The 61,288-nt window shown below is 34.8% G+C and overlaps 3 protein-coding genes across 4 annotated transcripts; 2 read left to right on the top strand and 1 right to left on the bottom strand.

The window, feature by feature from the left end:
* Positions 1–5,677: 5,677 nt before the first annotated feature.
* Positions 5,678–6,316, top strand: LOC134266113 (putative nuclease HARBI1). Its single transcript, XM_062748348.1, has one exon. The coding sequence runs from the start codon at positions 5,678–5,680 to the stop codon at positions 6,314–6,316; it is 639 nt and encodes a 212-aa protein (XP_062604332.1).
* Positions 6,317–25,532: 19,216 nt separating this feature from the next.
* Positions 25,533–32,561, bottom strand: LOC134266109 (ficolin-2-like). Of its 2 annotated transcripts, none has more exons than XM_062748344.1 (4): positions 32,484–32,561; positions 31,584–31,680; positions 30,756–30,923; positions 25,533–25,878 (listed from the first exon to the last, which is right to left on the bottom strand). In XM_062748344.1, the coding sequence occupies exons 1-4, from the start codon at positions 32,508–32,510 to the stop codon at positions 25,619–25,621; spliced, it is 552 nt and encodes a 183-aa protein (XP_062604328.1). In that variant the 5' UTR covers positions 32,511–32,561; the 3' UTR covers positions 25,533–25,618. The 2 variants fall into 2 exon arrangements, with proteins under 2 accessions (XP_062604328.1, XP_062604325.1); XM_062748341.1 differs by lacking the exon at positions 32,484–32,561 and adding an exon at positions 32,346–32,395.
* Positions 32,562–32,785: 224 nt separating this feature from the next.
* Positions 32,786–34,570, top strand: LOC134266107 (putative nuclease HARBI1). Its single transcript, XM_062748340.1, has 3 exons — positions 32,786–32,954; positions 33,221–33,713; positions 34,270–34,570. The coding sequence occupies exons 1-3, from the start codon at positions 32,786–32,788 to the stop codon at positions 34,568–34,570; spliced, it is 963 nt and encodes a 320-aa protein (XP_062604324.1).
* The last annotated feature ends 26,718 nt before the right edge of the window (positions 34,571–61,288 follow it).

Genomic DNA, 61,288 nt, shown 5'->3' with positions numbered 1-61,288 from the left:
GATTTTAAGGTCAAAGGTCAAAAAATCTTTTGCAGTTGGTCCCATGTCTATACGCCTTGTCGTTTTAGAAAAGTTCTTGATATTCGTAAACATTGCAAACATTCAGGGGCAATAATTTGTTATAAGAGCTTACGAATCCTTTCGCAATGTTTGATTGGAGAGTCTACTAAATTAGTCGTAAACATTAATTTAGGTTTGGAATCTCTGCGGTTTACGGTTTTGGAGAAGTAGCGATAACAGACATTTCTTGCGAAAGGGGCAATAACTTCGAAAGGGGTCAAAGTTCTAACATAGGGGGGCGTTTTTCGGAATAACTTTTAATATCCAGTATCATGAACTATAAAGTTTTTCGATAAGTCTTACGGTGTCAAAACATAAGGTGAGAAATAAAATAAAAAACAGAAGCATTTCAAGAGGTCTTTCCACAGAAAGGTGGAAAGACCTAATTAAAGAAAAGGGAACTTAGAGTTAGATATGATTTTTTAAAAGATAATAACAATTTCAAGGTTAAGAAAATTTACAATTCTATACGCTGTATCGAAATCATTACGTTGAAATTTGATAACGCCATTTTGACGTCATGACGTCGTCAGTGTCATTTTCTTAAGAAAACATTGCATTTTTAGTGAGTTGTGTATAGAAAACATTTTGAAATATTTAAAAAAAATAAACTGATTTAGAACGGGTATCCAAGACTTATATAGATTTTAATACCAGATTTTTGGACTAGGCGGATTTGGGTACATATAACGCACCTTCTTTTTTCTCAGTGACGTCAATTCTGTAACATAAGCAGACATCAGCTCAGTTTGGGTTGGTGTGTGCGATGCTGGATTCTGGCCTTGGCAGGGGGAGCAATCAAGCCTAGCGATAAATCAATTCTGATCAATTTCGGTAACAGATTGCTGGACGCACTCTGAACTGCTCGTCGTAATTTCTCCATCCCATGCCCGCAAATTTCCTCGCCGCGCGTCGAGAATGACAATCATATATTTCACCAGTTCGGCTGCTCTCCCTAGATGTCTTTGAATATATATTGCAGAAATTAAAAAAAAAGCATCTGTCCATCTATCGATGGTTATGATAGTTTCATTTAAAATTTTAGACTTAGCTTCAAGCTACCCCACATCGTTTGAAACAAAATAAGGAACATTTCACACTCATTTGGACTTTCAGTAAGGCTTTGCATTCTCGACCTTACATAACTAGCATCTGAAATTTACACAGCTTTCCTTTACTGTTGAAATATACATGGGATAGAAACTCGGGCAAATGCCAATTAGGGTATCGAATAACCAATTACATTGTCTCATCCTGCACAGAGGTGGAGCTTAAGTCGTCTCATCATTGTCAACAACACTATAAAGTTCCTGATGTTATTAAATTATTTCTTAATTTCTTAACCAATAAGAATCTATTCACCATTTGGAAGGCGGTAAACATGTAGCGCCGATAATGCAACGCTGAAAGTCCAACTAAGCGTGAAATGGTTCTACTCTCCTCAGCAATTCAAACTGCTGCAGTTCAGCTCTACCCTTTGTCAACAGGGCTAAATTTATATGGTTCCCCTCCCAATTTTTTTGTTTTAAAGAGAGTGATACATAGTCACCTATATCGATCGTCCAAAGTGCAAACCATGTTTGGCATCGCCCCGAAATTATCTACCGATAGGGAAGCCTCCTCAGGGACAGGTCACGAACTTAGTCAAATAAAATTACCCACCTTTATTGCTAGTAACGAGTAGCTTATGCACCTCTGCCATTCCCGTGAAGGCTTGAATTTCTTCCTCCCTCGTCTTTATACCAGTAACGAGCAGCTTAGCCTCGGTATCTGCCCTGGTTTCAGCGTAGCAGACAGCGGCTAGATGTCTTCTCTCTCTCCTCCTCTCTGCCCTCATGCTGCCTGGCTCCCTTGGCCCGATTGGTTGTCCTGGTAGAATTGGCGGTGGCTTGGGACTTCTTGGCTCTTGTGGGTGGCATGATTTTGCTTATTTGATGAACTGTTCTCGGAGGCTTTGCGTACTTCAATAATTATCATAAGTGTCGAGCGCTGGGAAATTAAGCTATCGAGCAAGAGGAGGAAAACGCCATGTGCGCCCCTCTTTTATACTCGCGGCAATCGGGGAAAAGTGTCAAAAAACCTACCCCCTGAGCTGTTTTTATGGAAATCAATTAAATTCGTTTTATTAGCGATCGATTTCAACTACCTTATTTGCTTATTTTTTTAAAAAAAAGAAAGATATTCAACAGGCTTTTGATTTCTTATCACCGATGTATATGAATATATTTTTTGTGTCATTAGCAGATTAGTTAGTATATATTTTTGTGTCTTTTGTAGATAATCAATATCAAATTACTTAATAGTAAGTAGTGTTTAATATGTGATTGTTTTGATTTTAACTTCCTTCAACCAAAAGTCCGATTCAACTTCCAATAGAGTGTTTTTAACAACTATCTAAACAATAAACAGAAATGAAGAATTGAACTCTGTCTTTTTAAGGAAGACTTTCTGTTACATAATAAACATCTTACACTTGATATGAAGACATCCAACATATGGATTACATTCTACCTCCTCCTTACAGTTACATTCAGTATCACAATTCACACCATAAAAATTTACTGGACACGGAATTACGCAGTTTTCTCCAAAAAAACCAACACACTCTGCCAAAAAATATAAAGTACATCTTCCCGTTTTTAACGCATATTAGCACATATTTATTTCATCTTTGTCCTGAATATAAAAAATGATAACACTGTATGTTGTTTAGAATAATTATATAGAATTGCATGATACATAGATAGTGAGTGGGTGCTGCTTAAAATATGATTGCTGCTCGATGAAATTGAATATATATTTTTTTCTGTGTTTTTATCATCATAGAATCATCCCCAAGCGCATAACTTCATAAAGTTCTTTCAACTTTATAATAAAATCCCAAAGTTCCTTACCTGTACAGGTTCCGTTTATTATTCTGTATCCAGAACAACATTTTTCTGGGTTGCTGAATATAAAATGTCAGGGATCAATTATTAGTTCAAATTTTTTTTTACGCAAGCTAATAAGTATACGTTCAAATCACTTACTCGGATGTTGAACAAATAGAACTGTCGTTCCGTTTTCCATATGAAACCCCGAGAAAAAGAATAAGACAAATAAACCTTGTTTGTTCCATTTGTGCCACTTCCAGGGTGTAATAACCAGTTTCCTTGTATGTATCACTTATATAACTTTTGTACACTTCATCAAATTAAAAAAAATTAAAGATTACATCCGTTCTTCCTTCCAGTTTAGATAAATAACTTGACATTTACTTTAAGATTGATGTAGAATATTCCCCCAACGAGTGTTTTTCTATTTTTTTTTTTTTTAGAAAAAGCGAACATGGCCTTTTTTCCATGTTGAAACATATATCAATAATAAAACATAGACTTAAAACTTGGAAGTGTTCCTTATAGCAGGACGTGACGTTTTCTTTCCCCCATATTTTTTTTCGAAACCATAAGATTAGTATGTTTTACACTTCCCCAATCAAATTACTTGTACATGTATATATTGACGAACCTCTTATAGTATACTTGATTATTTAAAGGACAATTTTTATAACACAGCTCAAGTGCATGAAAGCAGTATTTTATTTTATTTCTCAAATTTTAACAGGCATTGTGTTAGTTTAGTACTGTAATTTTCAACTTATACCAATAATGTTTCCTCGAATATCAGTTTCTAAAACTCACCGTGTATAACCCTGGGGGCGCGAAATGATGACATTTGGGGTGCGGATTTTGAAGCGGAATTTGCAAGATATGTTGACCTGGTTAGCTTTCCTACTGTGATTGAGATGAAATTAATCCCATATTAACTTACACAGTGATATCCAAGCTTACTATTACTCGTATCCGAGCTCGGGATTCGTCCGAGAAAAAGCAATACTTTCTCCCGACTTACGTGGACGTACTTCAACAAATAAAGCAGTAAGAGGACTTTCTCCCTGATATCAAAACTTGCACAGAGCAAATATACTTAAAGGTACTTGGACACAGATTTGAAATTATTATATTCTCTATAATATTATGACTTATATATTTTAATAGCATTTCACACAAAAATTGATTAAAAATCTTATTTCATATCAAAAAAAATTTAAAATTCAAAATTTTTTGGTGATCTCGTTTTGTATAAATGAAAAAAAATTAATACTATAATCCAGAAAATTCAGAGTAGACATGTTCGAAAGCAAAACAAACGCACAATATATTGTCAGTCCGTGCAGTTGTGGTAAGCAGACTGTGACGATTGAACGCACCCGGTGAATTGTAAAATAAACAATAACAGAACTCGTGCCCTGTTTACAAAAACTGTGTGTGTGACAGACTCATGTTTTTATATATCATGCACATGTGCATAGCAATGCATATTGCATGTGCATTTTAATTTAATTATGTATGTTTTTACTTGCAGCACACTTCTACAGCTGAATTATATAATTATTCATTTAACCTGTAGTTAAGTGTATTGTTTTTTAAATGATTATTTTCCAGAGAGGACCAGAGTTAGCCTTAGGGCTCTAATTACCGTATAACTGGTTTTTAATGCATGTGCAAATTTTTGCGATTTGATCCTGAAATAGGTATATTTATTTTTTGCGATTTTAATTTTTGCGATTTCACTTTGACAATAAAGTCTATTTTTATTGAATTTTATTACTAGACATTTAAACAATAAAGTCTATTTTTATTTTTTATTGAACAAACCAAAGCAATTTAAAATACAGGTGACTCTCGATGTCTTGAACCTCGAAGTGAACCTCCGGTCTCGTTTTTCCTTTATATAACTAAGCAAATTTACTCCTGATCTCTCGAACTTCTATCTCTCGAAATTCTCTATCTCTCGAACCAAAACCAGGGTCCCCTTACACATATTTCATTGAATTTTACTCTCTATATCTCGAAGTTTTGATTGCGCTTGTATACACGCTAATCAAGCGTAAAGGCCGTGTCACACTGTCACGATTTTTGCTACGATTCCACACGACTTACAAAAAACCATAAATCGCCGACAATCGCCACGCTAACCTAGCATTTTTTGGACAGAGGGTGATTATTTTTCAGTGTGTCATGATACGACTACGATGTCCGCTCAACAATGTACGAGGCTTATACGATAACAGAACGAGTTTTGGCGAGTAATGTACCAACAAAGACGATCAAATAACGAACGCAATACGATCTTTATACGAATTTGTACGATAAGACACGATTTTAAACGATGCTCTTACGAATACCTACAAGTTAGTACGATGCATACACGATATTCCAACGAATAGTGACGAGTTCTTATTATTATACTTGGTTTGAATATATATATAGAGATAGGGTTCCTTGAAATTCTTAAGCTTAATTTCGAAGTTGTATAATTATGGCAGTAGCTACCGTGCGGAGACTTCAACTGCTGCAATATTTGGGGGAACTTGAACAGAATATTGCATAAAATGACAAGGCAGTTGCCCTTTTATTACACAACGGGCGTCCGCAGAGGCAAAGAAGAAGATACTGGATAAGACCATGGGTAACCAGACGTACTCAGTATGGATATTTTGATCGCTTGCTGAAAGAACTTGAAACGGGGGATGTATTGTCATTCGAAAACTTCCTCAGAGTAGATCGAGCCAGACATGTTTAGAGAGCTTGTAGACAGATTGAGTCCCAGATTAAAAAAACAAGACAATTGGTTTAGAAAGGTTTTGGAACCTGGATTAATGTTGGCCATTAAACTTCGGTATTTAGCAACAAGAGAGTCAAACACAAGTCTGATGTACGGATTTCGAGTTCCACATAATACAATTTCCTTGCTGGTTCGTGAAGTTTGTGAAAGTATAATAGTGGAATATGCTGATAAAGTAATTGCATGTCCAACAACAACAAATGAGTGGCAACAGTTAGCTGAGCAGTTCAGAATTAGATGGAACCTGGACCATGTCCTTGGTGCTTTGGATGGGAAGCATATTGCTATCAAATGCCTCCGAAACGAAAGTTCACTTTATTACAACTACAAAAGGTTCCATTCCATCATTCTTATGGACCTTGTTGATGTTGACTATAAATTCATTTGGGTTGACGTAGGTGCAAATGGTTCTGCATCAGATGCTACTGTGTTTGACAACTCAGAATTAAAAGATGTCATCGAAAATCATAATATTGGATTTCCAGAAGCTGCCCCTCTACCAAATGATAAAAGAAAGCTACCATATATCATCGTGGGTAATGACGCCTTCCCGCTCAGGACATGGTTTATGAAGCAAGAAGGACTTTGACCAATGAGGAGCGTATATTCAACTATAGACTCAGCAGAGAAATGCGCGTTGTAGAAAATGCATTTGGAATACTCGCCATCAGATGGCGATGCTCACTCCTCCATGGCACCTGATCCCACCTCTGATGTTTCAGAGGTCCGTGTTTGCTCTGCTCTTATTTTGTATATTATTTAATGGACGTTGAGATTGAATACTGTTCGTTATCTCCATATCCTTCTCATGGCAATGCCTCTTAGCTCCAATGCGCCAAGAACCAGAAACTATTTCATCTATTGTATAAGCATGTTTCTATCTTGATAATTTGATGGTCCCGTGGGGATCCGGGTTAGAATAGGTCCTCAGTACCCCCTTACTTGTCGTAAAAGGCGACTAAATGGGGAGGTCCTTCGGATGAGATCGTATAAACCGAGGCCCCGTGTCACAGCAGGTGTGGCACGATAAAGATCCCTCCCTGCTCAATGGCCCTGAGTGCCGAGCATAGGCCCAAATTTGCAGCCCTTCACCGGCAATGGTGACGTCTCCATATCAGTGAAATATTCTGGAGAGGGACGTTAAACAGTATACAATCAATCAATCAATCATAATTTGATGCGAATGAGATTTCCAAATCTCCAAATTGCGTACAATAGTACTATTTCGCACTTCACTCGCACGGTACTTGTATTGCACTCGCCGTCAATCGCCTGTTTTCGTATCATATTCGCATGAAATCGTACGACATTCCTTTTGAGTCGAGAAACACTCGCAAAAACTCCTGGGACGCTCGCGATAAATCGTAGGAAACTCGCAGAATCAGAAGTTCTACGAATTTCTGCGAGTGTTCTACGAATGTCGAAGATTTACAACGATTATGTGTACGAATGTATTGCGATTGCTGTACGATCACTTACGGATAATTAAAAATCGTACTGTGACCACGATTGTTTTGTACATTCTCAAAACAATCGCCGCGTTTGGCGATTTGCTGCGATGTAACACGAATTAAGAAGATATGCTACGACTATCTCTACGATGAACGCCGAATTACTGCGATTTTTTAACTCGTACTCTGTCGTAGCCAAAAATCGTGACAGTATGACACGGGCTTAAAATAGATGCAGTCTGGACTTACCTGGAAACAGCGAATGCCTTGCATGGGCTGTTAATTGGGTGTTTACATAGAAGACACTACACCTGTGGGTCGTCCGTGTGTTGTTATAATTGATGGGTTATTATTCACAGGGTAAATTAGAAACAAAGTCACAATTATTTTGAATTGAAATCGAGACGATAATTCTTTGAAATTAATATATAGAAGTTTGTTTCAGTAAGTTCCTATAGACGATGAACTTTCATTTATGATTATAAAGAGTTTATATAATCCCAGTAGGGGAAATATTACACAAGAAATTCTTTTCTCAAGGACAGAATACCGATTGAGAAAAATCTGGTTAAACACTGGTGAAGGACCCGATCAAGCCGCGGAATAGCCAAACCGACAATTGCTATTCGGGTTTCATTAAAATAAATCATGAAATACAATGTAGGAACAAATAAATATTGGATCTTTAGGAATTCGTTTTATTTATTCGAAAAAGAATCATTGTTGTTGATAACAAGTAAATTACCTGTAAAATACGATTGAAAACGTGCAATGGCATTATTTACATATACTTCCGGTATCTGTAAAAGTAGAAATTCGATGATCGCAACTGAAAATTTCGGATTTCATTTACGTATTTTTTGCGATTGAATTTTTTGCGATTAAGACTTGATCGCAGAATTTCGCAAAAAATAGTACCCCGTAGAAAAATCCAGTTACACGGTATATTCTGGCCATGGTCATTGTGTATCTTTTATTTTCATTGGTTTTTTAGTATTGTCTCATGCTTTTCTATTGGTTTTTGTGTTTCCCTCCAAGTTTTCTTTGTGTTTTTGGTTAATTCTTGCTTGCTCTTGGAAGGTGATGGAAGTATAGTTTAGCTATTGAGTTTACATATTTTACATATCAGACATTTGACACAGAGACCAACACTTCCTCTTGCATGGCGAGTAATTCTTTCAGACCAATAAGTAATAAGATTCTAATTCTGTTAAATGTGAAACCTGTAATTTTTGCATTTAATTCTTTAAATCACTTTTTCTGGAGTAAATGCATGGTGAGAGTAAGACCTTAGATATAGAGTTATGTGTTAATAGTAAATACACTGCTGTCTCACTTTTTCATATTTTTAAAGTAAACTTTATTCTATGATTGTCAAAGACGTTATATTTCAATTTACTCTTGTAATTGGCGCGCATTGATATCTACAAGGTTATTTATTGTTGATTTGTAGATATTGAGTAATTATCCTTTTTCCGTCTTGTGTATGCAGCTTATATGCTGTTGTAATTTGCCTCCTTATAGAAATTGTTCATACGTAGAGCATGCTCCTGCGTATCGAATCAAAGGAGATACATAAACTCGTATACAGGCGATGAAGGTAGATTGCTGCATAAGTAAGGATAGTTGACGATCGAAAAATTTAAGTCTTCACACCATGGGAAAAGAAATAGATTGTTGGAAGACCTGGTTTCCAAAAAACATAGCTATTGTCAATCAGAAACTCAAGCATTTTTTTGATGTCGACTTCGAAAATAAAGCAGTTTGGGATATCAAAAAGCCTTTAATTTATCAGTCAGTATCTACATCCGATTTTCACCACTTCTTGAATATATTGTTGCACAGTACTCTTGAAGTTTCTCATTCACTACTGTTAATATCTTAGTGAGGAGTAAAGAAAGAGGTTTGGTTGAACATTTACTGGAACCCGCTATGTACAGTATCTTTACTTAGTGAACAATTGTTTAGAGAAATTGTTTTAAATCAATATAGTATAATATCAACATCATGAGCACATTACATAATAGACATGTCTGAAAACAAAAGCAGACTATTATCGACACTTTGTAACCAATGACTTTCTTGAATAATTCTTTTTTTTGTAATTTCAGAATCACAAATTAAATCTATAGTCGACGATCCACCTTGAAAGCATATCTTGGTCTGTAGACAACCCCCCCCCCCCCCAAAAAAAAAAAAAAAAAAAAAAAAAAAAAAACAGAGAAATCTACCGCATCGGTTGCAGTGTGAAGTAAGTGTTCGAATCCGGACTTTGATGATTCAATTTCATCCTCCTTTCTTTTCCTCTCTTAAGTGGACTCTATCGTAATTGTTATTTGCATTTATCTCCCTTGAGTCTGAACGCGTATTAATATTGTTTCAACTTCTCTCAGCTTTAGGTGAATGGTTTGTCTGTATTTCTGTTTGTTGTGTAGTGCTGCTATTGTCCCTCCTCTCTGTGTATTTTGTGATGGAAGTCTGCAACGTAATGGGAATGGCAACTTCAATTGTTTTATTACGTTGTTTTCAAGTGGAATGTAAAGATAACAATTAAATTAATTCGTGTATCCTCAGCCATTATTCATATGGGAAATTTATAGTTCCAGTACAATGCATATCACATTAAATCATTTTTTATAGTTTCAATATTCTTTAATAATTTTTTCATTTCATATTTTAAATTTCATTTGATACTGAGTACATTTTTATCAGATATTGTATTTAAACAATTCATAAAAATACTGCTACGTGTAACTGTAATAATCTATGAGCAAATTCAAAATATCACAAGGTCATCAAGTTATAGCCAAAATGGTTGTATATACTAGTGTAAACAGAACCTTTTAAAGAATATTCACGTATTTATGAAGCTACTGAAAGATTAAGGGATCCAATATTCTACTTGTTTTTGACGACGCTCTTTCAATGAAAAACCAGATGTATTAGTATTTTCATGACACTTTATGACAAATATTCGAAGAAATGCATTTTAATCTTATGTATTTACTGCAAAGGAGGGTAAAATTTTAAGTTTTAGAGCAGGATGCAACATCTTCTGTACTCTGGCGTATCTAGAAATATATCAGGGGAACCACTTCAACAAAAGCACTGAAAACAGTAGACGATCAAGATCTGGGATCCGCCCAAGATTAACACAAGACTGAATCAGAAGAAGTGAAACGCTCTCGTGATGTATCAGGAATATCCAAATCAGTCTAGGTATCATTCCTAGTATCTGCTTTGTGAACATTCAAATGTGTTCAATAGAATATTTTTCCGAAAAATAACAAAACGTGTCTTTTGGATTATAAAGGCCGCAGCTTTAATAATTGTTTCGATGGCAAATGTCGGACAAGCATTTAACCATCACTGGGTGCCCCACACCTTAACTGGTAACGGGCGTTATGGCACCTCGTCTTCTAGGGTAATCCATAGCAATGTGTAACAACGTGCATAAATCGACTCCTAGGGTATACCTTAGCGAGTCAGCTGGGATATGTAATTGCTTCCTAGGGGATTCTTTAGCAAAGCTACTACCTGTTATACCGATCAGGTACATGTAAGCCCACTATATAGAATAGGGCAAAAATAACCTCGCGTTATACTGAATGGGGTACGAGATTACTGTAAGACAAAACGGATCTCTTACACAAGCTCCTAGTGCACTCCATAGCAAGCTTGTATTAGCTCCTAGGGTAGCCTTAGTGAGCCACCACATGCTCTACAAATCACGTAAAATAAATAATCAAACATAAACAATAATATAATGAATATATGACGAATTTATTTGCTTCTCTTACATTTCCGCCACGTAGAGATGTCTATACATACCTGCCACAAATCAAATAAAAAGGAGATAAAAGCTTACATGGCTGGTTGTATTATTTTTTTATAATTGCATTTCCCACATAAGACATATGGACTCCGTCAGCACTGTAAAGACCCCCCTCCGAAAACTCTTTATCAAGGTGATTAATGACTTTGCCGTTTACTGGTTGCACAACAGTATTAAATTCTGCTATATATTCTTACCAAAAATGCGTAGGTTTGAGTAGATGTAATTTATTTAAAACACACTTATGAAAAGTTTCCTTATCAGATCTTGTAAAACAATTATCTTTTAAAGATTTAGTACTAAAAATACATAACCATCCAGCAAGACACGCCATTTTGTTTCGGACGAAGTCAAGTAGGTGCTTTAAAATCTAGTCTAGGGCCTAATCACTCCCCACTCAAGTACAGTATATAGAAAAATCAGCACGCCCTAAATTTTAGCATATCTGGTCATTACAGGAAGTTTATACGTTGTTTTTCATCTCATTAAAAAATTCCGCTCCAGTTTCGCGTCAAAATATGCGAATCGGTAGTGGAGATTCAGGAATTATTTTGCGTCAGCCATGATTTGACTTGAACCTCATCAAGTGAAATACTGTTACGACACCTGATGCGGCCGTCCTACGTGCAGCTCTATTAACTCTTTTTCGCTTCCGTTCAACGGGTGTTGCTAAAACGCGGAACGGAAAACGGAACGGAAAGCGGAACGGAACGGAAAACGGAAAATTTTTAAGTCAAACAAATAACCTAAATTCGATATAAATTAGATATAAAAACAGTATTCTTGATATAAAAGTAATTTATAATAAAAATCTATTGTAAACTATGATATATTCATGAATCATGCACACACCCTCAGAACTGACATACTAACTAGACTCAATTCCTGCGTATCCATCTGAACGTTTCATACAATTGCTTTTTATTTATAAAAAAAGCTCATTCATGAAAGAGATGTCATGAAATAGGCAAGAAAAAGGAAAGGAAAAAAAGACCGCTTACGTATACATGATTCACTAAAGACAAAAATAACTAGTTTTGGCATTCGGATTATGCAAGCAGTGGCGAATCAAGAAATCACGAAGGGGTGGGGGGGGGGGGGGGGGCGGGGTGTGGGCCCACAGCCACACAATAATATTAATTTATTAAATCTTATATTTTGGACACAAAAGGAGAGGGACGACCTTTTGCATCTTCCCAGTCAATCCCAGATCTTTCTAATGAGCAGAAAACAAACTCAGTTTTTTTACAGGGTCATCCATACTAGTAACCAACACCACCTACACACACCCATGTACCACATACAAACTTTAACTTCATTGACTATAAAGATGCTACATTAAATTTACCATAGAAAAGTTTTCTAACTTTATCTGTCCAGAATTTTAATAAATAGGAAGCGATCCTATTCTGTATTAATTTCAACAACCAGTGTTCCACAAGAGGTGTTCATCCGAGCTTGTCGGAAAGGTTTGAGCTAATCGCAATCTTAAGACTTTTTTTTTTACATTTTATTTATCTTGCAACTAGATATGAAACCCCTCCCCCATTTAATACCCCACGCAACAAGATATAATGTTTTGACCCGTCAGTCAGTCAGCCCACCAGTCCTGTTTTTTTTTGTTTTTTTTGTTTGTTTGTTTTCTTTATCAGCGCAACTCCTCATGAACCGCTGCACACAATTTCGTCAAACGTTCCAGATATTCAGGAAAAAAATGTGTATATGTGCATATTACCACCGAATTTCGATTCCTTTATTTTTCTCTGGGAATTTCAGCACCTCGACTTTTGAGGGAGCGTGGGGTATGTGAGCTTGCTCACTTTTTCTTTCATTGTTAGTGTAATTAATTATAATGTAGTAAGTTAGTGAAAACATATTAATGTAAGAGTTGAAACTTGTATTCCTCTCTAGAATCAAACAATTGACTTCTTGTTTTCGTTTTTCAAATTCTTTTCAGGTAAGTTTATCCCCCCTACATTTTCAAATTCGATTCTACATTACGCCATGTCAGCAATTTTTGTGAATGAGAGACTGAACATGACTAAATCAACTTGTGTTTAATAATGGGTGATTGAACATTTCTAAGATATATCGTCTATGATAAAATTTGTGTATTTTTAATGATTTAATCTAAAATATTTTTTCCGTTTTCCGTTCCGTTCCGCTTTCCGATCCGTTTTCCGTTCCGCGTTTTAGCAACATCCCCGTTCAACGAAGCATTTATCACGACCGGATCCCCCTATCCACTTTCGACTCAAGAGAATATCAGACCAAATCATTTTGCAACTTCCTAATCTGTTTGTCATTAAACTTATGTCGTTCTCTTTTCTGGTACACAAAACCTCGCTCTTAATTTATGTTATATCATTCCCCCTAGGTGGGTTATTTAATTTGCAAAAGAAGGACATTAATATTTTGCTAATGTTTGCTCGATACAGTCAATAAGCTTTGCCAATTCAAGTTACCTGTACGCCTAAATTTTCCAAACCTCCAGGCGCGGATCCAGAAAATTTTTTCCAAGGGGGGGGGGGGTCCACTTTGCTTTAGTATATACATTTTGTAACCTTGGAAAATCCAGGGGCGTCCTGAACCCCCCTCCCGACCCCCCTCTATATCCGCGCATCAACGTAAGTTAGTATATACTGTGTACAGGGAAATTTTTGCCCCTTTCGCACTAGTAGGAAGTGGGCGAATTTAAAACGGGGCGAACTCGAATAATACAGTATAATTTCTTATACAAAACTATGACTGGGCGAATTTAAAACGGGGCAAAATTGTTTGCAAGTGTGAAAGGGCGAAAATAACAAGGGGCGAAAATAACCCTGTATACAGTAGTCAGATTTGTAGCTGCCCATCTACATGTCCAGTAAACAATTGAAGACCCCACAATCCATACAAGGCGCTCTAAAGAATCAATAAATAATATCGTAAATAAAACTCATCAACAACGCTCAAATCATATTTATTCTAATATACTTTAGGAATGCGCATGGCTTCCAGCCCCATAATACTTGGACTTTGTCATGCGATACCCTTTTTAAAGCAAGACACGTTGCACCTCCAATTCTAAAAGAAAGTGATTTGTAATCGGAATTTAGGTGATTAATTGTAATACTATGCATGAATAATAAACCCTCAACAAGTGGTCTCACTGCAAGAATTTCTTTCAAATTATAAACTGGGCAAATATGTTTCTTTAATGAATAGATGGCAATAAAATACAGATCCCTTTTTCCTGTTTGATCGGTTTTAGAGAATCTTACAGAGATAGAGACGCAAGAGATGCTTTTTGACGTACAAAATTTTATATCCTTATTAGTTAACAGAACATGGAGGTAATGCTTCGAGGTATGCACTAATTTCCCTACCCTAAATAGACCGTAAAAGGCCAAGGTAAAAACTGATCTAATTATAAATAAACAGGAATGTTTCATATTTCGAATTATTCATCAGGTGTGTTATTTGGCGAATAACACACCGGATGTAGAGCGCCCTACGACTTCTTAACTATGAATATTTACATTTGCAAATGTTTTCCTTTATATAACACGACTGAAAGCAATTTAATTTATTATTTTATATAATATCATGAATTTTAGGGAAATGGAGAGGGGGAAAATTCTTACAATAAATACGCTTTCTTGGTGAAATTGTTTTCTCGGAAAATTATCACCTTAAATGATCAACGGTTATTGTAAATGTCAATTCATATAAAGAAAAAAAACTGAAAGGTTTAGAATAATAGATTAAATTAAAGAAAAAGTAACTTAGAGTTAGATATGATTTTTTTTAAAGATAGTAACAATTTTAAGGTTAAGAAAATGTACAATTCTATACGCTGTATCGAAATCATTACGTTGAAATTTGATAACGCCATGTTGACGTTATGACGTCGTCAGGGTCATTTTCTTAAGAAAACATTGCATTTTTAGTGAGTCGTGTATGGAAAAAAAATTTGAAATATTTAAAAAAAATAAATTGATTTAGAAAGAATTTCCAAGTCTTATATAGATTTTAATACCAGATTTTTGGACTAGGCGGATTTTGATGCATAACGCACCTTCTTTTTTCTCAATGACGTCAATTCTGTAGGGGCAATCCGGGTAATTCCGGAAAATCTTGGCCATGCGTAGATGTAAAGTGTCTCTAATAAGAAAAACATTGATTTGACTAAGATGATATGTGATGTCTTTGGAAACAGCTTTTGACAACAGAGTGCGATCGATCTCATCTTCGAATTCTCTCCCTTTGTTTTTCATAAGACGGATTTCACACAGCTGGTGAAATGGGGTAAATCCGGACGACATGGGGTAATTCCGGACAAAGGTTGGGGTAATTCCGGACGATAAGATAATATACATATATATATAACAATATAGTATAAAATAGATTTTAAAAAGTGCGCGATCGGCCGAAAAGGTCAGGGAGTAACACCCCCCCCCCCCCCGGGCGGGAGGTATTACGACTATAATAAAGACCATGATCATTTATTTCCATAAGGCGTTCACTCCCTTTGTATAAGCCACCACCTTATACTGATCCTTAGTAAATCCATTTGTTTTCTATGTGTATTTTTTCTAAAATATTTGTGTTTAAAAACAGAGATTCAACATTAATGTGAATATAAACCATGGTTATTGATTTAAACAATAAAATGCTTTCTTTGTTTGTTATTACTGGAATGAACGGAAGAAGCTGTTGCAGAAAAAATACGTAACGCGGGTTATGTAATTTTTTTCTGCAATAGCTGCGGCCGTTCATTCCAGTAATAAAAACAAAGAAAGCCATTTTATTGTTTATATTTATTTCTGTTTAAATTATCATTTTAAGTAGGATTAAAAATATCAATTATTGTGTTAATGATGCAATCGTCTTTGTACGTTTCATTGATGGAACGGCCACTGATCAAGAAATCTGTACAGGTGATATGCCTAATGTAGTTCATGCAGTGATGAACGCAATGGGTTTTCTTAAGAAATAAAGAAGAAAATATTCAGTGGATGTAAATATATTTTGATATTTACATGTTGTACAGATATAACATGATTGATATTTTCTAAATAAACAACAAAACATACAGTTATTAAAATCTTTTTTTTTCTCTAGTGCCAAACATAACAAAATTTTGATATCAACTGTTAAAGGCGTGACTCATTTTTTAGTTTTAAACTTAAATCACGCTAATTAATAACATTAATAACAAAACTCATTTAATTCAACAAAATAACAACAGTCATTTTATTTTGGTTTTTTACTCGTTTTAGCTTTTTATTTTCTTTTTCTTGTTTCTTCAACGCGACCAACCTCTTCTCTTCGACTATTTCTGCACTATTCAGGAGCCTGTGCCCAGTTTTCCTTGGTGTAACTAAAGAATTGGATGCGTTTTGTACAGAGCTGATGATCTTTGGTGGAAGAAACAATGTGTTTATTTCTTCACTCCATGCGTTATCTACAGAAGCTGTTTCCAATGCGTTGGGGATAGTTGCTACTCCACTACTGTCAGGTGAAAATATCTCGCACTGACCTGAACTGATAAGATCTAGAAGTAAGGATGGATCCTCAATCGTTGGAGGTTGAGAATTCGCATCGCTGACAGAACAGCTTTCAAGAGGGGTTCGTGGTGCAATTGCAAGATTGGTTGGTTCAGGCGAATTGATATCGTTTCCTGTTGGTGTGAGCTGCACATCTGTCGGACGCGATGGAGACATCATTTTACTTGGGACTGCTAATGGATCAAAAGGGAAAATTCCACACGACTGAAAACCTGCAGTAATATTGGAAACAGTGAGGGCAGCGTCCCATGCTTCCCGGAATATTCCAGGAAATGTCCATTTATTGACAGCATTCAGTGAGTTTTGCGCGAGGTAATCTGAGCATACTGTATTATACGCCGTGTTTAAGGGCCCAAATACTGCTCTATCCAGAGGTTGAAGCACGTGGGTTGTGTGTGGAGGTAGGCTTAGAATATGAATATTTTCCTGTATGGCCATTTCCAAAATTGCGAGCGTCTCATGCGATGAGTGCCCATCCAGTATCAACAGCTGGGGTCTGGCAGAGCCGCAATGCTTAAGGAATATATCTCTAAACCAAATTTCACCTAACGCGTCTGTCATCCATCCTTTGTCCTGGAAACTCCACATGCTGCCTATGGGACTCTGCTCTGTGTTGAATCCATGCAAAGACTTCGAGGTCTTTCCTTTTACAATAAACATGGGTGGCATGGATATTCCGAGTGCGTTCACGCAGGCCATGATAGTGACATTGGTCCGATTAGATGTAGTACGACCAACAACATTCCTGGCACCTTTGAGTGCTAGTACCTTTACAGGATCATGTTCGAACTGTTTGCCTGTCTCATCACAATTCCAGATTACTGCAGGGCTGTTTACAATGTCCAAATTATGTAGCAAACATTGCAGGTCATCGAAAGCCTTTCCAATAATTTCTGGGTTTGACATCCTACGCGTATTCAAAGTATATCATTTGAATACGTGTACATGTGTATCATATAAAGTAATTGAATGTAATTGAAAAAGTAATTGAAATTATATGGTATTTATTCAGTGTAATTAATTTAATTACAATTACATGTAATTGAAAAAATGTTCAATTACAAATCACTTGCAATTACTTCAAAAAATGTAATTAATTTCAGCCAATTACAATTACTTTTTTCAATTACCCCATCCCTGCAATGTACATGTCACTGTGCTTTCAAACTTTGTTATTTGAATTTTAAACAAACAAATTAGTTTTGGAATTAAAGTGAATCCCTGTGTAAATACATGTATTCAAATTTAAAAAAAGGGAATTTAAAGGTTTGAAAATAAAAATGATGCATTTTTTGTTCCATCTGTTATAAAAAGCCCATGAAATTGGATCAAAAAGTAGATAAATATAGTAGCATTGTGACTCAATACCACCAAATTACAAACATAAATAATTTGTATGCTAAGATCTTCCTCAAATTTGCAAAGCAAATTTTCATTTTGTAAAAACTTAGTTAGTTTTAAGAAATGAATATTTACAATATATGAATCTTACTTAACAGCTATGATTTTAAAAATTATCAAAGATATTTTGTTAGGAAATTATCAAATTTTTATAATTATACATGATTACATATACCTATCTATTTTTTCAGAAGAGTGCTCTTTCAACACTGCATGGCAATATAAACATTATATGCCTCAAGTAAGTTTTAACTCTTCATATTTCAAATTTAAAGGAGATCAAGTTGTTTTGCTTTATTGCAACGTTAACTTTTGCTTTGAAATGCAGAACTTTATGTTGAATGATTGAATGACTCATCTTGAGAAAGAGGTCGAGAAATGTGTTTAATGTGCTGCAATTTTTGAAACTGTTTAATAAATCAATTAAGGCTATTTGTAATGATTTGAAACCACTTGTAGATTCAAAATGCATTTATATTATAATCATTTTTCATAAATGATAGTCTATGTGCTATTTCTGTTATAACAGATTTCTTTCTGATAAAATCATAGATATTAAACTCTGAAGAATATTGGTCCTGCTCCTTTGAAATGTATAATCTCCTCATTACAGATTTTGAAGAATCCTCAATTCAAATCCAGACTGCTGCAACCCTATATGTAACTGTTGGACTCGTATGGGATAACAATAATCAAAAGTCATGATATCCATGCATGGATTTTATCTCATCTTGATTAAATGCAGAGAAATCATATACAGTATATTTTGTGATAGAAACTGAAAGAGAGAGGGCTTTACATTGTCCTTTTGAATTTGCTGGGACATTTTTATGAACTTTAAAATACCACTCATGTACATATTTTTGTTGAAAGATAAAGTACACTTATTTACACCAAAATACTGATTAGGCCATTCCAAGTTTTTTTTCTATGTATAGCGTCCGCGTGCGCCTTGGTTTTTGACACCCCATGTCAGAAAAAAACAAACGGAATTGGGAGTTCGAAAACTGATTATTCAGGTCAAAATTTTTTATTTCCGACAATATCTCTGAATATTTGTGTAATACATGTATTTCATTATTGGAATAGTTTTAGTATTTAATACCTTGATTTTGCTGAAGAAAATAACTTTCTTTATGAAAAATAGATAAATGAAATAATATCTTTTGAATTACATCATTTTTATTACTATGAAATATGTGTTTTATTTTCTTTTACCTGTGTGTTTTTAGCAAATAAGTAGCTAGGTTTTTGAAAGATGGGTAGACACAAAACAGAGAAAAAACTTGGAATGGCCTTAGCTTCAATTAAATATTAAGGATTTACATTTGCCATGAATATTTAATTTTACCAGTTTGACCAAGATGTTTGCAGACTGACATATTTCTTGAACACATTATACATGTTATATTACAACTATTTGAAATACAATGTAAATACCTATCGTACTTACTTTATTATATGCAATGTCTTTGCATATATTTGCATGTATAGAAAAATCAAATGCATGTTGTTTTTTTCAAAGTTGTTACAATAAGAGCTATTTAAAAGGAAAGAAAAAAAAATTGACATGATATTAAAACTTGTATTTTTATTTCTGCTTGTAAAAATAATGTAACAATCATAATAAATTTGTACATGTATGTAAAATTGTTTTCAATTGAGAATACTTGACTCTCTTTAACACTTGATCCTTCAGTTGGGATGTCATGTGCTATATATGAATGTGATTTACCCACATTTTAAAATTGAGCCCTAGATCTAGCTGCCAGGTCTGTTGAAGAAATTTCAAGGTGATGAAGGAAGAGGGCGTAGATCAACTGAAAAGTAATGTTTTGACAAACAAAAACAATGTTCATATCAATAATTGGGGGGGAGGGGCACGACAACTGTATAGTATACACCTATTTACTGGCTATGAGGACAATAGCAAGTTTATCGTTCCCCAAGACAGCAAACTATTTCCCGAGGCGCAGCCGAGGGAAATAGATTGCTGTCGAGGGGGACGATAAACTTGCTATTGTCCGAATAGTCAGAAAATAGGTGTTTTATTATACCGATGCTGACTTAACTTTTGTTAACTTTTGGGAGTCCAGGGTACACACAATTATGATATTCCATATTATACCGGTTCTGACTTAACTTTTGTTACGTCATAATATATACGCGTCACAATCCATGTAAAATCAGAAGTTTTTCAGAGATGAAAAGCGAGGGAAATCGAATGCTGCCGTTGAATAGTTTGAGGACTATTCACCATGGGCAAATAGCAAAAAAACTATTTCACGGTAGAGACTGTTTAGAAAAAATAGCATGTTTATTCGTCTTATTTTTATATAGAAAAAATAAACAGAGGTATAATAAATAAGCTTATTGTATTGTGTGATGTGTATATATTGTATCCATTGGATTTAATTATTGAGGGGTACACGATAACACCACAATCCACATATGGTTTCTTTCAGGTCTGCTTCATAAATTGCTAAACATTATACAGTGATCCATTGATGAGTGAATCAAAGAATATAATTTCACTAAATGTGTATTTTTTTTTTCATATACACAGTTTTTTAGGGGAGGGGGAGAGTAGGGGATTGTTGTACAATGATCATACAATACAGAAATTTAGGAATTCCTTGTTTACTGCTGAAAGCAAATTTTTCACATATTGTCGGACTGATTGATAAAGATACTGTGTTATTTTTCCTTGTTTTTTTTTTCTTCAATGATAAGGATGGTTTGACTATATTCAAGATGAATATGCTTAAGAAAGAGTAGGATACCTGCTTAAATTTTTTCATGAGGAATATAAGCCAGATATTTTGTCTACAGTACTTCTGTTACCTTTCTCTATATTGAATTATATATTTCCGCAGCTATACAGTCACTGAGATTTCATATACAGTGTATGTATAAGTAATGAAAATAAACATAAGATGTATAAATTCTATTTTTATACCCCATCCGAAGGAGAGAGGGAATACTGTTTTACTTGTGTGTGTCAGTCCGTCTGTCTGTCCAAAACAAATTTTTTGTTGCAGTTTTCTCAGCAACTATGTTATACTCATCACAGATGCTTGAAAGTTTAGCACATTCTTTGCTGAGGCATGCCATTTGGTGGGATTTTTCTATGAATCGGATGTCAACTTCCTATTGATCCGTGCATCTGCCTGTAACTGTAACTTCAGTTTATTAATATAATATTATATATTCACATCAGAGCAGGGGTTTGATTCGTGAGCATTGGCTCACAGACTTCTTCTTAGATGTGCATGAAAAAGAAAAAGGGAAGTCGTATTGTATTGTTACAAAAATATACACAAGTGATGGATGAAATATCATATCAACAAAATGAAGTCCTAAACAAAGGAAAGGTCTTCAATACCTGTACATGTATTTGGATTCTTGTATCATCTCTGGTAAACTAACATTTTTTTATGTTTTAATAAATGTTAATGATGAAATTTAGCATTAGATTATCAAGTATCGAATCAGAGACTTTGCATCACTAGTCAGAAGCTTTAACTGTTGAAGTACTTTCAATGTCAATACACAGTCTAAATCTTGTATAGCTTTAAAAGTCCCAAACATTGTAAAAAGCATTGTAAACCTTATTTTAATAATTTTAACAGTTCAGCAGAATTTTACACACACAGTGCACATGACACAGACAATTTTTTTATATGATTAAAATTATTTTTTTAAAATTACTGTTTAAATAAATTTGTATAATTATTTACTTTGAAGTCGCAATTTTAATATTGATATACACATGCAACATATTTTTTAAATCATTGTATAATATTACACATAGTTAATATTTTTATTGTTTTTAATTTAATTAATTAAAACCTATTTAAAGCTGTCTCAATAAAATAGCTCAAAACATTATATTAAAATAAATATTATTTTTTAAGTATATTGGTCTATTTACAGATGTTTTATGGGCTTTTATTCATTCAGTATTTCTCAATATTCTCAGTTGGATCCGCCCGCGTTAGTGCCTAGTGGTATACATGTACAGTAGATATAAAAGTAATTAATTTTAAAAAAAAACATCCAAGTAAAAGATAAAATGTAAATGAGTGTTTTTATGCTTAAACCTTTTTTTTCGATTTCCACAAATATTTTATGCTTAAATTGTAAGAAGAGGATAGATAGTAACGTAACATAAACACTCCATCTCCGCACGTTTTACATGATGCATGTTGTAATATTGCAGTTCATTTAACAGGTCGAGGAAACTTTTTTCTGTGACGTCGGAATAAATTTACATGTTAAGTGAAGAACCAACGTGACTGACTAATCGACCAATCAGCTCAATGAGTTGCATTATGGGTTACTACAAAAATACTACATGTGTGTTTCGAAAAGCCAGTTTTTTTAAATCGCTCTCGGAAAGACGTGATGCATTTTTCCAAGCATTTTACACGCTTAATATAATATGTACATTATTATCTACTAATCCCATGCTCACATTTACATACAAATGATTAACAATGATGAAAATCTGGGTTTTCCTCACTCAATTGTACAAGTCCGTTTGTTTACAGCTTTCCTCGTGGTTTACTTTCAGTGAAAAGTCAATTTCACGTGGCTATTCATCGGTACAAAAAAAAAAACAACTCTGAGGTGTGCTCACGTATTGACAATGTTTACAACGTATACAACTTCAAAACATACAGCATGCTACTCAATACACGTTCTGTGATCAATGCACACGAGAATTAATATAGAGGTAATAGATTAAAAAAAACGTGCAACTTAAATCGTTTTTTCTTAATGCATGAACTTTAAATTTCTAGTGACAAATAACTTAGCAACAACTAATTCAGTCAGTTACATGGCAAATTTACGATTATCAAGTACTGGAGTCCTTTTTTTTTAACTAATGTGGAGACTTTGTGAGCGGTATTTGAAAGTACTATTTAACAAGGAAAACTGACTTTGTTTGCTAATGTGAGCATGGGAATTCTTAATTAAAACCTATTCTTCGTATTTTTCTCAAACACGTTTCAAAAAATTGTAAATTGACTTTCCAGCAGTTATTTGAATTCACATCCTAAATTTCCCTAAACCCACGTGTTTGTAATAAAAATAAACATGTAGAAGACCATCATGCTTTTCGGCTCATTCAGTGGATTGGACCATTGTTCACTGTGAGCATCATTGTGCGCAATGACAACAATATCCATATAAGGTAGTTTCCTCGACCTGTTTAAGGTAAATAAACACCAATTATTAAAGAAAATGTTCTTTTTTAGAATAAAATATGTTGCTTACAATACGTATACATTCAGTTTCAAATGACAATGACTGTGAAGCGATCGCTAGACGAAAATTGATGCGGTGCATCTGCATCAGCTGCCATTGTTTACGTTACCTACGATGTCGCGTGATGCCCCCAATCCAAGATGGCGTCCAATAACCTTGAAAGGGTCTATTTAGGAAGCTAGTCCGACTTGATCCATTTCAGAAGTGCGAGGCAGATATGGCACCGAGTTTTAGCTGTTTAAAATACAATAAAAAAATATTAAATAGTTTTTTCTCGTCAATGATGAAACCAATTAAGATGAACTGTTAGGATCTAGGAAAACATCGGTCACATTGCATGTTTTACTTCAACTTCGATATGGTTAACTTGTACACGATTTCTACTTTCACTTTCGAATTTTCTCCATGTCATACGTAGGGCGGCACTGAGTACAGTATAGGCTTAAGTGTTCAAACAAATTTAACCAACAATTACTAGACCTAAAAAAAGTAATGCTGATTACAAATATCCATCATAGCAGAGGTCTGGCACATCGGCGCAGTATATGACACAGTAGCCTGCAAGCTAGAACTGTTCAGTAATGTATGCGTAATGTTGCTGTACAGAAAGTTCAAACATGTAAGGGCCTCAGAAATTATGAAACTCTTAAAAACGTAATGTTACAAAGACAACAAAAAACACTTACTTTTAACAGAGACTTGATTCGTTTTTCCTCTGTGTTTCACAACTTCTGTTACAGCTGATGACGTCAAACATGACGTTTCCGTCCGATAAAAAACAAAACCGATCCTGAGAAAAGCTACGGACCATTTTTAGCCGGAAAAAATCTAAATCCCAATTTGACATTTTGAAAGATAGACATTGAGCTTATAAATTCAGTCTAGATAAATTAATTACTTTTTCAGAATGTATGGAGAAAAAAATTGGACGAGGTGAATTAAGAGGGTGCAAACAGTTGGAACACCCCCCTCCCACACCCACACGTGTACACACCCTTACACACACACAAAGGCACTTGTATCGGAAATAAATTGTATCGGAAATACTTTTTTAACCTAAGGTATCATACTAACACAACTGTTACATGTGTATCTTTATGTACTGGGGTTAAAAATTTATATCCGACACAAGTGCCTACCCCCCCCCCTACCCCGGCGGTTTTGAGTATCCACATATGGACATCTTAATAATTAATCAAATGTCACTAAAATGATTAACAACTATTGTTTAAAGTTAGGTCTAAAATTTGAATAATAACATTAATCTCATGTTATTCTTATTGACATGAAATTAACATTAAAGAATTAAAGTTAAATTCACATTAACAAGAAATTAACATTAACTAATTAACGTTAATCTAATGTTAATATTTCGGTTCTAGTTTTTTAAGCTCACATAAAATTTTAATGTTAATTTAATGTTAAAAATTAACATGAAATTAATGTTAAGTTAAATTAACGTTAAAAATTAACATGAAATTCATGTTAAGTTAAATTAACGTTACAAATTAACGTTAATTTAATGTTAATCATTTTAACGTTAACTTAACACGAAAGTAACATTAAACTAACATCAATGTAACGTTAATTCAATGTTAATTGAGATTAACACTAAATTAACATTAGGCACAATTGGCTGTGTATGCTACTTATTCCCAGTTATCGGACCTTTCACATTTTCTTTGTTATTTATATACTTTATAATATTATAAGATTAATAATAACACGAAAATTAATAATAAAAAAGCAAAAAAAATTATTATGTGGAAAGATTAATGTGATTTTCCTGTTTTTAGGAAGTAAGGTTATAACAATATTTTCAAAACATAATGGGACTTTTCATTAAATTCATAACACATAATAATATTATATCTATAAATCTGTTACTATATAAATATTGCATGTAGTTGAGTGTAACATTGAAAATTTTCACCCCAAGAAAACCAATGTCAACCGAGGCGCAGCCGAGGTTGACAATGCTTTTCGAGGGGTGAAAATTTCAATGTTACACTCAACTACATGCAATATTTATTATATTATACTGAATGTTTTATACAAATACATATAACAGTGAACCGTGCGCGCATAAATTCTGCGCAGTCGCTATTTTTTGGAATACCACCCGTCGTTAAGCAATGTTGACTGTTGCTACGCTGGAGGGCGTGGCTTCATTATTCAGCGGGTAGTAGTGCTTTTTAACAAATGTTTCTCGACCAATCAGATTCAACTAAATAAATTTACATGAAAGTATAATATTTTGTAATACAACATCCATACAGCTATTATGTCAAGGAAAAAGTCATTATCATTTACTGTAAAAGTATTTAACTTTTTATAACATGTGTGAACAAGTATGAATAAAAGAATAATATAAAAAGTCAGTGAGGTTTTATCATCATAAGAGTCTCCTTTATCTCTCTACCATCAGTCACTGTAGGATACCATGGGTTGGTCCAGGACCCCGGGGACCAGGGTCCGTTAAGGAAGGCGAGGTGACATGAGTTAAACCACCAGCCTCCTCTACGGTTATAGAGAGCGGCACAGGTAGATCCAGATCTGTCGTGATCCCTGTCTGGGGTGGAGAACGACATCCCAGACAGATCACCGTCCGAATCCCCCGTGTCTAACATACTGTCTCCTGTGTAATTAGAAAAAAAAAATTACAAGGACACCTATTTCATAAAAGATCATTATCATTTACATTAAATTAAAAGCTAAAGGAAAACATCTGTGGTGTTCAACATTAAAAACTTTTTGAATTCTTGTATTACTTACAATTATAATAAACAACACCTTTTTAATTTAACATTTTTAGCTCACCTGAGCCGAAGGCTCAAGTGAGCTTTTCTGATCACATTTTGTCCGTCGTCCGTCCGTCTGTCTGTCTGTCTGTCTGTCTGTCTGTCTGTCCGTCTGTAAACTTTTCACATTTTCGACTTCTTCTCAAGAACCACTGGGCCAATTTTAACCAAACTTGGTACAAAGCATCCTTGGGTGAAGGGGAATTTAAATTGTTAAAACGAAGGGACATATCCCCTCGCAAGGGGAGATAATCAAGAAAAGACAAAAATAGGGTTGGGTCATTAAAAAATCTTCTTCTCAAGAACCAAAGGGCCAGTAAAGCTGAAACTTATGTGGAAGCATCCTGGGGTAGTGTAGATTCTAAATTGTTAAAATCATGACCCCCGGGGGAAGGGCGGGGCCACAATGGGGAATCAAAGTTTTACATAGAAATATATAGGAAAAATCTTTGAAAATCTTCTTCTCAAGAACCACTGGGTCAGAAAAGCTGAAACTTATGTGGAAGCATCCTGGTATAATGTAGACTCTAAATTGTTTAGATAATGACCCCCGGGGGAAGGGCGGGGCCACAATGGGGAATCAAAGTTTTATATAGAAATATATAGGAAAAATCTTTGAAAATCTTCTTCTCAAGAACCACTGGGCCAGAAAAGCTGGAACTTATGTGGAAGCATCCTGGTATAATGTAGACTCTAAATTGTTCACATCATGACCCCCGGGGGAAGGGCGGGGCCACAATGGGGTATCAAAGTTTTACATAGAAATATATAGGAAAAATCTTTGAAAATCTTCTTCTCAGGAACCACTGGGCCAAAAAAGCTGAAACATATGTGCCCATGGAAGGATCATGGGGTAGTGTAGATTTCAAAATGTCTAAATTATGATCAGTGGGGTAGGGTGGGGATGCATTATGTATAACAAGGAGGAAATCTGGTAAAGAACAGAATGGTCAAAGCTTCTCAGGTGAGCGATGTGGCCCATGGGCCTCTTGTTAGGATGTGGAAGTGACGGGGGATAAGGAGGACAGTAGGTCCCTCCACATTACGATCCACAGACCAGCCAGTTCTCAACACACCCAGCCCGTCCCCCTCCTTAATGCCAGGTTCATCTTCGATGATCACATCCGATGTATGGCAGCCAAGCAACGACTCACGAAAGGGCGGATAAAAGCTAGACAACTCAAAATGCACATGATTGAGAAGTTGATCGACATTCCGGGAGATTCTAGTAGTCGACAGAGACCGGTACCAGGTGAGAGTCACCTTATTTTCATATACTAGGTCACCTAATTTACTCACGCGCGCTGGGGTTTCTTTGTTGATAGTTGTCATTTATGTGTATGCATTAACACATTGAATTTTTTTTCCAAGAAGTGCTGAATAAAAAAAATGCGTGTGATAAGTATTTTTGGTCATGCAGGGTTCAGCATTAGGTCTTTGGGACAAATGCAGCGTAGTTTGAAAATGTATTGTCTTATTTCATATATAATTTAAAGAGGTGAATTAGGTTAAGGATTTCAGTTGCACTTTTATTGTGCCGGTTAATTTTTTGCTACTTCTCTTAAGAACTTAAGAAAATACCTGTGAAAAGAATTTCTTTTTTTAGAATAAAAAAAAATACAAGGATTTTCATTTTATGATATCTTTCAAAAAGTCTTGATAATGTATGTTGATTTTTTTGTCTATAAGAACATCTAATAGTACTATGATTTTTAATTAAGAATATCTTCGAAAAATGATCAGAAGTTAATCATGCATAGAATTCAGAGTTGAAAGCCAGGTAGACCATAATTTAAACATTTCATGACTTAAAGGTATACTTATGTGCCACACACATTGTTTTTAGGAAGTAGATATTCTAAGATAAAAAGATTCCCAAACTGAGAGACTGTCTAAATAACATCTTTTTCTTTCATGGCAAAAAGATATCGATCCATCCATTGCTTTTGTTTCTTGGATAACCTTTTCATCCAATAAGATTTTAAAGCAATTATAAAATTATCTGTATTGACCATTTAAGATACCCAGAAATGCTATCTAGCTTAATAACAATGAATAGCTCAATCCTATCAGACTTCCATTTATAAATTCAGGACTCATTCATATTGTATCAAGACTTTTGTAAGTCTTCTTACAATGCAGCTATATATAGTCTTTTCCATGAGAAATGATTCAAGCTTAGGCATAATGAGTCTTAACAACAGTTATATGACCAAATGGGGGTTACTATTCTTTGTTTTTTGTAGTTAATGGTAGTTTCAAATTCTAAAGCTTAAGGAAAACTTCCTTAAAATTTTTTTTTATCATTTCATTCTGATATATTGATTTTGAGTCCTAAAAGTTTTGAACACGATTAAGTTGATTGTGTCAAGAGTAGCAATTAAAAGAAATATTTTAACCACCAAGGACAAGAAAAGTATTGAGATAATTTATATTTTTATATATTAACTGATTATTAAATGATTGCAAACTGACAAACTGCGAATAAAAAATGATGCAAATAATAATGTGGTTAATACAGCACTAAAAGCCCTGATCAGAAGGACCATGCATGCATGGATGATGCATCCAGGTATATACACACAGATTTATGACTGTCCTATAATTGTAATTATTGAAGCAGATTCATTCCCAAGTAATTATAAGCTCTCTGTCACGGTGACCAAACTTGCATTTTGATGAACTAGCTGTTAATTTAAGTTTTAGAGTTGATCATTCTCAAGTAACTGAAATACCTATTGGGCCTGAACTTGCCTTGATTATACTCGGGATAGACAGTACCAGATATGCTTTGGAAGCTGGATCTGACCTATGTTTACAAGCCAGTTATGAACAATTAAATTTTTTTTGAAGCAGTACCAGTGAACCTTGTTACTTGATGAATCTCTCAGGGGAGGGGTTTTCTGACCCAGATGTAATTTACATTGATGCCTTTTTTAGCTCACCTGAGCTGAAGGCTCAAGTGAGCTTTTCTGATCAAAATTTGTCTGTCGTCTGTCGTCGTTGTCGTCATTGTAAACTTTTCACATTTTCATCTTCTTCTGAAGAACCACTGGGCCAGTTTCAACCAAACTTGCCACAAAGCATCCTTGGGTGAAGGGGATTCACGTTTGTTCAAATGAAGGGCCATCAGCCCTCTTCCAAGGGGAGATAATTATGAATTAATGAAAAATTAATGGTATCTTTTAAAAATCTTTTTCTCCAAAACCATTGGGCCAGGAAAGATGAAACTCATGTGGAAGCATCCTCAGGTAGTGTAGATTCAAGTTTGTTCAAATCATGACCCCTGGGGGTAGGGCGGGGCCACAATGACTGGTCAAAGTTTTACATAGGAATATATAGGAAAAATTTTTAAATATCCTCTTCTCCAGAACCATTCGGCCAGGATAGATGAAACTCATTTAAAATCTTTAAAAATCTTTTTCTCGAGAACTTTCTCAAGAACCTATATGCAGTATTGATATGGAGGCATTCTCAAGTAGTATTAAAATTCAAACCCCCTCCCACCCCCCCCAACCCCTCAGTAAACTTTTTAATTCGGATCTGATTTGTGCTTTTTCCTAGCTCAGGTGAGAGATGTGGCCCCTGGGCCTCTTGTTTATTGTTTCTTTGTTTTTTGACTGTATACGAACATGATGATGAATTCAAACAGAAATTAAAGATTGATTGTATGTTGTTTAGCGTCCCTGTCGAGAATTTTTCATTCACATGGTGACACCACGACTTGTCGGTTGTGAGCTACAAATGTTGCTCTATAATAATACAGTGCCTCTGAGCAGTGGGGGACACGGGACCTCGGTTTGTACGGTCTCATCCGAAGGACCAGTCTGCCCATCCCACAGTGTGATTGGAACACTCGACGTAAAGATCGGTTCCTTACTTTGCGGCTCTATCCACCGCGCCATGCGGTCTACGTCAATTAATTGAATTATTATTTCACTGATGTGAAGCAATTTTCTGAACTTTGAAACTGGTAAGCCTATATAGGTACATATAAAGAAGGGAAATTCAAACAATAAATTCAAGAACAAATAAATTGATATAATATAAGAAAATATCAGTTTGATTTTTTTCTGGGGGGGATGCACCTCTTTTAGCTAACATTACAGGAAACAATAGCTTTTATTCCATTTTTTTACCACATTAATCATTGGGAATTCTTCAAATTTGTGCAACTACATATAAATGCAATTTATGTAAAGAAAAACTTTTTTATTTTTGTATTGCTTTTATTAAATCTACGATGAATGTCTTCAACACAAAAGCGGGATACATGTAGTTACAAACAGTCATTGTTATCCACTGTAATTGATAACATTTCCAATACAGGTTTTTTAGTATTCGATGATTATTCAACACCTAAATTGATTTCCTACGAATGAGTTATGTATCTGACAACATTACCTACAAGTACACGTGCAGTGTTTACTGTATTAAGTGATATTGTTCAATACTTTTAACAATTTATTACTGATTGACTCATATAGTATGGACTGTCGATTTTCAAATTACAAGAAAAAATTGACTTTCGAAATATCGATATTCATGCATTACACCCGCAATAATTACCTAACAATAGGGCTGATTCTTAGAGAAAGAGTTGTCTATGTGTAACAAGTTATAAAACTCTCTTTCTCTCTCTCTCTCTCTCTCTCTCTCTCTCTCTCTCTCTCTCTCTCCTTTTTGATTGTCATTCATACATTTTTTTACCTACCCAGTGTCCCGGTGGCTGGTCCTCCAAGAAAAAGTCTGTAGTTGTTGGTTTCATCAGCAACAGAGAACTGGTTGTATAATTCATAGAGTTTTGTCCCATTAGTCAGTGTGATGCAGACGTAGAGGGAGGAGTTCCTTCCCTTTGTAAGCTGATTTATTACGTCATTTCCTTTAATATGTTGTCGTGTTATATATAATAATTAATGTTTATTTTAGGATTGCTGTCATATATATCTAACCCGAACCCTGAATTACGTCATTTCCGTAAATGTTTTATATTGTTGTATATAAGCATTTATAAAGCTAAATATTATCAGAATTGTTGTCATAGAAAGCAACACACAATTGTAAAGGTATGACATTTGTTTAAACAATGAACAAATATGTATTGAAATTAAAGTACAAAAATCATTTTAGTGTACTTGTATACAACATTAATTGTTATAAATTTCATTTATAAATTAATATAAATAAAAACTAATTCAAACTGTTAATAATCAGAATTCCCATCCTTTAAAACGACATAAGATATGATACAATTGTGGAATATGTACAACGAAAACAAATTAATGGTTCCCCAAGGGAGGAAAATATTTTCTGCATCTGAAACCCTAACCCTAACACTTAGGGAGCCATAAATTTGTCCTCTGTAGTCATTCCATAACTGTAAATAATTTACCTATCCAGTAGGAGTCTGTAGCGTTACCAACATAACTGTAAATAATTTACCTATCCAGTAGGAGTCTGTAGCGTTACCAACATAACTGTAAATAATTTACCTATCCAGTAGGAGTCTGTAGCGTTACCAACATAACTGTCAATAGTTTACCTATCCAGTAGGAGTCTGTAGCGTTACCTAATCCGTCCTTATACTCCGCCCAGGTTCTGCTGAATCTCACGGAACCACTCACCCGTTTCTGGATAGCCTAAGGATTTATGAATTATGTCGGATTCATTAAAGAAAATAGTGAATTTTTTTTTATTTTTGCTATGTTTTACTGTGAACAATGTTTCAAATGAGTTGTTCATTAAAACAATCATTCAAAACCGATATTTTTATTTAGTTTTAATATACACAATTTTTAAGTAATGATTTTTTTAAACAAAAAAGTTTCATACATGTACAAAAATCTCCTTATTTTAAAATAAATATTTGTAAGAAATAATATTGACTTTTTATTATCTTCATGTAAATTAGACAAGAAAAGAATTATTCAATATTCATTCAGCGACATTTTTCGCTGTTTTCAATAAAGAGATTTAATATCAGTTTTAAAAGCTGATTCATAAATTTTATAAGAAATATAAGCTTAAATTGATAGTTGGGCATTAGATAGAAAGAGAGAAAAGGGGATTGGAGAGAAAATGAGAAATAGGGGGTGGAGAGAGAGGCAGAGAGAGGGGAGGGAGAGAGAGAGAGAAGGATAAAAAAGAGAAAGCGAGACATTGAGAGAGAGAAAGGGGACGGAGGGAGGGAGAGAGAGAAAGAGAAAGAGGGAGAGAGCGATCTTACTGTCCATCCTCAACGTAGAAGAAATAGAAGCTAAAATTGATCGTTGAGCAAGAGAGAGAGCGAGAGAGAGAGAGATACTGCCCACCCTCCACCTTCTGTCACCATGTCATAGAGAAAGGGGCAGAAAAAATGATAAAGAGAGAGATAGTAATACAGAGATGAGAAAGAGAGAGAGTAGAGAGAGAGGGGAGGGAGAGAGAGATAAAGAGATCTTACTGTCCATCCTCCACCTTCTGTCATCATGTCACAGTAGACGCTGACCTTGCTTTCAATACCAAATGGATATATCTCATAAACACCTGGGTTCATATGCATAAAAATTCTTATTCTGCTAAGTATATTCTTAAGTGCTGATTTACCTTAAGCAGAGTGACGTTTTTTACTTAGTACGTCACTTAACGTTGTAAGTGGATTGCATAACGTTTCTCATTCTTACTTATATGTCTTAGAATATGCTTAAAGTTAAACAACCCCTCACCTTGTCTTAAGTTTTTAAGCATTTTGCTTACCACAACAAAATGGCTGCAAGACAGCAAAGGCAACGCCGTGTTTTTAAGCCTAGATTAGATCCCTTTACGGAATACAATGCTGTAGGACTTATCACACGCTACCGTTTTGATAGACAAGGAATTGAACATATCGGGACGCTGATTGACGATTTCGTTTCGCCAGCAACAAGTCGAAATGGTAGCATACCAACCAATTTACAAGTCATGATAGCTCTTCGCTATTTCGCAACAGGAAAAATGCAATTATGCAGGCACGTAGCATCGTTTTTGAAAGCGGGGGGGGGGGCCAACCTGAGAAAATTTTTTTTTAACTTACCTAAGAAAAGTTGACAAGCAAAAAAAAAAAAAAAAAAAAAAAAAAAACGAAAATTGGGGGGGGGGGGGGGTAGTTCCTTTCACCCCCCCTGGCCCCCCCTGATACTACGTGCCTGTTATGTAACGCAGATGACTTCGGAATTCACCAATCCACTGTGTCTAGGATTGTCCAGAGAGTCTCTACGGCCTTAACTCGACCGCACATCATTCAAAGATATATAAAATTTCCCACTGACGCTCAGACAATTCAGCGGCACCAGACAGACTTTCACGCAATTGCCAACTTTCCGGGAGTTCTCGGCGCCATCGACGGGACCCATGTTAGGATATTACGTCCTACAGTCAATGAAGAAGAATTTGTTAATAGAAAAAACTTCCACAGTGTAAATGTGCAACTTGTCGTGGACGCACATAGTCATATACTGGACATAGTCGCCAAGTGGCCTGGGTCAACACATGACGCGAGAATTTTACGAGAAAGTGGCATTAGCCAATTATTTCAAACACCCGGAATAATTCCTGTTAAATGTCACTTACTCGGTGATAGTGGCTATCCGTGCAAGAACTGGATCCTGACTCCCTTCCTTAACCCTGCAACCCGACAGGAAAGAAGATACAATGGGTAAATATGTCTTATTTAATATTCATGTAATACTGCAAACTTTTTTCTCACGGTTTTCTATCTCGACATATTTCAAGTTGATTTACAGTCAATTACCGCCATTCGATGAAAAAAGGAATGAATACATTTCATAGGCGTCGGAACCGGGGGGGGGCTAGGGGGGGCTTTGCCCCCCCCCCCCCCCCACTTTTTTTCCAAATATATACTTAGTATAGACATTGAACACATCTTCGTAGGTTTAGCCCCCCCCCCCCACTTTCCATAGACACGTCGCAGTATAGGTTAAAATAGGGGAGGTGGTTGTGAAGATCGACACCCCCCCCCCCCCCCCCCCCCCCCCCCACGAAATAGGATTTTCGTATTTGGACATTTTCTTTTTTTTTTTGCTTGTCAGTTTTTTTTTTTTTTGAAGGTTAATTTTATTTTTTTTTACACTTAGCCCCCCCACCTTCAATTTGCTTCCGACGCCAATGCATTTTCAAGTTAAAACTTACCCTCCCCCTAATTATTTCTTGCATCTTCATTAATCAATTATTTATTTATTTTTCATTCATAGATCACATAAGGTGACGAGGTGCATTGTGGAGAGAACCATAGGACAATGGAAAAGACGTTTTCACGTACTACATTCTGAGATAAGGTTGTGTCCAGAGAGAGCTTGCAAGATTATCATGGCCTGCGCAGTACTTCATAATTTAGCAAAATTGTTCAACACGCCAATCATTGATGAGGATGGAGAAAGCGACGATGATTCTGATGAGGGCAGTGAGGAAGATGATGCTGACAACAACAACTGTGTCCCTGACAATCTGGATGGTAGAGCATACAGAAATCACATTACAATGAATCATTTCTAGAGTCAACATTTATTTATTTATTAGATTACCATTATCGAATATAATTTATGTTCATTACAAACATTAATGTCTGAAAATAAATAAAAGATTTATAATTCTTTTTTATTAAAGTCTTTCAATTGTTGCTTCAGAAGGGTATTTCTCAGACGGAGGTTCTCAATTTCGAGTTGAAGTTTCTCTCTAGCTAGGTTACATGTAACTGTAGTTTCTCTTGGAGAATTTGGCGGCATCGGGAAGGCCGAGATACCCAGTGACACGTCTTGGATAATGGGCTGACTCGTGCACGCTGTGAGCTGTGGGTCGAGCTGAAAATCCTCCACCACTCTGCTGTTTAAAAATAATTTATAAAGAATTACTGGTATACTCGCCATATATGAGCATCAAATTAAATTATCGATTTACTATTCTTAAAAAAAATCAGTTATGAACAGGCAATATCGAGATAAAAAAAAAAGTAATGAAATTGACTGACACTTCAGAAAGCCTAACCCTTGCAGTGAACTCGATGGATTGTCTTCCATGCCCCTGTTGAAATTGTTAAACGTCATTAAAGAGGAATCAAAGGCCCCAGATATTCCGCAGATAGAAACATTTTCCTCACCAATTACCTCCTCAACAGCTTGTGACAATGCACTTAATGGTTTCTCTGCCGGTCCTCCACCTATGTAAATTGAAGCATTTTATTTTTATTTGAAATTCGTTTTTTTTTTACTTTCAAAAAGATATACGTACATGTATCCATTATTTCATGTATTTAAAAAGTTACATTTTCTTTATCTAAAAAATACCGAGGATCATTTTAGCTTAGATAGTCATATTTTTTTTTTTACAATGGCTTGCTAATTTTCGAGCTGATTGAAATTCAAATCATTATTACATATAGATCTTCGCTTTAATTGTTTGAAAAATCTAAAAGTTCTTCGCGGTGTGCACAGTCAAATTAAAATTAAAATTAGATGTTAGATCCGATGTTAGTGTAGCAAGTATGCGAGAGGATCTAACATCTACTATTTATTAGATTGTGAAAAGTTATAAGTATTTTCGGTAAATGAAATTGTTGGTCGGGGGAGGGGGAGGGGTATAAAACATAAAGGTGTGGATAATTCTCGCACAGGCCATTAGGATACACACAGTGACACTATGACCAATAATATGCTATAATAAATCAATTTAAACAATGTGCATGAGTACCAAGGTCGTCCGAATTTCCGTAAACTTTCCGTGCTAAAATAAATTGTACACAGTACGTCTACTCTTTCAGTCTTCGACACTTGTCTCTTGTCATTCGAATTTAAACGACACAAAAGTCCTATGGTACAGTATTATAATGTAACTTTGGTACTTAATAAAATAATATTTTAATACATCATGCGTCTCTTGATTTGGAATATCAAATTTAGAATTTCTGTGATAGCTAGATCTGGATCTACTGCTTACATTCGGGTACCTGTAATACGCTCGTGCATATTTTATCGTTATATTTCCTCAATACCGACAATAGAGTTATCACCCTTACATCACTTGACTAATGTATCTTAGATACGGTAAACAAACAACATGGCTGACATAACAAGCATACCAAGCATTTCACGAACCTGTTTTTTGCAGACTTCTTCTATAATCAGAAATCTCCCCTCTCCCCTTCATGTGGATGTTGTGCCATTTCTTTTCCACTTCTTCTATTGTCCGAATTGTTGAGGGATTTGCTGCATTGATAGCTTCAGTGATGGACTTCCAGACCTCTCTCTTCTTTTGGGTTGTCACACCGGCGCCGAATTTAGCCCTCAAAGTTTTCTTATTATCATTGAACAAACGTGTTAGATGTAAACACTCCTCCATTGTCCAGTTCGGTTTACGTTTTTTCTCTGCCATATTCAGACGATGATGACGTACAGCGGGAGATTCAATATCGTCAAAACCCGCAATGACGTCACACCATTGTGACGTTTTATTTTAAGCAAGAAGTGATATGCTTTGCTAAGATGCACTAAGTAAGGCACTTAGAATTTTTATGCATGGAGCTTAAAGTATGTTTCTTAGTTAAGCAGTTTGATTTGGGAATAAGTATAATACTTAAGAGAAAATCTTAGATTTTTTATGCATACGAACCCTGGATTCGTATGCATAAAAATTCTTGAGTCCTTAAGTATATACTTAAGTACTGTTTTTCTGCTTAGCAGATTGAAATTTTACTTAGCATATTGCTTAGCATGTTGCATAAAACTTCTCAACTCTTAAGTATATGCTCAGCATATGCTTAAAGTTAAGCATGGTCTATACCTGTCTTAAAAGTTTTTAAGCATATTGCTCAAGATATTTTTAAGAGCTAATTACACAAAAATAATTAAAGAAACTTTACAAAAATTAAATAGACAAAATGAAGAGTATTTAATTCAATGAATTAAATCATAATCTGCATGTAATCCACTTTATTATGTGGCTTTTATAGACTTTTCTAGAAGTTAGCAATTTAATATGAAAACGGTTTAAAATATGACGTCACTTGATTGTTGCGTAGCTTTGTCAGCACCTGTGATTATAAAGTTACCCCTTTTGAGATCACCATTGTACTCCATTATATTATTCTTAGTTTCTTACATTATCAAAAGAAGTAGATTTACATGTATTCCATATTACACATGTAATTCTCATTCAATCAACACACCAAGAGAGAGAGAAAAAAAAAAGAGAGAGATAATGACTTTGTATTCAGAAAAGTGCCAAATATTACACAGGTTATATGTACACACATTCGAAAGGAAACCTAGATTCATTGTGGAAAAAGTGTATATCATACATGCTCTCTAATTAAAAAAAAAAATGTTAATTAAAAAATTACATGTTATTTGATTCGCTTTCCTGTGGAATACGCAATTTTTCCTCTACACCCTCCACAGTTTATTCATCTATTCATCTCTCTCTCTCTTTTGAGATGATAAAACGTGTCATCAATATTAAACAAAATATTTTAATCTATTAAAGTGATCAAATATTAAAAGAAATTGTTATATAAGAGGAAGGTGAAATGAATATGAACAGTATTTCTCCTAATATTATTTCTTTGTTTCTTTATCATGACAGGTTTACATTTAAGTTAAAGCGGAAGTGACTTTATTGACATGGCAACAGTGTACTTAAGCAGATTGCGACATGCTTAGCTAAGAATTGCTAAGTATGTTGCTTAGAATTTTTATGCAATGGAAATAAAGCATGTTACTCAGCTAAGAATATGCTTAAGAAATTTAAGCATATACTTATGAAAATTCTTAGAATTTTTATGCATACGAATCCAGATGCTGTGTTACTCTGAATATTGAGGTTCTTACAATTTTTATATAACTCTGAAAGAAAAACATAAATACATGATTTGATAATAATCGTAATATAAAATATACTCAGAGAAAGAGAGAGAGAAAGAGTTACCAGACTTGATGGTTTGCAGTATACTGCTCTTCAAGTCTTCGTGCAGGATGTTGGTTACATTTTTCGTCAGGAAGTTAAACATCTCGTAAAATTCTTCTTGAATTTTCTTCTAATTAACCGTTATCCTCGCGTTTTCACTTCTCAGGGAGTCAATCTTTTCGTTTAATATTTTTATAGTCTGATCATTACGGACGCAGTCATTTTTTTCATCGGAATAAATTTGCTGAGAACTAGCCGCACAAAAGAACAAACCGTACACGATGGAAGCCGCCAAAACTCCTGCCATGGTTTTACTTGCACGCTGTCTAAAAATAAGCTTCCCTAAAAAATCAGTAGTTTATATACCCTTAAAACGGGAAGTTAAAAATTTCCCTAAAATATTTTGCTACCAGAACATTTGAACGTTAAGAAGCGAATTTTAATCGAAGTCAAGAAAAAAATATTCAGGATGTATGGGTCATAGGTCAAATTCAGAGTAGTAGTGAATGACATTATAAAAGATTACTTTGTACAGTATATAGCTTTTTTAAAACTAAAAAATGGACATAATGTTTTTAAATACTATATTTTAAATTGATACCTACATGTATAAATGAACAGGTCAACACTTAATGAGACTTTTGTATTTATTCATATTCACTTCTTTAATCTGTTGAAGTTACAATTACCACACATGTAGAATTTTTAATACTTTTTTAAATATAAGTTGTAATTCTTAAGAATATTTAAAGCTATTATTAATTCTCAAAAGCGATTCAAATATGAGTTAGACTAATTAATTACCTTGTGAATGCCACTTTTTGTATAGAATGACCTATAAACCTAAGGTACCTCTGTAAGGTATGAAATATACGGAGATAAAGAACAGTATTCCAGTTTAAAAGTCCATTAAACGTTACAAAAAAGAAGCAGAGCAAACAGGGGCCTCCAAAACATCAGAGTGGGATCAGGTGCCATGGAGGAGTGAGCATCTCCTTCTGAGCGGTCACGACCGCTTTGTGTTCCTTGACAATGGACAATCTTTTCCGATGTATTGTATCTGTCCCCCAAAGCAATCTTTTTCTCCTTAATGTGTTTTTGAAACAGTAATTTAATTGAGCTGATCTTATTAGAGCTGACCCCGACAAATTAAAGATAGCCACTTGTTATTCTTGTCGAAGAGGAAAACATACTATTTAGCATCTCCCAACCTTTTTAGGAACAAATCTACCTTTTATGCTTTTAAATCAATTTTCATAAGGTATTTTATTCAAATAATCTGTCTTTTGTATTTTTGATAGTTTTGAAGTTGTAAAGTGTCCCACTCAATATAAATTGCTATATGATATCAATAAATACACAAAATGTCTATTATGCATGTTTTTTTTATTGGCAATTGAATTGTGAACTGTGTATAAAAATTAAAAGCAGATATTTTCGTTATAATAAGTACGTGTACTAGCATGAAAATTTAAATTATCATTCATCGCGTTTAGGTTTGAAGGGATTGTATGCATGTTTGTATTAATATCTGCGACATTATGTGGGTTTTTATTATTAAATATTAAATTCTATGCATTAAGTCCTGCTAAAGAATTCATATCGTTGGTTTACTTCTGTTGTTTTAAGTTATGACTGTACTTAAATTTGTAATTTAATCTAAAATAAGTAGAAGTAAGGAAATAAATATTAAATTTATATTTCTAAGGAATAAGGAAGGAATTCCAAAACGGAAGAAGCAACTTCATCAATAGAAAAAAATATTTTAAAGGAATGGTTTCTTCGAAACAATGGTTAAAGATGCACAGGAAAAGACTTAAGATAAGTTTAAAAAAAAATAAAGTTATAAATTAAAACGGAAGAGAAAATTACAAAAACAGAAAAAAAAAACTAAAAATCGACGATATCTAATTTTCGTTAGTCAGTCCCATCGTAGAAAAGCACCAAGATAGATAAATATTAAAACAATGGGTTGTAAACTGAGACAAGATTAAAGTACATCCTAGGAGAGAACCCAGATGAATGTTTACTGTCGTCTGTGAACTGAGAGAAAAAAAAATTCAATGTCATCGGGATTGACATATTTTAAACGTTAATAATAATAATAATAACTAGAGCCGAGCTCGTTGCAAAGCAACGAGTAGGTCTTCCGTCCTGTTCGACCGGAAATTACTTTTATTTTTCAGAGAAATGTGTAATGAAGTCAAAAAATTGTTTAATCCACCAGTTCTATGTTAATTATTACTAAATTCAGCCATTTTGGGCTACTTCCGGTTTGACCGGAGGTGACGACGACGGACGGAAAAGTAAGATTTAAGCTTCCAGTTACATATGTTAATCAAATTCCTTTCAAAAACAGCAATAATATGCAATTTTTGACTACTTCCGGTTTGACCGGAAGTGACGTCGCCGGACGTAATCTGACGACGCCATTTGATAAAACTTGACATTTTGAACAATTTTGCTTCTTTAACATATTAAAAATTCTCAATACTTTTTGAGATATAAAGAAAAAACGTTCAGCCCCTCTAGGCCCCTAATTATAGGGGCCAGCCCTTTTTCCAAGCTATCATTTGAAAGATCTTGGAATTCTACACTTCTTTTGTTCTATATGTTTTCACAAAATATTTTCAGGTAAAAAAATATCGTTGAAAAAGTGTTAAAAATTTTGAAATTCGCGGTACGACTATTTTCGGGCCAGGGCGAGCGTCGGCGCTTCGTACTTCCGGTAGTTGAGAAATACCAAATACACATCTCCAAAGGTTGCTTTATCAGCACTGAAAATTTTATGCTTCTATGTTAAGTGCTTTTTGAGAAAACTGCCGGACAAAGTCACCCTCTAAAAATCACTAAATCGCCGAAAACTCCGAACCGGAAGTGACGTCATCAATTTAAAAAAAAATGCCTTAAGTTCATATAATTTGTCATCAGATCAATGCTGAAAGTTTCATGAAAATCCGTCGACGCATTTACGAGAAATCGCCTGCACAAAATCGGTAAGAATAATAATAATAAGACTAGATGAGATCTCGTTGCGAGCAACGAGTAGGTCTTCCGTTGAATTTCTCGATAAGATGAGATGTGATTTTGACTGAGATATTCGTTAAAAGAGAATGACATTAAGTTTTTTTTCATTAAATTTAATGTTTCTCATATTTATCACGATATTCTGAACATCTTTTGTTCAATAAAGCTTATAAAAATACTGGCCCTTTTCGAGACATGAAATTCTTTTGATTTAAATAACATTAACTAATATAGTTATTGATGAAAGTCTTGGCCTTTCTGGGCCCCTTATTTAAGGGGGCAGCCCTTTTGTCTTCATATCAAATGATAAGGCTCGTGATAGATTAAACTTCTTTTAAATGCAAATTTTATTAATTGGTACCAAAAGTAGGGTATTCTCACTGAAAAACAAGTATGAAATTGGAAAGTTGGCCAATGTTAAAATATTTTCAATAGGTACAAAAATTTTCAAGATCAAAAGGTTTCTAATGAAAGGTCTTGCCACATAGAAAACTTATGTAGAGTATGGAATCCCCTGCCCAAACTGTGTAGGAGTTATAGCCAAGGTTATTTTTTTTTAAGGTAGGTCAAACTCCAAGGTAAGTTTCAAGTAAAAGTGGGTCAAAGTGTAAGGTCAAGGTCAAATGGTCAAATTTGGTGGTACCCAAAGAAAGGTCTTGTCTTATAAGAAATACACATGTGAAATATAAAAGCCGTGGCTCCACTAAATCAAAGACAGTCAGAAAGACAAACGGCAAACACGACAAAAACTAAAATTATACAATTATTTTACAATTATTTTCTTCGGATTTCATTAATAATAATATAGTTTTCACTTCCTCATTTTAATATGATAAATTATTTTTCTTTCATGTGTTCTTCTACTTTTTGAAAGCTTTGAATCTATGGAGAATATCCATCGTATTTTTGAGTCCTTCTCAGAAACTGTGAGTTATCTCATATCTTGTATATTTCCGTCGTCTCAAGCCACGGTCCGGAGTCCCCATATATACGAGTACATGTAGCTCTCTCCAGAAAGGCAGAAGATCGTACATTTTGGCCGTGGTTTGCGACGATGGTATATTTTAGGTATCGCCCGTAATCGACCAATCAAAATAAATGATATTCCATGCATATAAAATTATTTTGTCATACTATTGTGAATTTTTAAATTTTTTTCCAGTCTATTTATACAACTCTGGTGCTTGTCCCTACACTGTAGTAAATTTTACGTACTTTGTAAATAAATAAAGGTTTTTGTCAAGAACTATTTATATTATATTTTTGTCAAAGCATAGCAGGCACTTCCTGGAGTACATGCACTCTATATACAAAGTGTACGCCAATCCACATGTGATCTTCATATATTATGAACGTCACGCTTGTTGACGCGACCTCTATAGACAATACAGAGGATGCATATTTATATATTTACACATTGAAAATACATATAAATCAACCCAATCCCAGTCATGCATTTATGGAGAAAAATCTGCTCTTGTATGACCAATAACAGATGGTAAAACTAGAAACTTACGGCATACTTAATATAACTTTCTTTTATTAAATTTCCAATATTATTATTTTTTTTTACATTTTCATTTTACTTCAATTGTTTATTAGTTTATTTTAATTTTAAATTCATTATTATAATTGAGCACACATGTAGGATATTTAATCCATGCAATCGATCCCTTGACTCACCCACTCCCCTTTCACAAAGAGAGAGAGAGAGAGAGAGAGAGAGAGAGAGAGAGAGAGAGAGAGATCAAAGGTCTCATATTTGTCTCTTAAAATAAAGTTAACTGTTTAAAGGCTGAAATTTTAAATCTATAAAAGTTTTGGATCCTTCCCTTAGCACTAATGACACCGTTTGTCTCGCATTACGTGTATGAATGGGTAATATCAATCTCTATCCAGAGTTGTCGTTCGCTTCGCTACGACACAGGTGGAACGATAACTCTGGATAGAGATTGGGGTAATATAAAGATCAGCGTTAATTTAGCTTTCATTGAATTCACGTAATCTAAACGGGAAGAAATCCAGATATGTTCCTTTGGATGAAAAATGATGTGTGTGTGTGGGGGGGGGGGGGGGTTCAATCAACGATATAAAAAAAATCTTTCCATGCAAACAGAGATTTATACATACTTATAAGCATATGGGATAGGCCCTGATTCATTTTTTAAAAGGCATATTTAAATAGTTATTTGCACCGTAACTGCTTACACAATATTTCCTAAATAAACATCTTCTTTCAACTCGAAATACTTAACGTACGAGTTGCAAAACCCCGGTGACAATGATGCGTCTATCTACCCAAAAGGAACCCTAACGAGCAAATATATAACTTAACAAATGTTTTCCATCATATAACAGTTGAAGAAAATAATAAATTTATTTATTTTTTATGATTCATTAGACCCAGTGATATATCAGTAATATCTAAAGTTTTTGTAAAACTAAAACGATTTCAATATAAAGTATAGATTGCATTTAAAATGAACTATTAAAATATAGAGTGATGGGTAGTGAATATCTTTAAAGTGTTTGAAAAGTGACTGATAACATTTTAATTTTATTTTGGTCGTGCAAGTTGAATAGAAAACGTTTATGGACCATTTTTGTTCATCTGGTTCCCCTTTAACCTCTTTTCGGGTAATTGAACGCAGCCAATAACACTGACGCCATATTGAGGCAAATACTGCGCAGTGTCTTTGCAATTTGAGTAAGCTGAATCATCTGATTAATATTGTTTAGCCTACAAGACTTCTCACGTAGTAGCGTATTTGAAGAAGACAGGTTCTGACCACAGAGAAATCAACAGAACGTGAAAACAGTTAACTGTTATCGTAAGTATCTGTGAAATTATTCTGTCTTTGATATTTTTTTTCAGCCACTCGCGCTGTTGCTGTTTTGTTGAGACGGGAGTCGCTCACGTTGATAGAGGACCTGGACTCTGCCGATGGTTTTTGCAAATAAATATATTGGGAAACCAAACTATTTCGCCGTTGTCTGTGTTTTGTTGTTTTTGTTTACATTATAATTATTGCATTGTTAATAGAATGAATGAAATCAACTTTTATATTTATACAAGTTATCCCCCCCCCCTTTCGTAATTTTTCTTAATTTATGGCACAAAAAGAAAATGACGCAGTTTTATCTGGCAAATTTCATATAGGCATGTCTTGTTCGTCGAGGAATTCCTCTTAAGAAAACATTATTTAAAATACCATATTTGCTACTAGACACTGAACAGACTTTGAATTAAGATATACATATTTGATCCCTGTTGAGATTGGTTCCATGTTCATTCGCCCTAAAAATTGTTCGCCTGATTTCCCATTTGCCCAAATTCCTGTTCGCCTAGAGTCCGCTTGCCCTAAAACTTGTTTGCACAGGGTCCGTTCAGCCTCATTTAATGTAGAATAAAATCTAATAAATTTCTTTCCAAAATTTTCATATTCCATTTTCTTATAAATCATTTTTCAAGATCAAAGGGAGATTCTTCAAAGGTAAAACCTTCAACATCCGCTGTCAAGTTCTATAATGGGCCAGCACTATTAACGTCTCAGTCCTTTGTTTTCAAAACATAGCGCAATTCGTTAAAATAACACGGATGTATCCCCCTCTTTAACATCGATATTAATCATATAAATCATCTAATTAACTATAGTGCAAACAATAAGTCATTAGAAAAGAAAAACAGCATTAGAATCAGATAAAAAAATTAATAAAATAAGACTAAATAAACATTGTTCCTTGTATCAGAATTTCTGAAAAAAATATCCAAAGCTCGTTAAGGAAATAAATAGAAAAAATGATGTATGTTATTTATTTATTCATATGAGTTTATATTTACAAGTATACGTAAGTATTGGGCGAACAGATGTAGTGCGAACAAAATTTCAGGCGAAAAATATTTTGAGCGAACGGACTCAGTGCGAATGGACTCCTGTGAACAGGTAGATCGGGTGAACGAACCCGTTTCCATGGTTACCGTTGACATTCTGCTGGGCTAGATATCCAGTAACACTAAAAATCTAGACCAGCAGAATCTCATTAGGAATTAATGAATATCATGAAATTTAGTGTAACAGATTCTAGAATAATTGTGTATAGAATATTTCCATTAAAATATTTGTCAAATACAGATGAAGTCTGAATAAATATGTTTGTCCAGGTTTTTTAATACAGAATATATCTCACTGAATATGTTTAAAAAAGTTCTGAAATAATTAAGGTCAAAATAAATAAAATTCTAGTTTGTTTGGAATTGCTTCCCGCCTCATTGAAATGCCCCCTCCTGAAAAAATTGTATTGGCCAAAAGTAGCTAGATTTTTTTTATTTAATCATTATTTTTTTGATTACATAAATCACGTGCACCATACAAAACACTGAAATATAGTGTCAGATCAATAAAAATTATGTTTTTTGTTGATGATAGATATTTTTTTAAAAAGTCAAAAAATGTATTTAGTAGCTGTTTACTGAGATTTTTAATCAGGAAATAATTGATCAATTAAAAATAATTTCCCTCCCTTCCTCCTGTGTCTGAAACCCTCCAGGTGGCAATACCAAACAAACACTTGTTGAAGGATAGGCTAATGAAAAAGTGGGAGAGGGATAAGGCCTAAAACTAATTGATATGGGAGGGGGTCAGAAAGTGTCCAAGATAAATCAATACAGATTTGAAGTTAATATTTTCTGTATATCACATATAGCAATTCACATGAAAATTTATTAAAAATCTTTTTTACATCTAAAAGTTATTAAAATTTGAAATTTTTGGATGGGTTTTATTGACACACCCTTGCACTTTCACAAATTTTAATATCATTCTTAATAGTAAGGGAAAGTGGCAGTATGTTGTGTATTAATGAAAAATATTAAATTTTAATTCAGAAAATTCAGAGTAGAAAAGCTCTAAAACAAAACATATGCACTGTATATTATCAGTCTGAGCAGTTATGATGAGTATATTAACAATTGAACACAACTGGTGAATCATAATCCTTACAAAAAGTGTCTATGTATGGCGGGTGTGTTCAATTTACTAAACTTTGTACACAACACTAAGCGCTGTGTGAAGGCGTTTTGCTTTGAAACATTTTTACTCTGAATATGATTTGATGGAATTAAAGTGTTGATATTTTTATTATTACACAATAAGATAAGCTCTTTTTTTAAGTATAAACAATAAGATTAAAATTTGTATAATGCAAAGATGTGTCAATCAAACCCATTCAACAACAAAGATGGATTGGTCATATTTATATGGAAGTATCCTCAGGTAGCGTAGATTCAAAATTGTTCAAATCATGACCCCTGGGGTGGGGCCTGGCCACAATGGTTTTGCATTGGAATGTATAGGAATTTTTTTTAAAAAAAATCCTTTTGAGTATAGTAAAGCCATGATTGATCATATTTATATGGAAGCATTCTCAGGTAGTGTAGATTCAAATTTGTTCAAATTATGACCCCCGGGTGTGGGGCCTATCCACAATGGACGATCAAAAGTTTTAAATTGGAATGTATAGGAAATTTTTTAAAAGATCCTCTTGAGAAGAGGAAGGCCATGATTAATCATATTTATATGGAAGCATCCTCAGGTAGTATAAATTTAAGTTTATTCAAATCATGAACCAAGGGGGGGGGGGGGGGTGGGGGCATAATGGACAATAAAAGTTTTTACATAGGAATATATAGGGAAAATCTTTAAAAAGTCTTCTTGAAAATAGCAAAGTCATGATTGGTCATATTTATATGGAAGCATCCTCAGGAACTGTAGATTCAAAATTTTTAAAATCATGACTCCTGGGGGTTGGACCTGGCTACAATAGACATTCAAAGTTTTTTATAGGAATATACTTGTATAGGAAATTTTTTAAAAGATACTCTTGAGAATAACAAAGCCATGATTGGTCATATTTATATGGGAGGATCCACAGGTAGTGAAGATTTAAGTTTTTTTCAAATCATGACCCCAGAGGGTTGGTTAGGGCCACAATGGACAATGAAAGTTTTTACATAAGAATATATAGTTAAAATCTTTAAAAACCTTCTTGAGAATAGCAAAGCCATGATAATTGGTCATATTTATATGGAAGCATCCAATGGTAGCGAAGATTCAATATTGTTCAAATTATGACCCCTGGGGTGGGGCCTGGCCACAATGGACATCCTCAGGTAGTGTAAATTCAATATTGTTCAAATCATGACCCCTGGGGGTGGGGCCTGGCCACAATGGAGGATTCAAGTTTAGATATAGCAAAGCCATGATTGTTCATATTTATATGGAAGCATCCTCAAGTAGTGTAGATTCCCTGGGGTTGGGGCCTGCCCACAATGGACGATCAAAGTTTTGTATAGGAATATATAGGAAAGTTTTTAAAAGATCCTCTTAAGAATAGTAAAGTGATGATTGGTCATATTTATATGGAAGTATTTGCAGGTAGTGTAGATTTAAGTTTGTTCAAATCATGACCCCAGGGGGTTGGCCGGGGCCACAATGGACAATAATAGTTTTTACATGGGAATATATAGGGGAAATCTTTAAAAATCTTCTTGAAAAGAGCAAAGCCACAATTGGTTTTATTCATATGGAAGCATCCTCAGGTAGTGTAGATTCAAATTTGTTCAAATCATGACCCCAGAGGTGGGGCTGGCCAGAATGGATGATCAAAGTTTTACTTATAGCAAGGCCATGATTGGTCATGACCCCTTGGGTTAGGACTATGCCACAATGGATGTCAAAGATTTACATAGAATATATAGTGAAAATATTTCAAAATCTTCTTTGTGAGAAAAACAAAGGCATGATAGGTCATATTTATATGGGAGCATCCTCAGATAGTACAGATTCAAATTTGTTCAAAGCATGACCACAGTTGGAAGAGCGGGGGACAATGGATGCCAACATTTTATATAGGAACATATAGGAAAATTTTTAGCTCACTTGAGCGGAATACTCAAGTGAGCTTTTCAGATCACATTTTGTCCGGTGTCAATTTGTCTAGCTGTCTGTTTGTGTGTAAACTATTCACATTTTTAGCTCTTCTGAGCCAAAGGCTCAAAGAGCTAATGGTATGGCCATTTGTGCAGTGTGCGTTAACTTTTTAGAATATGGGCCATAACTCAAGAACCCCTTGGCCAATCAGTACCAAATTTGTCACAGGGTATCTTTGGCCCAAGGGCTACCATTTATACTAAAATAAGGGTTGGGACCCTTAAACAAGGGGAGATAATCAGGAAAACAAAACCAAAAGTACTGATTGCTCAAAAATCTTTTTTCTCCATAACCACCAGGCAGATTTTCACCAAACTTTCATACAAGGATCAGGATATGTCGAAGATTAAAATTTGCACAGGGAATTACCCTGGGGCAAAAGGCATGGTCTCAAGGTCACTTCAAAGTATACCAAAATTTACAATTATTAACTACATCTATATTTTGCTTACTATAAGGACTAGGATCATCAAATCTGGTAAGTTGATGCATCTTACGACTTCACATCATGTTAACTCAAAAATAGGTCACGATGACCTACTTTTTAAATTTTACGGGGATTTGTTTTCAAATTGATTTGAAGGCATATTTTGGATACTTTAAGTCCTATGATCATAAAACTTTGTCAGTTGATGCATCTTGGGTCCTCAGACAATGTCAGCCTAAAAGTAGGTCACCATGACCTACTTTTTGAACTTTATGACTTATCCTTTTAAAAACATTAAATCCCATTATTTCAGACACTGGAAGATTTAGAATACTCAAATCTTGTACTTTGATGCATCTTGGGACCTTAAAACATATTTATAAAAAAGTAGGTCACTGTGACCTACTTTTTGAATTTTGCTGACATTTGTTTTCAATTTGTTTAAAATGCATATTTTGATTCCTTCACACCTACTATCATCAAACTTGGTCAGTAGATGCATCTTAGGTCTTTGAAAAATGTCAACTAAAATGTAGGTCACGATAACCTACTTTCGACATTTTATTGCTATATTTAAGTATCTTAGGTATTTATTGGCTTAGATTCATCAAACTTTGTGAGTGGATGCATATTTGGTTTTCAAAGAGTGACAACCAAAATGTAGGTCACAGTGACCTACTTTTGACATTTTATGGCTTTATTTAAGTAGCTCCAGTACTTATTGGCTTAGAATCATCAAACTTTGTGAGTTGATGCATCTTGGGTTTTCGGAGAGTGACAACCAAAAAGTAGGGGAACATGTTGACCCAAAAGAAGGTCATGGTGACCTACATATTTAGGTATCTCATGTACTAATTGGTTTAGAATCATCAAAGTTAGTTATTTGAAGCATCTTGGGTTTTCGGAGAATGTTGACCAAAAAGTCGGTCAGGATGACCTACCTTTTGACATTTTATGGCTATATTTAGGTATCATTGGTACTTATTGGTTTAGAATCATCAAACTTTGTTATCTGAAGCATCTTGGGTTCTCGGGGAATGATCATCGAAAAATAGGTCACGGTGACCTACTTGTAACATTTATGGCTCTATTTAAGTATAATAGGGTACTTATTGGCTTAGAATTGTCAGACTTTGTCAGTTGATGCACCTTGGGTTTTTGGAGAATGTTGACCAATAAGTAGGTCAATATGGCCCACTTTTGAATATCTCAAGTACTTATTGGCTTACAATCATCAATCTTTGTCAATTTATGTATCTTGTATCCTCAGAAAATTTCAATCGAAAAGGTCATCATGACCTACTTATAGTATTTTATAGTTACATTTAAATAACTTCAGCCCTAACTGGCTAAGAATCATCAAACTTTGTCAGTTGATGCATTTTGGTCTAAGAATAGATTGTATAATTTATCAGAAGAGTGATTCAAGGCCCTTGGGCCTCTTGTTTCTTTTTTGTTAAAATTACAAACCAATAGAGCTACATTCTCATCAGAGACTTCTTGTTTTCTAGATGCCAAAGAAAAGAAAAGCTGTTAGTGGTAGAACACAACGTGAAAGAGACAGAGCTAGAAAGAGGCAGGCGAGACAAAAACCTACAACGCTAGATGTGTCGCCAGATGAGCAAGTGACTGAGTTCTCTGTTCCTTGCGGGACAGAGGATGGAGCTATGTCAGCTCCTCCCGGTAATTTTCCGGGGCTTGGTTTGATGGGGTTACCACCTAAAGAGGAAAAACCCCTGGCCAGGGTGCAGGCCTCACCTCGAGTGAAAATGCATTCACCTGCCCCGATGTTGTCACCTCCTCGGGGAAGTCGTCTGTTTGTCCGTAACGAGGACAAGGCACCGTCCCCTGACTCCCCACCGTGGGTTTGTGCTCCACCGAGGGCACCTGGATCGGACATAGGGCATATGTCTGGTCCAGCAGGTCAGGCGCAGCTGGATACCTCCAGGGAGGAGGAGACCAGTAGGATATCAAAAGATGAGGGCACTTTAACGAATTTTAAAATGGAAACTGAACGAATATCAAAAGGAAACTTGAACGAATACAATATAGAATCTGAAATGAGAACATATGAGCATGAGAACAATCAGAATCATACTGTTTCAGAGAATGGTTGTGAAGAGAAAAACAATAGAAGAAATGAAGATCATTTTTGTCAGAATAGTTCTGAAATATCCTTTTCAGTTCAGGGCTCTTTTCATCAAGCTCATCCTATGTTTGAGGAGAATGCTGGAACACAGTGTGTTGCTAATTGTTTAGCAGGATTAGCTTTTCACAAACTTAAGAATGCAAAGAGTTGGACAACAATGGATATGGACAGAGTTTTAATGACAGGTGATGAACTGTACACATATTTGCAAAGAAGCTCATCAATCACTAATAGGTATTTGCTTGTAGAGGAATTACCACAATTCTTTGAATGCTTTAACCGATCATATCAGTTTCATGCAAATCAGACATGTGCAAGTGTCATTATGGCAAATGATTGAATAAACTATGCAGAGTTTAATGCACTTCCACTAGATGAAGCACTTCAGGTTGCCCTTTCAGACAGTGATGGCTGTTTTGTATGCTTTGGTGGAAATACAATGCTTATAGGAGTAACAGAAAGTGGATTCTTTGCTTTTGACTCTCATTCTAGATCTTCAGATGGAATGATAAGTGTTACTGGAAGGAGCACAAGAATTTTATTTCAGAATGTTAGTGAAGTGTATTCACATCTTCTAGGTCTTGCTTTTTCAATGGGATATACAAAAGGTGTTGAATGTAACTTAACTGGTGTGTGCTGCAAGATGGGTGATATTGCAAATGTTAGTGGGTTCTTTGAGTTAGATGAAAACATTGTTGGAAAATCTCAAGGATCAAAGTTATCTTTGGATACCACACATGAAACAGGCGATGCAGATGATGACTTGATTTTTATTGGAGATGAGCAGATCCAGTTTAGCTTTAATCCCTTAAGTACAAACTTAAAGAAACGCCTTTGTGAAATTTTGAACATTCCATTCTCTAGCATTGGAAATTCTGGTGATGTCAATTGTTCTAGAACTAATATTTCAGAACCATTATTTGAAAAGGAAATAACAGGAGATGGGAACTGCTTCTTTAGAGCCATTTCATTCAGTCTTGCAAATTCAGAAGATTTCCATTATGTAATACGCCATGCTGTCTGTGAGCATATAATGGAAAACACAGAGTTATTTAAACCATTCTTAAGAGATGGTGTACAGTCAGTAGAAAGTCACTTGTCTTCCACACAAATGTCTCAGGGAGGTACTTGGGCTACTGAGGTTGAAATATTTGCAACAGCTCATCTTTTAAACATTGATATATACACTTTCTCTAGAGAATGTTGGTTAAGGTTTTTAGTTGCTGAAGTAGATCCTTGTTTGCAAAGCAAAAATGAAGCAATTTATTTGAATCAGTACCAGCAGAACCATTACAGCGTTGTACTGTCTGTTAATGGAGAGGAAATTGACTTAGCACCACGACAATGGTTTAAAACTTGTCAAGAGTATGAAAAGCGATACCAAAACCGAACACGCATGCAGGTGGAAAGGCAATCTAGAACAGAAAAACGGGGAAATGTGAGTGCAGTCAAGAAACGAAATGAATCTTTAAGACAGAGATATAAGGAAGATAAAGAATTTAGAGATAAGAAACTGAGAAGATCTTTCGTAAAGTATTCAACGGATGATGATTACAGGGAAAATGCAAAGAAGAGAGGTATTGATAGATATGCAATAAACGATAAGCATAGGGAAGATTTGAAAAGAAAAAGTATTGACAAGTATGCAACAGATGATAGTCACAAGGAAGATGTCAGAAAAAGAAGCATTGACAAGTATGCGACAGATGTTGATCACAGGGAAGATGTCAGAAAGAGAAGTATAAACAAGTATGCAACAGATGATGGTCATAAGGAAGATGTCAGAAAAAGAAGTATTAACAAGTATGCGACAGATGTTGATCATAGGGAAAATATCAAGAGGAGAAGCATTAACAAGTATGCAACAGATGACCAACATAGGGAAAATGTCAAAAGGAGAAGCACTGATAAATATGGTAATGACGAAGAGCATAGGGAAGATGTCAAAAGGAGAAGTATACAAAAGTATGAAATAGATGATGAACATAGAGAAAAGGTTAAAGCAAATAGTAAATTGAAATACATCTCAGATGAAATGCACAGAATTCTAGTCAATACTTCAAGTACAGAGAGATACAGGGAAAATGAGAATTTCCGAGAAGCAAAGCTTCAAACCGCAGCGAAAAAGTACAAAAGTGATGAATCGTTCAGGTCAAAAATTAAAGATGCAAGTCGACATCAATACGATTCGAACGCAGAAACAAAAAAGAAAAAGAAAGAGATGGTAAAAAGTCATAGAAATGCTGAAAGAGCTAGATTAGAAAATCAGGAAGAGGTAGTAAAAGGATTTAAAGAAAGTGTTGTGCAAGGCATTGACTATTCGTGCTGTTGTTGTGATCGGCTACTGTTTCGGAATCAAGTTCAAAGATGTGAACGAAAAGCATATGCCAAAACTGAGCAGGTAGCAAGTGTTGCAAACTTGTGTATTCAAGATAAGTACTGTCACGAATGCATAGAATCATGTCCAAAGGATTGCATTAAATCAACGTTATGGATTTGTTATACTTGTCACAGGAAAATCTTAAGCGGAAATTTTCCAGCAGAAGCTGCAGCGAACAAAATGGTCTTGGAAGATATTCCAAAGGAATTACAAGAATTGAACAGCCTTGAGAAACACTTGATTGCAATACATATACCTTTCATGAAAGTCATGAATCTTCCTCATGGTGGTCAGAAAAATATCCATGGGCCAGTTGTATGTGTACCAGCAGATCTGAAAAAAGTTACAAGTTTACCGATGAAAGCTGGAGAAGATCATTTACTTAGAGTGAAACTAAAGAGGAAGTTGAACTACAAAGGGTACAGCGAGTACCAGTTTGTTGATCCAAAGCACATATGTGAGGCATTGAAGTATTTAAAACTTAACAATCAATGGTATGAGGATGTAGCAGTTGATACAAACTGGAAAGGGCAAATTGAAGATGTAGACGAAATATTGGACGTTGGCGATTCACTATCAGAGGATGATGATCAGCACCTCAGTGTGTCAGATTCTTGTCTACAACCTGTTGATATTGGTCAGGAGGTTCTTGATCATTACTTCGATGATATATATGACATTGCTCCAGGAGAAGGCAATAATCCAGTAAGGATGTTACAGGAAGAAGGGAATGAGGCAAAAACATTTCCATACCTTTTCCCAAGTGGGCGGTTTTCGTGGAATGACAACAGAGAAACGCGAATAACACTGTCAAGATACTACAACAATCGTCTTATGAATACAGACGCGAGATTTGCGAAAGACAGTAATTACATTTTCTTCAGTCAGTTTATGTCTGATTTAAATCAAGTAATAGAGAAGGCGCAGATATCTATTAGGAAATCAATCAGAAGAATAGGAAATGACCAAGAAGTGACAGCAAATATGGTACAGGACCCTGAAGTACTTTTGAAGTTGATGAAAAATGACGAGGCTTTACGATTCATGCAGCCTATACGAGGAACACCAGCATACTGGTCAGCTGCACAGAAGGATCTGTTTGCTATGCTTCGACAATTAGGGATACCTACTTGGTTTTGTTCCTTCTCTGCTGCAGAACATAGATGGAATGATGCGGTCACTACAATTTTGAAACAACAAAATGATAACAGAGATGCTTGTATGTTAGACTGGTCTGAAAAGAATGAGGTTCTGAGAAGCAATCCTGTCACTGTTGCCAGAATGTTTGAGCATAGATTTCATGTTTTTCAGAAAGAAGTGATATTTTCTCCTTCAGAACCAATTGGAAAAGTGTCCGATTTCTTCCAAAGAGTCGAATTTCAACAACGGGGGTCACCTCACATGCATTGCTTATATTGGATAGAAAATGCACCTAAACTTAATGAAGATGGAGAGGATGCTGTTTGTAATTTCATAAACAAATACGTGAGTTGTGCAGTGCCCTCTGAGGAAGAAGATTTGGAGCTGAGGAACATTGTCTTAGCAGTGCAACAACACAGCAAAAATCATTCAAAGTCATGCAGAAAGAAGGGCACAGAGTGTAGGTTTAATTTCCCTAGACCACCATCTGTATCCACATTCATCAATTCTCCACTTGAAGAAGAAGATGAAACTGAGGCTACTGATTTGCAAAAACAACAGTCCATCGCTAAAGAAATTCTATTACAAGTTTGGAATGAAGTGCAAGATGAAGCAAATAAATCGAAAACGACCGAAGATATTTTCAGTCATCTAGGATTGACGCAAACACAGTATGAGGAAGCTCATAAAAGATTAGCAAAAAAGAGAACTGTAATTCTTGAAAGAAACCTATGTGAGCTCTGGATAAATCAATACAATCCATGCCTCTTAAAATGCTGGGATGCAAATATGGACATTCAGTTTGTTTTGGATCCATTTAGTTGTATAGTCTACATCATTTCATACATCTCAAAGTCTGAGAGAGAAATGGGAATGCTATTGAAACAAACTAAAATAGAAGCAGAAGAAGGCAACGAGAGTGCACGAACAACCTTAAAGAAAATTGGTTCTGCCTATTTGAATCACAGAGAAGTGAGCACTCAAGAAGCTGTTTATCGCGTATGTAATCTGAAAATGAAGGAATGTTCAAGAAAGGTAGTGTTTGTACCAGTGGGTGATAATCCTACTCGTCTAACTAAGCCATTGTCTCAGCTAAAAAGAAATCAAACGAAGATGAATGATGGAAATGTTGAGGATGACGATGAAGAGGATGATATTTGGATGACAAATGTAGTAGAAAGATATGAAAATCTACCAAATGATCCATTCTTTCAGAATATGTGTTTGGCAGAATTTTGTTCTGATTTCAGAATACTTGCTAAATCACAGGTTCCAAAGACTCAAAACGACAATGTGTTTGAATTAAAGAACTCGAAAGGTTTTGTCCAAAGAAGAACTCGTACAAAGTCAGCTGTAATAAGATACCCTAGATTCAATCAGGAGAAAATGTCAGAAAAGTATTACCAATGTCTGCTACAGCTCTTCTTACCTTACTCGACACAAACGCATTTGAAACCTCCTGGGTTTGAGCTTTATGAAGCATTTTATGAAAATGGATATGTGCGAATGACAGGAAAGAAGAAAGTACAGTCGGTAAAATCAATTGTTGACAAAAACAGAACACGTTATGCTCAAAGTGAAGATATCATAGCAGAGGCATTAGAAACTTACGAAAATATCGGAGAGCCAGAAGATGCTTGGGCAAATCTTTGTCCAGAGACAGAATTACTGAGACAAGAATGCTCTGCCAAGAGAAGTGTAGGTCCGGATTTGAATGATACAGAAGAGCTACCAGACATACAAACAGAAAGCAGTTCAGATGTTCTTTACAGTGTTCAACAGAATACACAATCAAGGGAGGAGACAATGCAGATTCTTCAAAGTCTAAATGAGACACAAATGAAAGTATTTTACTTAGTACGGGAATGGTGTCTGCAAAAAATCTTTGGAGAAAAAACTGATCCACTGCATATTTTTATAACAGGTGGCGCAGGAACAGGCAAGAGTCATCTTATCAAAGCCATACATTTCGAAGCATCACGAATTCTAGGGAAAAAGATAACTTCTCCTGACAGTGTTTCAGTATTACTGGCCGCTTTTACTGGGACAGCTGCATTCAACATTGGAGGAAATACGATACATCATTTATTTTCATTGCCCAAATATATGTCTCTGCCATATGAACCATTGAAAGAACAGAGTTTAAGTGAAATGAGAGTTCAACTTGGAGATCTGCAAATCTTGGTTATTGATGAAATTTCCATGGTGTATAAACGATTATTATACTACGTTCACGAGAGACTTGTGCAGATCAAGAAATCCAAGGAGCCATTTGGAGGAGTGTCAGTAATTGCAGTGGGAGATTTCTACCAACTTCCTCCTGTCAAACAGCGTAAAGATGAAAGACTGTATAAAGACAATGCTCTTTATCCTGTTGATTATTGGGTAGACTTTTTCAAAGTAGTGGACTTGACTGAAATTATTAGACAACGTGAAGACATTCCATTTGCAACAGCACTGAATTCACTTCGGACTAGACCAGTAAAACAACCCCTGGAAGAGGAAATAAGTTCCATCTTGAATGATTGTGTAAGAGAGGGACCAGAAAATGTCCTCCATGTCTACGCAACAAATGACGAAGTCAATTCGTATAATTTGTCAATGCTCAGACGAACTTGTTCTGACCTTGTGGAGATTGATGCTCAAGATTTTTCGAAAGATAGAACAACAGGTAAGCTAATTTTAAGGAGTAAACCAATAACAAGGTCCAAAACAGACAATCTTTCTAGCAGTTTGTTATTGGGTATCAATGCAAGAGTTATGCTGACAAGAAACTGTAACGTAGATGATGGCCTTGTAAATGGAGTAATGGGGCACATCTCTCATTTTGTGTATACACCCATTCTCAATATAAGGGCACAAATGCCTCTCTGAATTTTTAAAAAATGAAGTTCAAGATAACAATTTTTCTATCAATTACCTTTGAAAGAAAGTATTTGAAGATTTTGTTTCCAGATTTTTTTTCATCAAATTATAATACATGGAATAATGACAAGACGATAAAGTAGAGGGTGATTTTATTCAGAAATGTAGCTTGAAATGTACGTTACTCTTTTTTTCAATGTCTAAAAAGATATGTAAAAAAAAATGTAGTCATTAAAATCACAATTGGAATATCTCATCTTAACACCAGAACATCCTACCAACTCTGTCAGCAACATATTTCCTCGGCATATGAACATGCTTTTAATTTTTCCTTTCAAAAAACAAAGGTTACTTTTTAATCCAGATGTACAAAAACATTTTTAAAATATATGCTTTGAATTCTTCTCTCTGTTTTGTTTACAGCGATCAGTTTGGAATCTTGTCATTTTCTATAGATACTGGAACCTAACATGTACATGTAGTAAAATTCTATTTTGTAGTTACTGTCTTTTTTAACATATATCCATGCCGATTTAGAAAACTACGTGAATGTAACGTACATTTCAAGATATATTTCTGTTTAATAAAAAGCTTAAAATTCATCTAAAAATTCATAGTTTTGTTTCAGTTTATTCCAAAAAAGATTCTCTTTGTAATCACATTGTGTTATATGTCACAAGACACGATTACCTCAGAATATGAGTAGGTAACGTATATTTCAAGCTTGTAATGATATGTAAATTAGTAATAAGAAAATATTGAAAAAAAATAGCAATAATTGACATAAAAATCATTTCAATGAGGCGTTTTAAGGCAGTAATATAAGAAATCATAATGTAACAAACGAGGTTATTTGTCATCAACTACATGAATGTCACGTCACTTCGGTAACGTTCATTACATATATTATTGGGGAGTCCCCTCCATCTCAGTTCATTACCATTCTTTTGTGCTGTTTCGCTGAAATTGACACCGGTCATAGCCTAGTTACTTCTACCTGTGTGCAACGGTACAGACAAAAAAAATATGATTCAGACGTATTTTGCTATGATCTAACAAATGCTCGTACTGTTTGGTCATTGAAACTTAACATAAGTATATTCCGAATATATCCATCAACAGTCTTGTTAACAATTTCATTAATAGTATCTTGCAACATCGTTTTTCAAAACACAAACATACGTGCTTATCAGCAGATCTGGAAAAATATAACCCAAAATGCAATGATTCAAACAAAACTGAGTATTGTGTGCCTTTCAGTATTTGAAATGTACGTGACTGTCTTGTGTTCTGGGTTTATTTGTTTTGTTTCTCTTTCTTTTTTTTTTTTCTGTTTTTGTTTTTTTTTTTTTTTACCAATTATAAGCATATGCATACCTTGTTTTAAATTATCAACAACAATTAAATTAATATTGACGAAAAGTCGCATTTTAAAAATTAAACAAACTGCAAAAAGGTTGCCAAAGATGAATGCAAGACTGTGACTTAGAAATAAATTTTCTAGCAAGTGGTAACAGTCTAAAACATTTACGAGTATTGGGGGTGCATTTAGATGGATTTATGTGGCCAGTTGTCAAATGGATTGTAACGATAATTTTGTTTCGCTCGTGTAAACGCAATTCAATGACTAAATAAAAAAATGTCAGTTAGAAATACGTAAAATGTACGTTACCATTCGTAACGTACATTTCAAATCTAAAAATCAATTCTCTTCCACAAGCGTACGTTAGACACGCAATATATTGATACTATTTGAACTTGCATATCATAAGAAATGCATCATACAGGTTTCGTATTCAGAAATATATACCAGGTATCAAAATTATATTACATATAATTGACCTTAATATATTTTTTTTCCTCAGCAGTAACGTTTCTTTTCATTAATTTTGAGATTTAGCCGACCTCCAACCTTTGAAACTTTCCTTTGTGTACACATTCGAGTGTGTGAAAGTATGAGAATACATGAAAATTCGTGCGAGATTCACTTAATTCGAATTTCATGGTGACGTACATTTCAGTCACGTACATTTCAAATGATCACTTTTCATGTAAAAAATAATTTTTAATTGTGTTAAGCAAAACGTAGTTTACAGGATACAAGGGGTTTTATTCAGAGTCGTCTCATATTTTCTAAATATATATTCTTAATGGAAGAATATAGGTAACGTACATTTCTTTCTTATCTCTACGATTGCAAATGTCTTTCATTCCGTAAACATATTTATAAAAGTTGCTCAAATTGTTCAATTTCATGTTACATTATCTAAGTAGGAGTAATTAATCCTTTGAAATTTCAAATTTAGCCCATCAATAGATAAAGAAGAACAAAACTATCAGGTGTATAATCTTTGTGTTTGCTTGCAAATTGGTTGAAATAGAATTAAGCGACAGGGACATTGCACAATAAAAATTATTTATTATCACAAAGAAAATGTATTTATTGTTATGAAAAGAAATATATATGATACAAGGTTTAACTTATCAGAAAATTTTTACTTGAGAATCAAAACTATATATTACACAGAGGGGATTCAGAATAATATTTGCCTTGGCGACAGTAACGTACATTTCAAATAGGCTACTATATTTGAATTTGGAACTCCTTAAATACCCTTTCAGATCGATAATTATATGAATTCTTATTCATTGTTATATGACTATTTATAAAGTTGATTTAAAAATTACATCAGTGGTATTTCTTTTAAATGAAAATGAGGCGACATTATTTGAGCCCTTATATTGAGAATGGGTGATAGCCAGAAGCATGATGCAAACACTGTTGTAGCAGTAGCAGTAATATTTGACAATGTCAATGTTGGGAAGAAGTCTGGGAAAAAAACGAATAATGGGAATATTGTTTTAATTGAAAGAGTTCAAGAGGAGATACTAGAACATAAAAAACAAAATGTAGTTCGACATCAGTTTCCACTACGCTTGTCGTGGGCATGTACTTCTCACAAAGTACAAGGAATGACAGTGGACAAGGTTGTAGTCAATTTAGATAGGACATTCTCTCCTGGACAAGGATATGTAGCTTTGAGTAGAGTGACGTCAAAAGAAGGATTATTCATTGAAACAAACGATTTGGAATCGTTACAGAGGAAGATATATGCTGACCCAGAAGTCAAAGCAGCTTTGCAAGGGATGCCAAAATTAGATCTTCCTAACTTTGATCAGCTAGAACAAGGCATAACAATTTTCCTTCACAATATTCAAAGTCTCAACAAACATTTTGAAGACTTGCAAAAAGATATTCGATGCAGGAATGCAGATATAGTCTGCCTAACAGAGACTTGGTTGAGATCTGAACAAAATGTTAGTAGATTTACAATAAAGGGATTTAGTTTTTACCAAGTAGCCAGAGAGGATTCATATGATGCCAGCAATGCTATCTTGTCACAGTTGGGTGCATCAAAAGGTGGAGGTGTGGCTGTCTACATTAAAGATAAAGGACAAGAAAATGCTGCATCTTCTCTTCCTGTGAAGAACGTGGAGGCCATTTGTGTTGAATATCTCTTAAAAGATATGGTAGTTTTACTTGTCTATCGGCCAAATTCTTTGGATGCTACTCAGTTCTTAGTACACTTTGAGAAAGTAGTTAAACAGTTCGGGTCACAGTATAGGTTTGTTGTCTGTCTTGGAGACTTCAATGAAGATGCGAGATCTGGAGGAGTTATTCAGACCTTCATGCTTAATCAGGGTTTTAAGCAAATGGTTGATTTTAATACCACAGAAGGGGGAACTATCCTTGACCATGTATACCTGTCAAAATCTTTACAAGCAAAAGTGGAAAAGGTACCAACATATTACAGTTACCACGAAGCATTAATAGTAACAATCATAACAGACGAAGAAAATTGTGTATAAATTCGATTCCCTTTACTTGTGTACGTGTCCAGACATTCATCTGTAATTTGGTTTTAAAAGAGCAGGGATGACATTTGTATTCGGTTAACCGATCACTTGATCACATCGATTATTATTTCTTCTCTCAAAAGTATTAGCCATGAAGGATATTCACGAATAGACCAACTTGTGAAAATCAGAGTTATTCCAAGATATCATATTAGAGAGGCTCATACCTTTTCAAACCAAATGAAAGGTTTTGTGAATTTTTTGTTCAGTGATATTTTATCTTTCTAAGTAGTTTGGTCATTTCATACATCATATATGATAGGTAATTAATTTATGCTATATCATTGCACAGAGTAAATTATCATAGAATTTCTTCGTCCCTCTCAGCCCTGAATTAAGGACTCTTTTAAGTCCCTTTTCGTCGTATCAAATGAAGTCAAAAATAAAGTAATTTTTGAAGACTTAACGATCGTCATCTATT

The sequence above is a fragment of the Saccostrea cucullata genome, unplaced genomic scaffold (assembly GCF_032062105.1).
Source record: "Saccostrea cucullata isolate Sc308-1 unplaced genomic scaffold, CSIRO_AGI_Scuc_v1 ctg3176, whole genome shotgun sequence".
In the NCBI taxonomy this organism is placed as follows: Eukaryota; Metazoa; Mollusca; class Bivalvia; order Ostreida; family Ostreidae; genus Saccostrea; species Saccostrea cuccullata.
This window is presented reverse-complemented; position numbering and strand designations above follow the sequence as displayed.

Bases quoted from the DNA above. Each gene is read 5' to 3' on its own strand.
- LOC134266107 (XM_062748340.1), top strand. From the start codon at position 32,786: ATGGCTGCAAGACAGCAAAGGCAACGCCGTGTTTTTAAGCCTAGATTA. The intron at 32,955-33,220 runs GTAGCATACCAA...TATGTAACGCAG, and splicing joins GCCAGCAACAAGTCGAAATG to ATGACTTCGGAATTCACCAA. The intron at 33,714-34,269 runs GTAAATATGTCT...TTTCATTCATAG, and splicing joins CAGGAAAGAAGATACAATGG to ATCACATAAGGTGACGAGGT.
- LOC134266113 (XM_062748348.1), top strand. From the start codon at position 5,678: ATGTTTAGAGAGCTTGTAGACAGATTGAGTCCCAGATTAAAAAAACAA.
- LOC134266109 (XM_062748344.1), bottom strand. From the start codon at position 32,510: ATGATGACAGAAGGTGGAGGATGGACA. The intron at 31,681-32,483 runs GTAAGATCTCTT...ATAAATCCTTAG, and splicing joins CAGAAGGTGGAGGATGGACA to GCTATCCAGAAACGGGTGAG. The intron at 25,879-30,755 runs GTAGGTAAAAAA...CTAATTACACAG, and splicing joins ACCAGCCACCGGGACACTGG to GAGACAGTATGTTAGACACG.